The sequence below is a fragment of the Nicotiana tabacum genome, chromosome 3 (assembly GCF_000715075.1).
Source record: "Nicotiana tabacum cultivar K326 chromosome 3, ASM71507v2, whole genome shotgun sequence".
Taxonomy (NCBI): domain Eukaryota; kingdom Viridiplantae; phylum Streptophyta; class Magnoliopsida; order Solanales; family Solanaceae; genus Nicotiana; species Nicotiana tabacum.
The window spans coordinates 135,607,797-135,679,885 of record NC_134082.1 but is presented as its reverse complement, the minus strand read 5'-3'; the positions used below and the strand labels follow the sequence as shown (position 1 = coordinate 135,679,885).

At 38.0% G+C, this 72,089-nt stretch overlaps 3 protein-coding genes across 5 annotated transcripts; all 3 read right to left on the bottom strand.

Moving 5' to 3' along the window:
• Window positions 1-19,296: 19,296 nt before the first annotated feature.
• LOC107797077 (uncharacterized) lies at window positions 19,297-21,421 on the bottom strand. The gene has a single exon (XM_016619935.2). The coding sequence runs from the start codon at window positions 20,823-20,825 to the stop codon at window positions 19,545-19,547; it is 1,281 nt and encodes a 426-aa protein (XP_016475421.2). The 5' UTR covers window positions 20,826-21,421; the 3' UTR covers window positions 19,297-19,544.
• Window positions 21,422-24,057: 2,636 nt separating this feature from the next.
• On the bottom strand, window positions 24,058-33,656 carry LOC107797076 (uncharacterized). 2 transcript variants are annotated; one of them, XM_016619934.2, is made up of 9 exons: window positions 33,346-33,656; window positions 30,902-31,793; window positions 29,879-30,717; window positions 29,623-29,784; window positions 29,476-29,530; window positions 28,940-29,088; window positions 27,478-27,564; window positions 26,600-26,728; window positions 24,058-24,596 (listed from the first exon to the last, which is right to left on the bottom strand). In XM_016619934.2, the coding sequence occupies exons 1-9, from the start codon at window positions 33,424-33,426 to the stop codon at window positions 24,474-24,476; spliced, it is 2,517 nt and encodes an 838-aa protein (XP_016475420.2). In that variant the 5' UTR covers window positions 33,427-33,656; the 3' UTR covers window positions 24,058-24,473. The 2 variants fall into 2 exon arrangements, 1 of the variants encoding a protein (XP_016475420.2); XR_001650583.2 differs by having other exon boundaries at window positions 24,352-24,596; window positions 26,600-26,772; window positions 33,346-33,649.
• Window positions 33,657-36,968: 3,312 nt separating this feature from the next.
• Window positions 36,969-40,712, bottom strand: LOC107797075 (agamous-like MADS-box protein TM6). Of its 2 annotated transcripts, none has more exons than XM_075249963.1 (7): window positions 40,386-40,712; window positions 40,212-40,278; window positions 40,018-40,079; window positions 38,565-38,664; window positions 37,656-37,697; window positions 37,508-37,552; window positions 36,969-37,412 (listed from the first exon to the last, which is right to left on the bottom strand). In XM_075249963.1, the coding sequence occupies exons 1-7, from the start codon at window positions 40,571-40,573 to the stop codon at window positions 37,239-37,241; spliced, it is 678 nt and encodes a 225-aa protein (XP_075106064.1). In that variant the 5' UTR covers window positions 40,574-40,712; the 3' UTR covers window positions 36,969-37,238. The 2 variants fall into 2 exon arrangements, with proteins under 2 accessions (XP_075106064.1, XP_075106065.1); XM_075249964.1 differs by having other exon boundaries at window positions 37,314-37,434.
• Between the last annotated feature and the right edge of the window lie 31,377 nt (window positions 40,713-72,089).

Below are 72,089 nucleotides of genomic sequence, written 5' to 3'. Positions count from 1 at the left end.
CCTGATTTTTGATCTAAAATTCGAAGCACATGGCTGGGATTCGAGGGATAAGAGTTAGGGATTCAGAATGGGGAGGTCAAGGAGAATCAATGGTGTAAAAATGGGGTCGTTTGGACCACCGGAACCGCCGTGAGGCGATTTCCGGTGGGCGGAGGACGGTGGTTGAAGGCGGTGGATATGTTTGGTCTCTAAAGCTCCGAGACGAAGAGGTGAAGGGGGGTTTGGTTTAGGGGGCATGGGGGTAAGGAATCAAGGCTATATATGGGGGGGTTTAATCCTTGCCGTTGGATCAAGCACGACCAACGGCCTGGATTAATTCATTTAACAGACACGGTGTCGTTTTGGAGTAGTACTGGGGCGGGGTCGATCCGGGTAACGGGTCGGGTGACGTAGGAGTTGATCTGGACCGTTGATCAAGTGAGATCAACGACCCAAATTGAGAGTGACAAAAACGACATCGTTTGGACGGTTGTATTACCAGCCTAACTGGACCGGGTAAAAAGGGTATTCGGACTGGGCTGTAAGGGGTTATTTTGGTTTGGGCCTGGTCTATTTAATTCAAAACTGGCCCAGTCCGACTTCTCTTTATTTCTTCCTTTTCTTCTATTTTCTTTTCAATTCCTAATTACCAACTAAAAATCCTAATTATAAAATTGACAATTAGCTAAAACATTAACTCTTAATAATAGCTATCACTCGAAGTTAAACATCAAATAAAGATAAAATCACACAATTCGGACATTAAATGCAAAGTACATATTTTTTGGTGATTTTTCCATTTTTGTAAAACAAACTTGTTTAATTAAATCCTAAATTGTAAAATTAAATCCTAATTTGCAAAATTAAATCCTAAATGCACATGCAACACATATTTTTGTATTTTTCTTAATTAAAGTAGAAATAAACATGCACAGACAGAATACAAGTAAATCACAAACAACACAAAACCATTTATTTATTTTTTTGAATTTTGGGAGTAGTTCTCATAGGGCAAAAATCACGTGCTCACAGGTAACATGAGCCTTGGAGCCATTAATGATCCTGTCCAGTAGCTTGATGATGAAGGCAGGCCAATTAATTTGCCTTCCACTTTCCAGGCACTCCATAAGAACTAGGTCCATATAATTGGCAATATGCCTCCTCTCGTGTCTGGGCAGTAGGCACTTGTTGACAAATTCAAACAAGACCTTGTGATGAGGCCTCATTTCACTTTTCTGAACAGCCCTGGCTTCATTCACATCTTCAGCACCACAAAACCTCCTGGTAATTTCAAGGGCAGTAGGAAGAGAGTCCAGACAAGGCTACCTTTGCCTTGTATAGTCATCAAACTCTTCAGAAGGTATATCAAGGATCTCTCCCAGTTTTTCTGCATCAAAGGACACTTGAACTCCTTTCACCAGTCTGCTAACCTTGCCATTCTTAACCTCTGCATTTGCCATAAAATCAATTATCTCATTCCTAGCTAGCCTACCATCCATCTGAAGGACCATGTCCTTCAACCCCTGAGCAGCTAAGGCATTCACCAGTCTCATTATTCCTGGCTCCACCAGGTCTTTCAGTAGTCTACCCTTCAAAATCTTTCTTTTGCCAAGCATGGCAAGCTTGTCTTGTTCACCATCAGAATCCTCTTCTACTTCTTCTCCACTCCATTCCTCATCTTTAGAATTTTTTACTTGTTTACTTTTCACTACAGACCTTATCCTCTTGGCAATGAAGGTTTAGCAGCCTCAAACACAGAGGAAGACTTCTTGGAAGAAGTCTTGGGCTTTTTGGGCTTTGGGGTCTGAACCACTCTTTTCCCATTTCCCCTTTCTTCACCACATGCACAATCTCTCTATTTTTCTTTTTCAGAATTCTTTTTACCTCCACTCTTTCGTAACTCAGGTAATTGTATATCCTTAACAGGTCCAACCAAAACAAACCTTATTTTTAGATTTTTAGACAAAAAAGAACTTGCCTTAGAAGGGGATTCTTGATCTTTTTCAGAGTCAGAAGACCCAGGTCCTTCTCCCTCACTAGCAGATTTGTATGACTCAGAATCAGAGTTGGAGTCAGAGTCTTGGACCTGGCTTGCCTTTAATTTCTCATTTAATCTCTTTTTGAGATCCCTAGATGCTACTGTTTTCCGAGCAAGCATTTTCACCCTTCTCAGCCTGGGTTTGGGAGATGTACTGGGTGGAGGAAGGGTAGATGAATCGAAGGGAGTGGGTTGTGGAGAAGTTCCAGGATTGTCTTGTGGGTTGGTCATGATCGTTGGTTTCTTGAGAGAATTTGTGAGTTATAATTTTGGAGAAGATGGCAAGTGAAAGTGAAGAGGAATTTTTGACGATTTGCAATTATGGAGATGGCTGAAGGAATGATGTGTATTTAAAGAGAAATACACATTTAATGTGTAACGACAGCTTTAGCAGTGGTCAATTAGAGGTCTAATCAACCTAAAATTGCATGTTTGAATGATTGTTTAAGCTTCCCGAGATTTTAGGCAATTTTTGTGGTTTAGAGTTCTAGGCAGACGAAATTAATTCAAAGCTAACAGATAGAATTTTCTAAGGAATTGAACAATTGTAGGACTTCTGCTCATGATTTAAATATTTATATTTCTAATTGTGTAGAGTATAGAAAACATACCTTAGCTTTCAGATGAACCCATACTGATGAACCAAGTTCTTCATTTAGAATTCTCTTGAACATGCCTCAATTTAACATAATAGAAGAATTTTTGTAAGAGATTAGTGAGTCATATTAACACATGTCACAGGAGTATACTAATTACAGTATGAAGCTGAGTAAAAATTAATCTAGATATTTACACAAGTTCAGATTTCCTAGACAATTTTTTTTTTATTTTTTTAAATTTGTTTTCATTGTGCATTCTGAGATGGACCTATTAGGTGATCTTAATCATCCCTAATTCCAACTTGTTCCTCTCAAAGTTTTCTCTACTCAGTGTTTTAGTGAAGATGTCAGCAATTTGTTTATCAATAGCACAAAATTCTATGGAGATCAATCCTTTCTCATAGTTATCTCTTAAGGAGTAGTATCTAACATCTATGTGCTTGGTCTTCTTATGATGGACATGGTTCTTTGTCATACTTATAGCACTAGTGTTATCACAGAATATAGGAATGCAACCAACTTCAATGCCTAAATCTACCAGCTGCTGTTTGATCCATAGTAATTGAGCACAACAAGAGGCAGCATCAACATATTCAGCCTCAACAGTGGATAAGGCCACTAAATGTTGCTTTTTAGTGCCCCATGATACAAGACATGAACCAAGAAAATGAGACATACCTGAGGTGCTTTTCCTATCCATAAGGAAACCTGCATAATCAATATCAGCATACCCTACTAGATTGAAATTACTACCTTTAGGGTACCAAAGACACAAATCAGTAGTGCCTTTCAAATATCTCAATATCCTCTTAACAACAGTCAAGTGAGATTCTTTTGGATTAGCCTGAAAACGAGCACAAAGCCCTACACTGAAAATTATGTCAGGTCTGCTGGCAGTAAGATACATAAATGAACCAATCATACCATTATACAATGTCTGATCAACAGATGAACCAGGTTCATCTATGTCTTATTTAGTGGCAATTGCAATGGGGGTGTCTATTTCCTTTGATTCATCCATTTTAAACTTTTTGATCAGCTCCTTTGCATATTTCTGCTGATGGATCATGGTTCCATTTAGCTTTGCTTGATCTGTAAGCCTACGAAAAAGTTAAGCTCACCCTATAATTTACTTTGGAGCACATCAAATAATCAGGTTACGTTGATAAAATCTTGACCAATGAAAGGGATAATTTCAAAACGTCATCGCAAATTAATGAGAATGAATAAAGTATTCCCACAAAAAAGACTATAAATTAAACCACCAATTTATCCAAGAAACCCTTGGCTTTTCGTTTCCGTTCTTCCCCAACGTACGTAACCTCCGACCCATCGTGTTTGTTTTGAAGATGAGCTAGTAATTGCCATGTTAATATTCCATGATCTCTACTTGCGAAAGAATACCTTATACGTGGATAGTATGGACGACTTTAGATTTCTAGAGGCACTTAGCAAAGCGAGCGCCAATTTTTTCAGGTGAGGATACCTTGTTTCGGCCTCGCCTCGAGTTCTACTAACATAGTAAATTGGAAATTGCATACCTTCCTCCCCCCGGACTAAGACTCCACTTACTACCACCTCGAAAACTGCCAAGTGAAGGTACAGTTGCTCGTCTGCCTTCGGAGTGTGCAGCAGAGGCGGGATCGATAGGTATCGTTTGAGTTCTTCCAAAGCTTGTTGGCAATCCAGGGTCCAGGAAAATTTATTCTTCTTTTTTAACAATGAGAAGAATCGATGGCTTTTGTCTGAGGACCTCAAGATGAAACAGCCTAGCTCGGCTATTCGCCCAATCAGTCTTTGGATGACCTTTATGTTGTCCACCACGGTGATGTCCTCTATGGCCTTGATTATATCGGGGTTGATATCTATTCCTTGATTGGATACCCTGAACCCGAGAAATGTTCCTGATCTGACCCCGAATACGCACTTCTCTAGGCTCAGCTTCATAATGTATTTTTGCAATATGCCAAAGGTCTCCTGAAAATGTTTTAAATGGTCATTTGCTCGCAGGGACTTGACTAACATGTTGTCAATATAAACTTCCAATGATTTTCCTATCTGTTCTTCAAACATCCGGTTTACTAGGAGTTGATATGTGACGCTGACGTTTTTTAATCCAAATGGCATTACATTATAATAGTAGGTACTAAATTTAGTGATGAAAGAAGTCTTTTCTTGATCTTCCGGGTTCATCCGAATTTGGTTGTACCTAGAATAGGCATCGAAAAAACTGAGTATCTCATGCCGGTCATCGCGTCAATCATCCGATCGATGTTAGGCAATGAGAAATAATCTTTAGGGCATGCCTTGATTAGATCTTTGTAATATGCACACATTCTTAGCTTATTCCCTTTTTAGGCACTACTACTACGTTAGCTAACCAGTTCGAGTATTTAACCTCCCGGATGGACCCAATTTTAAGGAGTTTGGATACCTCATCCTTGACGAACGCATGCTTGACCTCAGACTGCGGCCTCCTCTTTTGCTTAACAGAATGGAACTTCGGGTCCAAACTTATGAGCAGTTACCTCCTGTGGGATCTCTGTCATGTCAAGATGGGACTAAGCGAAACAATTTGTGTAGCTTTAAGAAAATCAATGAGGTTTTTCCTGAGCTTGGGGGCTAATCCCATGCCCAGGTATACATTTCAATCCGGTAGGTATTCGGTTAGTATGACTTGCTCCAACTCCTCGACCGTTGATTTGTTGACGTCAGTATCATCAAGAGCTATGAATGATCTAGGAACTCCGTAATCATCATCCTCGTTTATTCCTCGCTCCTCCAGTTAGACCGAGACTGGCATCAATGATTGTTATTTGATCTCTTCCTTTATGGTCGTCTTCGCATTTCTTAATGCCTAAACTGCTAATACCGGGATTACCTCGTCGACTATGAACATCTCTTTACGGTCGTCTATTCTCCGTATACCATCTTGACTCCTCCCGGCGTAGAGAACTTCAATACTTGATGTAAGGTCGAGGGTACCACCCTCATGTTGTGAACCCACAGCCTTTCAAATAGGGCGTTGTACCTCATATCCCCTTCGATCACGTAGAACTTCATCTATTGGATCGTCTTGGTGGTGTTCATTAGTAGGATTATCTCCTCTTTAGTGGTTTCGCATGCCATGTTAAATCCGTTCAACACTCGGATTGCTAGCACTATTTGGTCATGTAACCCTAATTGCTCAAGGAACCTCGATCTGATGATGTTGGCGGATCTACCTGGATCAATCAACACACGTTTAGCTCGATCTTTATTGATAAGTACATATATTACTAGTGCATCATTATGAGGTTATACGATGCCCTCGTCATCCTCATCGCTGAACAAAATGGTTCCCTATAGGACATAACTTTGGGTGCATTTTCCCTTGTGATAGATGCTTTAGTGCGCTTTATAATTGGGCCTTAGGGGACATCGACCCCTCCAATAATCATGTTGATGACGTGCTGAGGCTTCTCTTATTCGGCATGTTTGTTGGCGTCCCTGTTCCTGAAGTGGTTTTTAGCCTGATCACTTAGAAATTCTCGGAGGTGCCAGTTATTGAACAATCGGGCAACTTCCTCTCTCAATTGTCGGCAATCCTCGGTCCTGTGGCCATTAATGCCATGATACTTAAACATCAAGTTAGGATCCCTTTGGGTAGGGTCGGACTACAATGTTCGAGACCACTTGGTTTTCTTGATGCGCCCGATAGCTGATACGATGCTTGCAACATCAACGTTGAAGTTATACTTTGATAATCTTGGTTCTTCCCTACCCCCGAGTGGCCTATAAAAACCATTTTTGCTCATCAGACTTTGGTTATTTGGCTCTCAATCGCTTCTCTTTTCGTTCCTTGTAGGGTGATGCTTAGACTCGTTTCCCCTTCGATCCGTGATGTATGGTTAGTACCAATCTCGGGTCGGCTTTAACTCATGATTAATGGCTCTCTTAGACCTGTCGTCAGCTCTGATGGGATAAACGTACCCAGAAGAGGCTCCGAGTTGGTCGTCCTCGACTTTGATTTTTTACCGGTACCTGTTGTGGACATTGGCCCAAGTCACCTCTGGGTACTCTACCAAATTTTGTTTTAGCTGTTGTGAAGCCAAAGAGCTTCGGGGGTTAAGTCCTTGAGTGAATGCCTAAACGGCCCAATCATCCACAACCGGAGGCAGGTCCATCCGTTCCATTTGGAACCTTGACACGAACTCCCTAAGCATCTCGTTGTCTCTTTGTTTAACCTTGAAAAGGTCCCATTTTCTGGTCTCAGCCTTGATGGCCCCGACATGGGCCTTCACAAAATCATCTACAAGTATAACAATAAGTCAATGGATTTTGGGGGTAAGTTGTGATACCATATCATTGCTCCTTTTAACAGAGTCTCCCCGAACTTCTTCAGTACCACCAACTTGATTTCATCATCTTCCAGGTCATTTCCTTTGATGGCGCATGTATAGGTGGTCACATGCTCATTCGGATCTGTGGTTCCGTTATATTTTGGAATATTGGGCATATGAAACCTCTTCGGGATTGGCTTTGGTGTCGCGCTCAGAGGAAAAGTCTTTTGGATAAATTTCTTGGAATCAGGTCCCTTCAATATCGGGGGTGCTCCCGGGATTTGATCGACCTTGGAATTGTATGTTTCCACTTTTTGTTGTTGGCCTTAATTTTATTCTCAATTGATTCCACCTGTTTCTCAATGCTTCAAGTAATTTCATTATCTCGGGATTGACCTCGGACTCAGCTTTACCCGATCTCTCGGTGGTTTGTTCGTTTCTTCGGGTGTTCTCCTAGGGTCGTTCTGGCTCGACCCTGTTAGGGGCTTGGCCTTGATTTTGTAGTTGCATTATCACTGCATGTTGAGCCTGCAAATTTTGAATATCAGCTGCAGGCTTACCGCATCACCTTCGTCTTCAGGTGTTTCTCTAACTGTTGGTCGGGATCCTCCACGAACGCTGTTTTCAGGGTCACTTAGCAGGTTGACGTCGATAGCCACCTATGAGTTGATATCGATCATATTGGCGACTGGGAATCCGTTGGGATCAACGGGGGCACCTCATTGCTAGGTACCAGTAGTTGTTTTAGCCATGATGGCCAGACTTAGCCTCAACGTTCAAGTATGCAGACTGAGAATTTGACATTTCTAAGCTGACATGAAATTATGACTTTAAGGAAAAAACGTAAAATAGAGAGTTTTATGTAGATTTTTATCAAACCATCACTATCATCTTTAGCCCCATGGTGGGCGCCAAACTATTTTGTTACAACCCATATCCACATGTGTTAGTTTATGCCATATATTAGTTAACATAAATCCAAGAAGGAATTATCTTTGAGATGATAAGAAGTCAATCTTATTGGTCTTAAGTGATACAAGAGTTTAAGGGTGATTAACAAGTATTAGAAGTTAAATGAATCAAGGATGTTGTAACTCGTATTTTCAGGTAAATCTAGCGGTGCTTAATACAATAAAAAGGTCATGTATTAAGGTATTTTAATCATATAATATACGTATCATAAGTCTTGAAGTCAAACGAGTTATAAAACAAAAGTCGACAAAAGTTGTCGCAACTTAGGTTCATAATTTTACTTAAACATTAGGTCAAATGTTTCTAATCTTTTCTCCTAATTTACAAGGAATTACGGGGTTATCTACCAACCAAATTAATGATCTATGAGTCTAGTTTCCAAATCATTAAACCGTTCATAGATACGATCTCGGAGTAGAGAGATATTCGCATTTTCGCGAGACAGCGCCAAGCACCTCACTATGGGGCCCACTAAGGCGGTTTAAGATATTTGGACCTATATAGGATGCCTTCAACCCGTTTTAAGTCATTTCTTCTCACTATTTTCAGACCTTAGAACCCTAGGAACATCCTCTCAAGGTTCTCTCAAGATTCAAGACCCAAAAAAGGGCAAACAACACAAATCAAGTGTCGGGAATTCCGTGGCGCTAGTAAATCTCTTGTTCTTCTTGTTGTTGCTCATTTTTGTGTCGTTCTAGCTCATGTGGGAGGTTTTTCTAAAGGGTTTATGTTCTGTAAATACTCCCTCATGTTCTTAATATCAATCCTAGGTGATTTCAAGCCTTCTAAAGTGATTCTAGTGCCGAAAAACACTAATTGATCGCTAGTTTCGCTTTTTTGTTGTTGTGGCAGCATTGGAGGGATATTTCATGGAAATTTAAGGTCAAATTGGAGTTGTTCTTTCTATATAAAGGTAAGTAACCTCTTACTCTATATGTATTTAATATTATCCAAGTTGCGGCTAAGCCATTGAAGCTAGAACTTGTGAAATATATATCGAAAGGCTTGGTAGTAATGTTATTGTTTTGTGGAATATTTTGAATGGTGTGAAGCCATATATATAGGGGAGGTGTTGTCCGTTTCATCGTAAAATAGGTTGTGGTCGATACATAATAGTTATGACGGTTAAATGATAACGATAGTATCGTTTCTCTTATTGTAGACTAAGGAGTTGTGACAATTGCATAGCTTGAGATTGGGATATATACAAGGTATGTGAGGCTATACCTTTCCTTCTTTTGCACGACTCCGATTGTACATAATGCAATGAACGAGCTTCCAAAGATACTCTACTCTTAGAAGCTAGCAGTACTTACATTGTTTCCCCTCTTATGGAACGATTGATGTTAATGTTGCTTCTCTTATTCTTATGTTATCAATGTTGTTGGTACTTCCTGATTCTTATAAGGTTCATAGTGAAGAGTTAGTCCTAATAATGTGTACAAAGGATACCGACTTTACGTCACTCCGAAAGGTTTAGAACGTGATTCCATGAGTCGAGCATGCATTATATATATGTATCTATTTTACTCTACCGAGTCGCACTATAGTCGGCCGGGTACGGCACCTATTGTGCAACCACTGATCAGTTGGGTTTTACCGAGCTCCACGTGGCCGGGTACGATTCTACCGAGCCTTATGATGGCTGGGTATGTTTTTTACCGAGCCTATTATGGCCGGGTACGATATGATGATGATGATGCCCACAGAGGCGAATTTTTTAAAGGTTTATGTATTTATACATATGTATCATGCATTTCATGTCAGTAGCCCTCAGAGGTACTAAGATGTTACAGGTTGTATATTCTCTATCCTTGCTTACATTACTGATCGTATTTATGGTTCTCTGCCTTACATACTCAGTACTTTATTCGTACTGACGTCCTTTTATTTGTGGACGCTGCATGTCGTGCTGCAGGTCCTGATAGACAGGCAGGTGCAACTCCCCCACCACAGTAGGCTGTCCAGTTCAGCGGTGATTGGCGAGATCCCTTCTCCGGACTTGCCTTGGTCTTGGTATGCATTTTTGTTATAGACATTATGGGTATGTCGGTGCCCTGTTCCGGCTATGTTGCAGCACTTATGTTCCTTTAGAGGCTCATACACAGGTGTCGACTCATGTATAGTTTGGTATGCCTTGTCGGCTAGTTTTTGTTGTATAGTCTTTCATGGTAGCGAGGTAGCTCATACCTTATATATAGTTTCTTAATTGTCTGGTCATCCCATATTATATATGTTCATGACATTAGTTTTTATTGTTGGTTGTCCATGATCCATGTCTACCATTTATATTGATCTCATCAGCCCTAAAAGATAATAAAGAAGGTTAGATAAAATGTACGTTGGTGCTCGGCAAGTATGGTCGGGTGCTAGTCATGGCCCTCCAGTTTGGGTCGTGACAAACTTGGTATCAGAGCAAGTCTGTCCTAGGGGTTGTCTATGAGCCGTGTCTAGTAGAGTCTTGATTATGGATGTGTAGCGCGCCACATTTATAATCAGGAGGTTACATGACATCTAGGGTTGTTACCTTCTTCCTGAATCTAGATCGTGCGTAGAGTTGAGTCGTAAGTGTTTGTCTCTAATATTCACCTTGTTTTCTTTCAGCGATGCCTTCGACTAGGAAGCAAACAATTAGTAGACGGCTTGATACAGCTGCGGGAGAGGGTACCAGTAAGGTGCCCCAAGCCAAAGCAGGCCAAAGTGAGGCTTAGAGTGAGATGCCGTCTCATACCTCATCTACCCCGTCTCCTCCAGAGGATATTAAGAGGCACCCAGCACCTCCAGTTCCTCCATCTGGAACTACAGACCAAGATATGCAGAGTGCTTTGCAGTTATTGACTAGCTTGGTAGCTGCTCAGGCTCAGAGGCAGAATACAGGTGCTGCTGAGAAACCAGTTAGTACTAGAGTTCGTGATTTTATTAATTTAGACCCTCCAGTGTTTACCGGATCAGACCCCAAGGAGGACCCGCAGACTTTTATTGACCAGGTTCATCGTACACTTCGGGTTATGCATGTTAGTGATACAGAGGCAGTAGAGTTGGCTTCTTATCGGCTACGGGATTTAGTGGTTCTCTGGTATGATAGTTGGGAGAGATCCAGGGGTACGAACACTCCTCCAGCTGTGTAGAAGGAATTTTCTGAGGCCTTTCTTTGTCACTACTTGCTAGTTGAGATACGACGAGCTAGAGCTGATAAGGTCTTGAACCTTAGACAAGGTAATATGAGTGTGCGAGAGTACAATATGCAGTTTAATTCTTTGGCAAGGTATGCTCCCCATATGGTGGCCGAGATGAGTGATAGGGTGCATATGTTCGTGAATGGGTTGGGACCACATCTGATAAATGAGTGTACGACAGCCTCCTTGGTGGAGGGCATGGATATTTCCCGTATTCAAGCTTATGCCCAGACCCTAGAGGATCGTAAGCGCCAGTAGAGGGCAGTTAGGGAGCAGGATAGGGTCCAGCATAAGAGGGCGAGATTTGCAGGGTAATCTGATGACTTCAGAGGCAGCGCCAGGCCACAATTTTCGAGGAGTTCGGCGCCACCTGTAGCTAGTGCTCCTCCACAGTTTCAGAGGCCTCGATATGATCGATCCTATTCTGGTCCAGGTCAGAGTTCGCGGGCATCTAGATCGCAACATCACAGGGATACTAGTCAGATGAGACCCCCAACACCACATTGTGATCAGTAGGGCAAGGCCCACTTTAGACTGTGCCATCGAGGTTCTGATGCGTGCTATTCGTGCGGACAACCTGGCCATATGATGCGGGATTGTCCTAATAGAAGAGGTGATGGTATGGCTCAGCCGACTGGATCTGTGTCTGGTTCTTCCTCATCAGTTCGACCTCCAGCACAGGGTTTTCAGCAGTCGACAGGTCGTGGTAGGGGTAAAGGTGTAGTGCCGAGTTCGAGTGGTGCTCAAAATCGAACCTATGCTCTAGTAGGTCGACAGGATCTCGAGTCATCTCCAGATGTTGTTACAGGTATTATATCTGTGTTTTCTTATGATGTATATGCGCTGATTGATCCGGGATCTACATTATCATATGTTACACCCTTTGTGGCTAATAAGTTTGGCATTGAACCTGAATTGATAAGTAAACCCCTTGCGGTATCTACTCCGATAGGAGATTCTGTGATTGCTAGAAGGGTATATAGAGGTTGCACTGTGATGATTTGTAGTCGTCAAACCTCGGCAAATTTATTTGAGTTAGAAATGGTTGATTTTGATGTGATAATGGGAATGGACTGGTTGGCCTCATGCTATGCAAATGTTGACTGCCGTACGAAGATGGTTAGGTTTCAATTTCCTGGTGAACCCATCATTGAATGGAAAGGGAATATTGCTACACCAAAAGGTAGGTTTATTTCCTATCTTAAGGCAAGGAAAATGATCTCAAAATGTTACATTTATCATTTCGTTCGCGTTAGGGATGCGGAGGCGAAACCGCCTACTTTACAATCAATCCCCGTGGTCAACAAATTTCTAGATGTTTTCCCAGATAAACTCCCAGGCCTTCCTCCTGAAAGGGAGATTGAGTTTAGCATTGATGTGTTGCCTGACACTCAACCGATCTCTATCCCTCCATACAGAATGGCCCCGACAGAGTTGCGAGAGTTGAAGGTGCAGTTGAAGGACTTGCTGGATAAGGGCTTCATTAGGCCTAGCACCTCACCTTGGGGTGCGGCAGTCCTATTCGTGCGGAAGAAAGACGGGTCGTTACGGATGTGTATCGACTATCGACAGTTGAATAAGTCTACTATAAAGAACAAGTATCCATTTCCAAGAATTGATGACATGTTTGACCAACTCCAGGGTGCCAAGTATTTCTCCAAGATTGATTTACGTTCAGGGTATCATCAGGTGAGGGTTAAGGAGAAGGATATTCCAAAGATGGCCTTCCGGACAAGATATGGGCACTTTGAGTTCTTGGTGATGTCGTCCAGGCTAACAAATGCCCCAGCAGCATTTATGGATCTCATGAATACTATATTCAGGCCCTATCTTGATGTGTTCATGATTGTATTCATTGATGACATTCTAGTGTATTCTCGTTCGGAGGCGGAACATGCGGGCCACTTGCGGATAGTATTACAGACGCTTCAGGATCGTAAGTTATATGCTAAGCTCTCCAAATGTGAATTCTGGCTGAACTCAGTAGCATTCCTTGTCCATGTGATATCTGATGAGGGTATTAGTGTCGACACTCAGAAGATCGATGCAGTAAAAAATTGGCCGAGACCTACAACACCATCAGAAGTCCGCAGCTTCCTAGGGCTAGCAGGATATTATAGGCGGTTTGTGGAAGGGTTTTCCTCTATATCATCACCATTGACTAAGTTAACACAGAAAGCTACCAAATTCCAGTGGTCTGACACTTGTGAGCGTAGTTTTCAGGAGCTGAAAAATCGATTGACATCCGCACCAGGGCTCACTCTTCCTGAAGGAACAGAAGGTTATGTGGTATATTGTGATGCCTCAGGTATAGGTTTGGGGTGCGTATTGATGCACCGTGGGAAGGTGATTGCTTATGCATCAAGACAATTGAAGAAGCATGAAAAGAATTATCCAACCCATGATTTGGAATTGGCTGCAGTAATATATGCTTTGAAGATATGGTGGCACTACTTATACGGCGTCCACGTTGACATCTACACAGATCACAAGAGTTTACAATACATCTTCAAGCAGAAAGAGTTGAATTTGAGGCAGCGTAGGTGGCTTGAATTACTGAAAGACTACGACGTCGAGATATTGTATCATCCCGGTAAAGCCAATATTGTGGCAGATGCTCTCAACCGTAAATCAATGGGAAGCTTAGTACATATTGAGGCAGGTAGATGGGGATTGACTAAAGAGATTCATCAGCTAGCTAATATGAGAATCAGATTGTTAGACTCTGATGACGAAGGTGTTACTGTACAGCATACATCAGAATCATCTTTGGTAGCCGAGGTAAAAACACGGCAATATGAAGATCCTATCTTAGTACGATTAAGATAAAGCATTCAACAGTGTAAAAGTACGGCTTTTGAGATCGGAAAAAATGGGGCACTGAGATACCAGGGCCGATTATGTGTGCCTAATGTGGCAGGGTTGCGAGAGAAGATTATGAATGAGATTCATCAATCCCGATATTCCATTCATCCCGGCTCGACAAAGATGTATCATGATGTCAAGGAGCAGTATTGGTGGGATAACATGAAGAAGTCTATTGCAGAATTTGTAGCCCAGTGTCCCAATTGTCAACAAGTAAAGATAGAACATCAGAAACCCGGTGGATTACTTCAGAATATAGAGATTCCGACCTGGAAATGGGAGGTGATTAATATGGACTTCATTATTGGATTACCTCGCTTTTATCATAAGTTTGACTCCATCTGGGTGATAATTGGTCGACTTACAAAATGTGCCCATTTTCTGCCAGTTAAGACAACTTACACGCCTGAAGATTATGCGAAGTTGTATATCAAGGAGATTGTTAGGCTTCATGGTGTGCCGGTATCTATTATATCAGACCGAGGAGCTCAATTTACAGCTAACTTTTGGAGGTCTTTTCAGAAGGGTTTAGGCACACAAGTGAATCTCAACACTGCATTTCATCCGCAGACTGACAGACAGGCTGAACGTACCATTCAGACACTGGAAGATATGCTACGAGCATGTGTTCTAGATTTTAAGGGGAATTGGGATGACCATCTTCCACTCATAGAATTCGTCTACAATAATAGCTACCATTCCAGTATTAAAATGCCCCATACGAGGCACTATACGGGAGGAGATGTAGATCACCAGTTGGATGGTTCGAAGTCGGTGAAACAGAATTATATGGGCCATATTTGATTCACCAAGCTATTGAGAAGGTGAAAGTTATACAGGAGCGATTGAGGACGGCATAAAGCAGGCAAAAATCTTATTCTGATGTCCGACGTCGTGATCTAGAGTTTGAGGTTGGTGGTTGGGTTTTTCTGAGGATCTCACCAATGAAGGGTATTATGCGTTTTGGGAAGAAAGGTAAGCTGAGTCCAAGGTATATCGGGCCGTATAAAATTCTTCGACGGATTGGACAGGTTGCTTATGAGTTAGAATTGCCATCTGAATTGGAATTTGTGCACCCGGTATTCCATGTATCTATGTTGAGGAAATGTATTGGAGACCCTTCTCGAGTCATCCCTATCAAAGATGTACAGGTTACAGAGGACCTATCATATGAAGAAGTGCTAGTGGCTATATTAGATCGACAAGTCCGCAAGCTGAGAACAAAAGATGTAACTTCCATCAAAGTATTGTAGAGGAACAAGAATATGGAAGAAATAACATGGGAAGCAGAAGAGGAGATGAAGTCTAAATACCCGTACCTATTCCAGAATGAAGATAACAAGGATGCTGGTGGAACACATGATACATTGGAAGGTGAAATGGCTCTATGAGGTAAGCAATAACTTGAGAATACTCTTCCTTAATACAAAATGGCGATATGCAGATAATGTACATGCCCATAATGCTTTGCATACTCTTGTAAGACCATACGTTAAGTTAACCGCTTGCAAGTTTGTCCTCTATTTATGGGAGAAACTTGACCAGAATCCACGATGATTTAAACTCCCCATAAACCCTTACATTCGAGGACGAATGTTCCTAAGGGGGGAAGGGTGTTACAACCCATATCCACATGTGTTAGTTCATGCCATATATTAGTTAACATAAATCCAAGAAGGAATTATCTTTGAGATGATAAGAAGTCAATCCTATTGGTCTTAAGTGATACAAGAGTGTATAAGGGTGATTAACAAGTATTAGAAGTTAAATGAATCAAGGATGTTGTAACTCGTATTTTCAGGTAAATCTAGCGGTGCTTAATACACTCAAGAGGTCATGTATTAAGGTATTTTAATCATATAATATACGTATCATAAGTCTTGAAGTCAAACGAGTTATGAAACAAAAGTCGACAAAAGTTGTCGCAACTTAGGTTCATAATTTTACTTAAACATTAGGTCAAATGTTTCTAATCTTTTCTCCTATTTTACAAGGAATTACGGGGTTATCTGCCAACAAAATTAAATATCTGTGAGTCTATTTTCCAACGCATTAAACCGTTCATCGATACGATCTCGGAGTAGAGAGATATTCGCATTTTCGCGAGACTGCGCCAAGCACCTCTCTATGGGGCCCACTAAGGCGGTTTAAGATATTTGGACCTATATAGGATGCCTCCAACCCGTTTTAAGTCATTTCTTCTCACTATTTTCAGACCTTAGAACCCTAGGAACATCCTCTCAAGGTTCTCTCAAGATTCAAGACCCAAAAAAAGGGCAAACAACACAAATCAAGTGTCGGGAATTCCGTGGCGCTAGTAAGTCTCTTGTTCTTCTTGTTGTTGCTCATTTTTGTGTCGTTCCAGCTCATGTGGGAGGTTGTTTTAAATGGTTTATGTTCTGTAAATACTCCCTCATGTTCTTAATATCAATTCTAGGTGATTTCAAGCCTTCTAAAGTGATTCTAGTGCCGAAAAACACTAATTGATCGCTAGTTTCGCTTTTTTGTTGTTGTGGCAGCATTGGAGGGATATTTCATGGAAATTTAAGGTCAAATTGGAGTTGTTCTTTCTGTATAAAGGTAAGGAACCTCTTACTCTATATGTATTTAAGATTATCCAAGTTGCGGCTAAGCCATTGAAGCTAGAACTTGTGAAATATATATCGAAAGGCTTGGTAGTAATGTTATTGTTTTGTGGACTGTTTTGCGTTGCTGTTGGGCTGCGTATTTTACTACTGTTTTGTGGAGTTTTAGAGGAGGAAGGGTGTGGAGAAACATCATATTTATGACGCTTAAATGATAACGATAGTATCGTTTCTCTTATTGTAGACTAAAGAGTTGTGACAATTGCATAGCTTGAGATTGGGGCAGTATATACAAGGTATGTGAGGCTATCCCTTTCCTTCTTTTGCATGACTCCGATTGTACATAATGTAATGAACGAGCTTCCAAAGATACTCTACTCTTACAAGCTAGCAGTACTTACATTGTTTTCCCTCTTATGGAACGATTAATGTTAATGTTGCTTCTCTTATTCTTATGTTATCAATGTTGTTGGTACTTCCTGATTCTTATAAGGTTCATAGTGAAGAGTTAGTCCTAATAACGTGTACAGAGGATACCGACCTTACGTCACTCCGAAAGGTTTAGAACGTGATTCCATGAGTCGAGCATGCATTATATATATGTACCTATTTTACTCTACCGAGTCGCGCTATAGTCGGCCGGGTACGACACCTATTGTGCAACCACTGATCAGTTGGGTTTTACCGAGCTCCACGTGGCCGGGTACGATTCTACCGAGCCATATGATGGCCGGGTACGTTTTTTACCGAGCCTATTATGGTCGGGTACGATATAATAATGATGATGCCCACAGAGGCGAATGTTTTAAAGGTTTATGTATTTATACATATGTATCATGCATTTCATGTCAGTAGCCCTCAGAGGTACTAAGATGTTACAGGTTGTATATTCTATATCCTTGCTTACATTACTGATCGTATTTATGGTTCTCTGCCTTACATACTCAGTACTTTATTCGTACTGACGTCCTTTTATTTGTGGACGCTGCATATCGTGCTGCAGGTCCTGATAGACAGGCAGGTGCAGCTCCCCCACCACAGTAGGCTGTCCAGTTCAGCGGTGATTGGCGAGATCCCTTCTCCGGACTTGTCTTGGTCTTGGTATGCTTTTTGTTATAGACATTATGGGTATGTCGGGGCCCTGTTCCGGCTATGTTGCAGCACTTATGTTCCTTTAGAGGCTCATAGACAGGTGTCGACTCATGTATAGTTTGGTATGCCTTGTCGGCTAGTTTTTGTTGTATAGTCTTTCATGGTAGCGTGATAGCTCATACCTTATATATAGTTTCTTGATTGTCTGGTCATCCCATATTATATATGTTCATGCCATCAGTTTTTATTGTTGGTTGTCCAAGATCCATGTCTACCATTTATATTGATTTCGTCAGCCCTAAAAGATAATAAAGAAGGTTAGATATGTAACCGACATTGGGCGAGATCTCCCTTTCTCGCGAATTACTGATATATAACCGACATTGGGCGAGATCTGCACCGTGATATCCGATTAAGTATGGATATCACGGCCATCTGCTATTCGTGCATAACCGTTTGCCATATCTCCCGAGGTCCTAGAGCTCGTTCTGGATTCAGGGAGCGAGGCTTTATCATGCCCTGCGATGAGCCCATTGTTCATCTTTCATGGGTCTTGGTACAAAAGGCTTCCAACCTCGATTTCAATCGTGTGTGTTCGTGCCCTCCTTCCGTCTTCTTCACCGAAAAATCGGGGCATGCATTGCCCTCGATTTTACCCGTATACAACTTCAATTTCTAACTCAAACACTAAACAGACGGCTAATTAACTACTAACCTAAATAGATATTGTAGAAAATTTAAGAATGCAGGCAATGGAAAGACATTTTTTGGAGAGGTCAACAGCGAAACAGGGGGTAGAGCTTCTGCTCCTTGCCGATGCAATCAGAGCATCACTTCCCTTGATTTTACTCTGCTTTTTCCTTTGAATAAAAAAAAACTACGCTGGGGGAAAGTTACAGCTAGTACAATATGATGCAACTGTAGATACGTACATTTTGCTAATTTTCAGGACAATGGAACGTCATCGTTCATGACAAACATGTGAACTGAATGTCACTTTTCGTCATCTCCAACCTTTGGACAACGAAATCTAGTCGCCGTCCTTTCTTATCCATACAACCCAAGACTACCATGCTGCACAAGTCTCACGTCTCAATAGCCGCAAGTAGAGATTCATAAACAATTTCACTATCGTCTTTAAATAGTATAAGTTCAAAAGATTCAAATAGACGCTAGAGAATTCTTTATTGTCCATCCTAGTTACCGTTCTTGTTTCAAGCTAAATATATTATGTTTCTCAAAACGAAATTGGTAGTTATGCTACATGTTATAGTGATTGCATTTATACTTCACAACCGATAACTTAAAATTCCAAAATTAATTACTTTAGACATTCTCCCATATAATGTAGCCCTCTAGCATGGGCTTCGGTCTAGTGTGATTTTGCTTTTTCAGTAATCATTGCTAAAAGTAAAAATTAATTCCACCTAATTTACATCTGAAGATCATCATACATTATGTCGGGAAAATTTTATTTTGTGTTTATGAGGTAATTTTTTTGTCTCGTAGTTTTGTGGATCCAGATTTTTGTGGACCCAAAAGTGTAAGATTGGGCTCCACAAATTTGTGAGACAAAAAAAATTCTCATACAACTAGTATATGTTGTATGAGACACAAAATAAAACTTGTCATTATGTCCCAAGTCATCTAATAAATTCTCCACAACCATTTTTTTCTAATATAAGACATCTTTATTTGTCACAAAGATAAGAACACTCTATAAGCTACAGCCCAGAGAAATACAATAGATCCATCTAGACCATACCTAAAACCCCATGTGAAGAGATAAGGGTACCGGAGAAAAAGCCAGGGAGGAAAATCCAAAAAACTATTTATACAATATACAACCCAAAAAAAAACTTAGTGTAGTACAAAAAAAATCTAAGGACCTCGAAGTAAATAGATTGTCACACTATTCAAGGAATGATGGGACCAAAAGCCTGACACTCCGATAATGATTTCTGTTCCCCACCTTCACATAAAAATAATCTCAACGGGCACCGGTACAAACAGTTGTCCCCTAATCTCACTGTTACTGAACCCGGTTTCAGCTCCAACATTGGACCCGGTATGGGTCCGAATAAGTAATTTCCTCCTAACAACAGTCTCTCAAACTGTGATACCCCTTGACCCGGCACCACCATTTTTAATGCATATTGGACGGGTATCATACCAGACAACTTGTTGTTCTCTAGCGATAATGATGATAATCTGGGCATTAAACCCAAGAACCCGGGTAATAACCCGCGGATCTCATTGTTGCTCAAGTCTACTGCAATCAACTGACTATTTTCTAAGAAGTTCCCGGGTTGTTGAACCGACCCGTATTGGTTATACGATAATGTGAGCTGTTCAAGAGAGGGGTGGGTGAAGAGACTCGCCGGAACGGACCCACTGAATTTATTGTGACTGAGGTCGAGAACTTGTAGGAAATTCAGTCCGGCGAGACTAGCCGGAATGTTACCCTCTATGCTGTTGTTTCTCGTTGCAAGCTCGACGAGAGATGCCGGGAAAGTCGCCGGAAGTTGGCCGGAGAAAGCATTGTCACTTCCATCGAGGAAAAACAAATTATTTAACTGACCCAAATCGGGAAACTCGCCAGTGAGCTTATTGGCTTGAAATTCGAGCCTTTTTAAATTTTTGAGACCGTTGAAAGTTGAGGGTATTGTTCCCTCAAGGAAATTATTATCAAGGTAAAGTTCTTCAAGGTTTGAAAGTGAGCTTAGAGAACTGGGAATTGAACCAGATAACGAGTTTCTTGACAAAGTGAGTCGTTGAACACGAGTTAGATTTGAGAATGAGTCAGGTACTGAACCAGTGAAGAAATTATTAGTAAGGTCTAAGGTTTGGAGATAAGGTAAGTTCCAAGAGACAGAGGAGAGGGAACCAGAGTAACCCCATTGGTCAAGAGCGAGTTCAGTGACTCGGCTAACTGAGGATACTACAATGTCACAACGGAGACCACAGGTGAATTTTTCACTGGAGAGATTGTCACAAGGATCTACTGAGAAATCCCAAGAGATGAGGCATGAGCCAGGTGTCACCGAATTGGGGTCGACGCTATTCTTCAGCTGTTTCAAGACTTCAATGTCTTGCCAGTGTGTTGTTGAATGTGCATGCAACAACAGAACATGGAGAACTGTAAGGAATAGGATTGTAGAAGAAGATGAGAATACAGAGAATAATGAACGATCCATTTCTGCAAACTTTCCTCTCTGTTCGTTTTTTTTCCTGTTGGGCAGTGAGAATTGAAGAAGAAGCACCTTTAAGATTGGTTTTGAAATGAGTTCACGAGCATATATTCGGGTGTGGCCAATGAAGGGAGCAAACAAAGAAAGGTGAAGAAAAGGTGAGAAAGGCCGAAGTGAACACTTGGCAAGGAGGAGTTTAAGGGGAATTTGTCTTTATTCTCTTTACTATCTCAACCTCACTAGTACGAAGAAAGAAGAAAAAATGTGAAATGTAAAAAAATAAAACAAATTAAAAAAAAAGTAAACTAAAGTAAAATTAAATAAAACTAATAAAATATATTAAGAAGTATGTCTTCAAAAATATCTATTTAATTACAAAAATAATGAAAAATGTTTTGAGAAATTATTTTAAAAAAGCAGAGAAGATTTGGAACAATTTAAATACAAAATAAGACATACAATTCGAGACAAAGGAGTACGCTAAATTTAGCACATATATCTTTTGGTGAGAGTGGCTCACGGGCAAAATATCAGTGGTGTCTACTGCTCATTTAAAATTTCATATTTTGCGTATTGAAGATCAGAAGGTAAGGGAAAATGATAGCTCTTGTGACACTGCCATTAAATGTTATATAGGCAGAGAGCGGGGACAAGGGTCCCAATTTATGGTTGTTACTCAGTCAACAACGTTCATTTCAGGCTGTGGTTTTCTTTTTTCACAACATATTTTACTAATTTCCGATGTTCTCCAGCTAATTGATGTTCTGTTCTTTCAATATTTATCTTGTAACTAACCAAATATTCTCTCATAATGACTAAACAAAATAGGCAAATAAAGGATTCATGAATAACTTAGCTCAGCAGCAATTGCGCTTGCGCTGATTGAGAGGCACCTACTTTTAATTGAGTAGCAATCACTTTGCTTCGACCAGTTAAAGAGAGCTACTTTCTGATTCTTTCGAAAAAGTTACTACGAGTAATTTGTCTTTGCGTTTCACTAAAGGTGCCACTTTAAATGGATGATGCTACTTGTTAAAGGGTACTCTTTTATATTTTCGAAAAAGAAATGAGTTATTTTAGCTCTCTATGTTTGACTTTCCTGGATATTGGACAAATTTTGCTTCGAGAAATTGTCCTGATTCAATTGTTAATTCTTCGAGAAACTTACGCTGAATGTTTGTAAAGCTTACGCCCCTGGATTTAAAAATTAGTCTGCACGAGACAAATGATAGACCTTACCTAGGAAACTATATTCCGACCAATAAAATAGTGTAATGACCCGTGACCTAACCTATATCGAATTAATTTTAGGCCAAGTAATTTTCCACGAATTATCATTACCCCATTCGTTGTTTCACGCTATTTTAACTGGTAAAACCTGACAAAACCCACCATTTGATTTCTACGAGATGTCAAACCCAGACCTGGGGCCTATCGTTTAAACTTTAAAGGTGGACAGCCTCTTGACCATGTTTCATCTTGACTAAACCAACTTTAAAAAAACAAGCTTATAACATGCATCAATGTTAATTGAGAACTTACTATGTTTTAAGAGCATATCAAGGATCGCTTACAACTGGAAATGTGTAACGAATATTTGGTTGGTCGCTGTGGAAGAATATTGATGTGCTGTGAGAATTCTTACCCCCATCCCCTGAAGCCTCATTGGTCTGGATTGGCATCTCCACGGAGACGTTAGAATCCCAAATATTTTAGTGCGTCATTAAAGAACGCATACCAAAGATGTGGAACAATAAAAAATAGGCTACTCTCTACCAAATCAGAGTAGCTGGCTCATTTCTCTACCAAATCAGAGTAGCTGGCTCATTTCTCTACCAAATTGGCAAAGATGCCTTATGATTCGCTATTTTAAGAATTACTGAATTATCTTCAAGACTATTTTTGTCAATCGTAGGAGAATTGCTCATTGTGATGTTCGCTGTTTTAATCCATTACAAGCCGCCAAGTTGGTATCTGGCCCCTCATACTGTCAAGTCGCGCGTGCTTTTATATAGTGTCCGTCTCATCATTGCTAACTTCAGAATTTCAGCAATGTGATATAACGTTGCTTAGCCAACCCACGGTTATGAAAGACTCGTTTTTGGGTGGATTCAACTCTAGAGCCCAGTTAAAACTTCAACCAGATTCTAAGTTTCCCCTAGCATATATGGGGCCTCAGGAGTCGTTTGGTACGCGAACTAAATTATCCCGAGACCAAGTTTGATGGGATAAGATGGGTTATCCAGGATTAAGTTTGGGACTAAATTTAAACTATGTTTGATTGACGGTATAAATTTAACCAAACATAGTATAACTTCAGTACCACATTTTCTCACCTTACCCCGCATACCAAACGACCCCTTAGTGTATATGCTTAAGTGCGAAGGCATCCCCAATCACCTGTGCTCTGTCTTTGACGGAGCAGTATTAGGCAATAAATAGACCTAGTAAAATGATGCATTAATTGCTAAATACTCTTATGAATGAATATCTAGTGCTTAGGTTCATTACAAGGAAACTACCTGCAAAAAACATACAATTACATGTTTTTGTCAAATCCTCAAACTTGATTGACATGACTTTATACTTTTTATATTTCTCTTACTATAGTTATATTCAATTATGTTATCCAAATAGTTGTATGGTTACATTTCCTTGCACCACATATTCGTGTAGGTTTTTCAGTTCTTTTCTTTGCTTAAGCCCACACTTTAATCACACTTTGCGCCCCAAATTATGACTTTTTTCCGCTTTTGACTACTCTGGCCTACCCCTGCTTTCCATATAGTAATCATTGAGGAAAAACTTTTCTTATCCTTAACCAGGCATAACTCTCTAGCACAAACCCACCACACTAGTTGCTGATTGAGAAACTTTAATAGTTTGAGAAGCGTAATGATGGGTTGCAAAGGTAATAATCTGCGTTCCGCATTTTGATCCCCCACAGAAAACAAGAATTCATCGACTTTCTACTAAGTTAAAAAAAGATAAGCAAAAGATTAGAGAGATTAAACCAAATAATAACGGAAAAAGCATCTTTGCGTCTCTCTACATCTTCCTTCAGAAAGGGGAAAGAAATGATTTAGGATGCGAACTTTATATATAACTTAACCTCGGCAATCCGAGATTAAAAGACTAAAAACTATTAAAATTTATATACGATAACTTTTGACATTTTTATCCAGCGAACGCTACTCTCTACATTTACATTTGAGTAGTTTACTCTGGAAAAAAAATATTTGTACATGAAATGCACATCTTCCTCTAGATAACCATGGATAAATTCTTCTGTAAAATTTTGATAATTCCATTTACACATCTAATAGTTAAAAACATCTTACTTTTACAAACACCTTGAAGAAACAGAAATGCGACTTAATCCCTCTCCTCCAGAACTGTTTACTAAAATAACTCTGGAAGAGAAAACTGAAAGTCCCAGCAAAACTACACGAATAGATATGAAAAAAAGAAACAAGGTGGTAAGGGGATCTGGGTAGGTTAGATGACCTTTAGACAGGAACATAAGGAGATATTAACACTTTACACATCCATTAGTGAACAGAAGAAACTGATCCTCGACCAAGGATATTCATTCAACGTAAGGTTAATTTACAAAATAGAACAAGGATAACAACGGTACCTTAAAGGTGTTCGTCATGGTTTCCTTTCAGGGGACCATTCAAACTTATCAAGCCTTCCTTTATTCTGGTTAATGCTATGTATGTACTGCTTGACATACTTACGGTTCATCTCAAACATAAAAGTCATTTCCCGTATCTGTAAAAGTGCAGTATGTTCCATAAATTATAAAACTGTATGACTCCAGCCAAGGAAAATATCATAATAGAGAACATAGCATGATCTTGACCATTTCCAATTATTACGCAGGGGGTAATATGAAATGAAGATACTGCAGGCCATTTTAGGTATACGCAAGTGTAGCTTAGATGGATTTTCTCTTCATTGTCATGACTAAAAAATACACTCACCAATTACCCTCTTGACCAACCCCATATCCCCCACCCTCGCCACCTGCAGAGGCGATCAGGGGAGGGGGCAACAAGTCACAGCACTTAAGAAGAAATTGAAATAAGAGGAAAAATCATGGCATGACAGGAAATATACAAAAACATATCTTTATTGGTAGATTGGGAGATGCAACATTCGAGCCAGGTTATGCCAAATAAAATTTATCCAGTGGTAGATGTAGTCTAATATCCACATCAAACCAATAGAAAGCTACCACTTCTCAAATCTATATCTCAACTGCAAAACATATAGCATTTGAACTTTAGGATTGATTTTTCACAAACTTAAAAGGGAAGCAACACCAACATAAATCTCTAGTAAAAAGGTGACAACAAAAGTAATCAATAATTTATGAAGAAAACATGACCAGGCTGTTTGATAGTTTCATATTTAGTGGTGAAGAACTTTGAGTGGACAAGGCCAAGCTTTTTGGCAATATAATGATGGTAAAAACAATCCTTCTTCTACCAATTCAGCTTTGAATTTGGTTAACAGTCTTTGTGATGGCAAAACAGAAAATCCCTAATGCATGGAGTTGTGAGGGTGGTCAAAGCTTGGAAGGAGTGGGGAGCATTTTAGTCAACTTACTTTACAAATAAACACCATCTCAGAATAAAATCAATGCAGAGAATTCATATAGCAGATGACACCTAATTTAAGATTCATGGTTGTAGGTTGATTAATTGAAACACCATCCTACTGTGGGGAGAAGGTCCAAAATATGTATTAGATTAAAAGAAAAATTTGTTTAGTTTTCTAAAGAGAAGATTCGGGAGCCCCTGGGCTCCTGTCTGGCGGTAAGAGCACAAGGCGTGATGTGTGAATCAAGCGCACTTCACAATTCAGATCTTGCCGCAAATAATATCCCGGTATTAAGGAGAAGGGTAGGGTGGCAGGCCCATTATCCAACAAGTTTGGAACCGTGTGCTGCTGGCCCTCAGGAATTTTTCAGTTTTCATATTAAAAGAAAAAGGAGAAAAGGTCTAATTAAGTCGTCATTCTTTCCTTGTCAATTTCCTTTAAATTTCCCTTATTTAAAAATCTTTTTCCATTTATGTGTTGCTTTCATCTAGCATTTTATTGATGTTATTTTGCAGTTACGCTGATAATGTACTTCAATTTTTTGTCAACGGCTAAAAATACAAATTTTAAGGTTTTGTTGAATTTTCTTGTTTAGAAAGACACTTCTATGTATTTCTGTATCATATACAGATAAATTGGACATTTGGAATATAAATTAGGGCAGTGGATAAAATATAAGCTCTGGCGAAGGTCAATTTGGAAATAACCAAATGTTGGATTCTAAAATGGTGGAAAAGATACAAGCCAGGTTGCAATCCTACTACCTAACAACCACCAGTTCAGTTCCTCAATTTATCATGTCAGATATGCCAAAGCAACTTAATTTGCCATCATTTTTTGTATTAACGTGATCAAGGATGTGTTTTACACATCAACTTCCAGCAAATGCTTTGTAATTCGTCTTTATGATACCTCAAATCATAGTTTAGAAATACCTTGGATGGTTTGAATATCCTTATTTCTTTGAAATGAAAAGCTATGTTTTATTTATCAGTGAACATGTAAGGCAATGTGTAATAATTGTTAGAGAGGATCTCCGACAATTAAATAAATACGGTGCACGAGTCATAGGACGAGAGTACTATCAACCACAAAGCTGAACTTCCAAGACAAAGATGTAGGTAATATGCAAGAAAACTTGTCCCTTAAAGGTCAGGAGAGTGACATACCTCTATCACGCTACTAGTGCTAAGAGTCAGATACTGTCCAGTATCAACTGACTTGCCATTCACTGCTATTGAGCACCTCCCTAGATTCTTCAGACAGAAGGATCCATCCGATTCCATCTTGATGCTTGCCTAAGTAAGAACACGTGGAGAAATGACCAAAAAAACGCATCCATCTAATGCAAAACAATAAGGACGGCACAACATATAACTGTATGTCCCAGGAAATTTTAATAGCTGACATAGAACTATAGAAGGCATTCTGAACTAAAGAACCTAAGTAATATTTACCTCCACCAAACTGATATAAACAAAAAAGCAATATATTGTCTAGAACTGACTGTTTCATAATATGTCTAAGAGACTATGCCCCAGAAGATTATTCATCATGATGCCTTCTAGCCTCACCACCCAAGTGCTATTACCTGGTTTTTCCTTAAAAGTAACCCACAATTGCGTTTTAGCCATCATCAACCAAACATTGTGACTTCCAGTGCTTGATAAAATTGCATAGGTAATTTCTTTATTTTTTTTTTTTTGATAAGATAAAGAGAGGTAATTTCTTTATTCATTTTTTTTGACATTGCATAGCTGATCAAGCAAGAACCTTGAACATCCTCTGTGTGTTTATAGCCACATCACTTTTTATGCTCGTATATTATTACATTAAAAGATTTAAAAAGCGCCAAAAGAATCTCCTTCACTGAAGTTTTAACATCAAAAGGCACTTAAAACAAAGTCACAAGAAACCATCATATTGTTTGACATGTCTCCTTTTCATAGAGTACATAAACACAAATTATGTCTAAAGGAGTACGCCAATATCATTCTTAACAAAGAAATAATAGATAAAATAGAAGATGCAAACCAAATAATTCTACCTGACGCCGAGATATTTTGTTAGCACGGCCTTCTTTTCGTAAATCAATGTCAACCTCCACATCTTCAGTGGATCTTCCAAGTATGACCTGCAAAGGCAAGCTCACTTGATCAATAATATGCAGGGCAAAATGGGAAAGCTTTACAATAATCAGGGTTTGATTTCCCCTATTAAAGCTGCAAAACCATATAGTGCTGAAACTCCACTAAGAAAGGGCGAAGAGGTCATTTGGAAAGGGCTTAGCCACGATACAATCAAGAGGCAGTTAGAGTAGGAAAATACTAAGATGAGATGTTGAATCAATAGCTGCAAATCCTTGTAAAAGTTTGGATAAAGAAAAATAATGAGACTAAATCCAAAACAAACATCTTATTTCTCGATACTAATCAAAGACTTAAAACATACTGCACTTGATCTTAGCCAAGAGCCAAGAAAGGTTTTACATTGTCCAAGGCAAGAATCAGGCAGTAGCTGCACAATCCATGTCAATGATATAAATGCCTGATGAAAGACGAGGCACTCTGAGGAAAGTACACGAGTGAGAAAGAAAATGACATTTTTTTCTTAAGATAGGGGACTCTTTCAAGCATTATTAATGGTTTTATAATTTTTACTCATAATGTCATAACCTGAGACTAGGCTATTCTATTTAATCTCAACGAGAATAGGGTAAAATAGCAATTTCATATTTTGTAATAATTTTTTCCAAGAAATCCAGACAGCGGTCTCCAGCCAAGTTTCCTAGTAGTCTTTGAGGTCAAGTTACACTACATTTCTTTAATGTTTAATGGTGTTACAAGTAGGAACAAGAAATTTATCCCTATAAATTATATGTACTCTTTCAGTTTTTTTTTTTTTTGGGATAAGGTATATGTATTCTTTCAGTCTAATGGTGGAAAAATATAATCATTGAATGAAAGTTATGTAGCTTCTTTGGTGCATATGTGACCTAGGGAAACTTTTTCTGCTTCGTATTAAATGGAAAAAGAGGATGCCCCAAAGGGAAGCAATTACAAGGCCACATGAAAAAAAGTCTGAAAATCAGTCTATACTACTAAAACTAAAACCTCAAAGGAACGGCCGCGTAAAAAATACAAATCATAGATGTGGAAGAGCAATGCCCCAGCAGAAACAACAACAACCCAGTATAATCCCACTAGTGGGGTCTCGGAAGGGTAGTGTGTACGCAGACCTTACCCCTACCAAGGGTAGAGAGGCTGTTTCCAAATAGACCCTCAGTATCCTTCCCTCCAAGAACTCCCCACCTTTGCTCTTGGGGTGACTCGAACTCACAACCTCGTGGTTGGAAGTGGAAGTTGCTTACCATCAGAGCAACAAATAAAGAAAGAGGGAGAGACAGAGAGAAGAAGAAAGCTGCTAGACAAAAGGAGACTGTTGATTGCTATAAATATAATCATTCAATTGAATAACAAATGATGCAGGTCACAATCTGAGATATCTACCTCGGTCTTCCGAATATAGTGCCTCAGATGACGTCCATATAGGATAGCAAAGGCCCCTCGAGGTGTCATTTCTCTTCGCGAACAAGAACGAGCACACTGTTCCAACCTGATGGTAGTCCTTTTGAAGTCTTCAGCCTGATACTTTGACTCTGAATATCACATAACCCAACAGTTTAAACTCATAATAATCTACATCATATAGCATAATAATAGGCATTTTATTTCATTATGATGTAAAAAGCAATAGCTTCACTATATAACACACCCATTAGCTGTTGGGGTAATTAGGAATTTCTTGCTACATCAATTAAAACAGTAGATAGTCACACACCTGTAAATGTATGGATGACTAAATATAGATGTTATCTTTGTATAAGACCATAAGTTTGGCACATCAATAATGAGAAGAAGAATAAACAGATGTAAAAGAGATACCACAAAGTAGGTACATTCAAGTATTAAAAGCTTGCTTCACATGATTTATCTCCAGTAAAAGCTACAAATGAACACAATCCATTCAATTTCAAATAACTCACCTTGCCTAGTTGTATATGGGTCTTGATCTTGTGGATCTAAGTCCATATCTAGTATCTGAATATTGAAATCCCAAGGTCAAAAGGTTATATCTACTTTGGTAACTCTATAGATGAGATTAGCATAAAGAAGAAAAGTTCAAGAATTACCAAAGCTTCAACATCAGAAAAATAAGGTACATCGTCATCGCTCTGAGGTTCTTCCAGTTCTGATGTTGAAGGGTTAATTGCTAGCTCTGCAGCGGCCGCTCTGACAGAGCTTGATTCGCCAAATTGTGGCATCCTGACGAAAGTAGCAGGAGGGTCCCCCACCTGCCGCCAACAAATAAGCAGCTCTATAGGTATCATTCGGAGATGCTAAGTAGTTCAAGGAAGAAAGTATAGATAATATTTCAAGTTTTGATACCCCTCTAACTCTAGCAATATCCTCCTCTCGCACATCATCTTTAGATACTTCTGCATTTGCAGGCAATGATCTGCTTTGACCTGCGACTCCAGCACCCTTCTTAGCATCACCAGGAAGTGCTGGCAAAGCAGTAGTACCAGACACCTTTACATGGGCAGTACTATTGACGGATGGCTGCACCAGGCGTGTTTCTCCAAAGATGTTTGGTGCAACCTTATTAGTCCACGCAAAAGATTTGACGGAATCTTTTCCACGAGTGAAGGAGTTAACTCTTTGTTCATTTTTATTACTAGCCGATGACAGGTCCATGGAACTTTGACCAATTGGTTGAGTTGCAGTGGAACCAAATGATGTAGAAGGGTGGATAAGCAAGAAGATATCATCATTACAAGGAATTTCTGTATCCTCAGTGTTCAGTGTACAATGCATATTCCCATCAGTAAGCTGTCTCGTATCAGGATTTAATGATGATGCGGATGACAAATTAACTTCACAATCAGATCTTACATCTTGACTAAGCAGGGAGGAAGTGTTCACTTCTGATCCTAAAGGATTGAAATCATCAGGAACTGCAACATTTGCATTCGAATCATTAACTACTTCAGATTCATGGTCGTCTGAACCACCTTCTGGAATATCGCTAGGAGAATCTGGGAGTAGCTTAAGATTAGCTTTACACAAGTTGTCCGCTGAATCCTTCCCATCCGCTTCCATCAAGAGGATGTCATCCTCATTTGAAAGGTTCAAGAGTGAATCTGGGAGATCCGTGAATTCACCATCTGAGGTAGCTGATGAATCAATAAAATCAGTGCTACCAGTCCTGACCCCCATCATTGCTCCTGCAAAGACAAAATTATACATACATGAACACTTATCATAACTACTGCCATCACTACGAAAAACCTTGTTAACAGCTTATAACATATCTCCAACGCTAATCCTGCAACATTTTCCATTGTGTTCCAAAGAGGAAGAATGACCGAACAGATGGAAATTCCAGTATATGAAATGAAGAGTTCTGACCTGATTTTGGGGAGTGGGAATGCTGTCTGCTTCCGAATCCACAAGGACCCCTACAGATATTTTGATGGTTGTCACTTCTTGAATGAAAGGTGGACAACTGTTTTCCTTCAGGACTACCAAAGATCTTTCTCTCAGGAGATAACTGCGATAGGCAGGGCCGCTTAACACCTGAGCACTTTTCAAAGTCAATGGAATTGTCTTTAAGAACACCAGGAATTTCTCTGTCTTCCATATCAGGCTGAAAAGAGTTCCTCCTCTCTTCTCTTAATGATGAAGCGGAAAACTCTTCCAAAAACCTACTTTCTCTTAGAATTCCATCTGGACTATTATTGTCTACTGAAATTGAACACCTACTGTTATAGGCTATACGGGAATTAGCAATGGCAGATGTGACAGGCATGTCTCCAAGTGCTTCTGGGAAAGCATTGCGCAAGATATCCAGATCTGATTCTTGAAGCCCAAGGTCATCTGAGATACAATTCCCAAGCATACAGTTCCCATCACGAGACTGAGCATCAATTCTAACATGCTGCCTAAAATCAGTTCCATGTCCATTGCATTCTTGTAGATTTGGTTCATCCAGAAAGCCTAGATCGGTGGAGTTGAAAAATTCACTTCGAAATTTCTTCCGCATCGTATAGTATTGTTTACGAATGCTGTCCACTTTCCTCTTTCCAACAACATCTTTGCTTCCTTTAAAATTATCAGATTTATTGAACTTTGACAATGGATTGATCCCTGAAAGTTCAAGCTCAACCATGCGAGCAGAAGCTGGAGCTGCAACATCAGAATCATACAGAAGAGAATGCCAACGGTCTTGCAGCTCTTGCAACGTGAATCTGCGGGAAAATCGTACTGCCCCTCTAGCAAGTGCTTCTAAGGATGCACCAGCCTGCCAGTATATACAAGGAAAAATGAGCAAGTTTAATTTAAAAATAAAACAACTGAGTAAGACTTGGCTATGAAGCAGCAAGTATATTTAGAGTGCTGATAAAAAATTAGATGTGGAGTATTATCCCAAGCAACAGTAGATGGTGAAAAGATAGAGACGGACAAGTACTTCAAGAGAAAATAACTGAAGCATTTCTATCCTCATCAATGTGAGCCAAGGTAAAGTAAGAAACATATTAACTTTGTAAGATGCAAACACAAATTTTTTTTTATAGGTAATAAACATTTTATAAATTCTTGCACTACGCCAGAGCATCAGGCATAATGATGCAAACACAAAAATATAGTATTAAGAAATGGACCTTGGGTCTAACTCAACCCCAAAAGCTAGATCATAAGGAAAGGATTGTCCAAGACCATATAAGGAGACTACAATCCATTTCCCTCACCAATGTGGGACACGTAACTTATAGAAAGCATATTCGGTTCAGGGAGAGAAAACCAAAGAAATTCCACAACTATAGGCCTTCAGTTCACAGGCAGTGTTGTCAAAAGCGAAAAGTTCTAAAAGTTCTAAAAAGCGCTCCAAATCGACTGGGGCTTTAAGCGCAACAAAGTGCAGGTTTTAGTAAAAAAAAGGCGCAACTGAGGAAACAAATAAAAAAACATATGCAATTCAAGAAAAAGGAGACAAATTCTCTCCTAATGTTTGCCTCAGCAACTAATACACTTATTTGCTGTAATATTTGTTGTTTAGTACCGCTCAGTTCAAGATAGAACTCATGGGCATTGAGGCGCACACTTTGCCTACACTGAAGCGCAGCTTAAGTGAGGCGAAGCGCCCTCCTTAAGTTTTTCTGAGCTTCAGGGCTTAAGCGCACCTTAAATGAGCCTTTGGCAACACTGTTCACAGGTTGAAAAAATGCCAATTCCTAGTAAAATAGTGAAGAGGGACAATGAGACTCAAAGGTCATCGTCAAATGGAACAACTGGAGTACCTAATAGCAATCACTATTTAGCTAGTAATAACAAATGACGCATTAGTGTCTTTCGGGACTTTGACTAAAAAAAGACGTACATTACCTGATGCATAAACAAATATAAAGAAGAACTAGATCATTTTTATCCTAAAAACATCTCACAGTTTCAATCTGCTCGAAGCTAAAACTTCATCACGTAATATGCAACTACCTGAGCAACAAACATGTAAAATTGGCTGAATCTCTAGCATCATTTGTTAAACTCAGTATTCTCGTATTTAACCCCAACTTAACGAAAATTTTAAGAGCGTGAAATTTTCGTGTACCTAGCATTTCCAGCAAATTAGCTACCTTAAAATCTAACTCTTCATGCCTTATCCTTTCTATATCATCACTATCAAGTCAATTTTCTAATGTTACAATTGATTGAACTGATTTAAACGCTGAAAATTACAATAGCGCATATATGCCTAATGAAAAACAATAGGTCTGAAAATACATAAAATACAAAAGCGAAAATGATCACAAATTAATGCGGAAGTAGATAGCGTCGAATCGAAGATAAAGTGTAACCTCGACGGCGTTCTTCAAGAGGAGGTCGTCTTCGGGAATCCAGGAAACGGGAACTGGAGCAGCACTTGCCATCTCCATCATGTAAACCCTAGTCCCTAAAATTCAGCTTGATTCCAGAATTAGGAGAGCTACTATTATCATTCTCAATTCTGGTTTGAGAGAGGGGAAAACTGATTTCGGAAAGTGGATTGTGGAATATTGAACTCACAGTGATGGTTCGGAATCGGAACTTTGGGTGAAAGTGAGAAACTGAGATTTTGGAAATGTTTTTATAGCTTTTTTGTTGTGAGAGCGATGTCACGACGCGGGTAACGTGCTCCACGGAATCCAGATTTTTCTTTTTTCCGTTTCCGTAATACTTTAACGTCCCTTTTTTTCTCGTTTTTCAATTTTCGAATCACTCGTACATTTTATGATTTTTAATAAGTTACTAACTACCACTTTGTATTTTGGCTGTTTACTCTGTGTTTAGTAAGCTTGCAAGTTGATTTGAGCATGTTTGGGCTTATTTATGTTTCGAAAAGTGTAAGTTAATAATTATCATTTACCACTTTTAAGTTGACTAAATATTTTAGAGTATCATTTTTTTTCCTAATATTTTCTATAACAGTAAATATGCAATCCAAATAAAATCTCTAACTCTCTCTCCATTCTATTTCTTCATTATTCTTAGGTAAAACGTATATTTGCCAATGTACTATTCGAAATTGTTCAATTTTACTTATTACGATCTATTAATACAATTGATGTTAACATATTTTATTTTGTCATTAACGACGCCTTAACATGAAATGGGTGGGTTCACATATCCAAGTTCTTCGTGAAGAAATTTTCAAATTTATCTTTCAACTTTTGAATATAATTTCAAATTATCCTCTATGTTGGAGCTCCATTATGGAGTCTAAGAGTAAAAATAAGATAGTTGACGAGCGCAAAATACAATATGAAATTGATGCTCGCTAATCAAAGATAGTATAGCAAAATATTGTCTCCACATGGATTGGATTTAAATAATATTCGAGTAATTTATGGTTTGATTGATATTCAGGAGAATCAACACTTGAGCTAAATGATTATAAACTACGTTTAAAATAAAGCAATTGACAATTGACTGCAAAGAGTTAGAGATTCGTAGAATTGGTATCTTATTAATGTGAGGAATAAGATAGGATAGGTACAAGATAGTCATTTGGGATTTAACTCTAGTTTAATTCATTTTAATGTTCTAATAATTCTCACGAATTCACTCGATGATTAGTTCAAACGTGTAGTCAAGACTCCTATCTCGATTAAATCTTAACTCTACGAGGTAAACTAATATAAGCCCTATGAAAGTATACAAGCATGCGTTAATGGATTAGTCTACAAGAAAACGTATCTCGAATATTCTCCTAACTTGATTTAATCAACAATTCAACAAACTATTTCGATTATTTAGGAGAATCGCCGAATTAAACCAAACAAAATAATGCAAAGATAATCCCCAAAATATTTCTCTTTCGATTAAATAAACCAGTGAATAAAGTTGCAATAATTCAAAACGCCATAACGAATTCAAGCAAGAACTAGAGTTAAAGTCTACAAATATTTATCAAAACACCATATCCGTCAAACCTTAATATAAACTACTCTATAATCATGGAGGAAGTCATCACAAATATAATTAATGAATAAGGAAGCAGCAATCTAACATTACAATCCAAACTTCGTATTGAATTGATGTAAAGATGATGAAATCCTAAGTCTTGTAGTCTCCAATGCTCTTCCAAAGCTTCCAAGGTCAAAAGTCCCTTCAAAAATATTTTTCTAGTATATTATCAAGTAGAAACGAACACGGACGAAACTACACTCTTTGAGCCGAAGTAGGAAAACCTACAAACTTTTTACACTTCATGCGTCGCAGGGTGCGTCGCGTTAGTGCATTTTGCTCGGTTGTAAACTCTCTGAACTTAGCTTGTCTGATAAATTTTTGTATTGATGCCACGCACTATGCATAACATTAGTGCATTTTTCTGTCAGACCCAAAAACTACAAGTCTCTGAACTTCTCACACTTCTGACGCACATTTGCACTAATGCGTTGCATTGTGCTTATGCATGGTACGAAACATTAGTACAAATGTCATAACCCTTGTGCTTTCTTCCAACTTTCGTATGCAACGCTAGTCCACGAGCCCTAGATGCGATCCCGATTTGATTCCTTGGTTTTTACTCAAACTTCAAATCTCCAATTATTCGATTTAGCTCTAGAACATCTTCTTAACTCGAAATCATCTCCTACAAAGTATAAAGCACGTAATAAGTGTGAATCACTATTATTTAAGCTTAATCACGCTCACAGTGCAGTAATTGAAGTGCAGACTATAACTAAAACATGGGATTCTAGCCTACCATCAATAGTAAACCAAAATTTAATTGATTGTGCAATTTCGAATGATAAAATGAACAAATTTCTTCCTAATATAGCATTTTATTCAAACCTTATGACAAATGATACTTTCTTTCTCTCTTTTTACTGTTCGATTTCATACTTTTTTTCAGCTGAATGAAAATAATTTAGTATGTAGTAGTTAATAAAGATGTCCAATCAATCTTTTAATAATTTTGTAATGTGATGAAAGCATCTATAACATTTTAAAACTCCGGTTATATTTTCGATCTTTTGAATGGAAATTACAACTCATACTTTCAAACACAATTGTGTTATAAAACTAATTGGAAAATCAGAAGGACAATTTAATGACGATTTGTCGTCTTCCTTAATAGCATCCAAGTATCCAACAGATTTAAGCAAAAGAATATTCGGGAATTTTTTCACCATGCCAGTTCAAACGAAAGCTGGCTTGTGATACCTTTAGGCTTTATCACTGCAAAATCCCAATTCAGATTTTCCCCTTCAAGTAAAATGTGGATTACACTCAATCAAGGTTCAGCCATAACCCAAAGAGAAAATTTACAAGTCACAAGCAAGCTACATGTTTGGATATTAGGTTTGGGTAGTGGATCGCCTTGTGGACCGATCTGACCCGTTTAAAAGAAATAAATCTAAAGAGGTTACCTAGAAAAGTTAAAACTACCGCTCTCTTTAAGTGGGAGACATGCGATCCATTTTTGTGAATGGTTTCTTTTCTTTCTCTTGAAACTTCCGACCTTTATAATTCTCTTCGAACAAAGAATAAAAATGTGCAATTCTCCCAAAGAGAAACACATAGCAAGAACACGAGGCATCTAGTCTGTGAGTTAGAACTTTGGTACCAAGGGAGGCAAAGTAGACTTGGAAAAATTAACTTGGTAGCAATTACGATTTTCATTGCGCATAACAATGTATACAATTCGTTGTTTTTGCTCCGTAATTTATTTCTTTCACTACAGAAAGACTGCCGCCATTTCTATCAGCACAAAGCTTACTCCCGGCAGTAAATTGAAATAACAAGTAAAATTTGACGATTCCTATAATTCAGAATAATGCTGATACAGATCTTAAATTAAGTTTTACAGCTCCTAACCAGTATGCATCAACAAAATATTAAGAATTAGATTTACTAATGAGATGTGTTGCATAACATTCTAAAAAGAACAAACTATATGTGTAGATTTTCTAACAATAAAGTAAAAAAATCAACATCGCAGAATTGAACATTCATTCAAGATATCATAATTCATCTTCTTAATTTGGGTCGAAACTCCTAGCTAGAATAATAAAGTGCTTTAGACAATTAGGAGAGCAATCAAATCCAGACTCAGCGCAAAACCTAATTAACTAGATAAAGTAGTCTTTGCATCTTGCAATAGTTAACTTTTTTGAGTAATAACATATAACTTGGGAAGTTGGTTCGAATAAGTAAGTCAACATTTAAGGGTTTAACCCCATTACCAAATTGCTGTTTTCACTTTTCAAGCAAGGCGTAGATTACGAGAACCAAATTCTCCTCCATTTTGAAGATTGGGGTGCAACGATTGTAGGCGAAAAGCATAGAGGTTGTGTACTCCATTGGCAAACGCCATAGCAGAGTTGTACTGTCCCTCATTTTCCACTACACCATACTTTGGATCTTCAGATTTTGCTTCCTTAATTTGATGAACCAATTAACTTTTTTTGTGTTAATTAACAATCTCGTAAATCAATAACAAAAAATCAACATATCTTTTTAAAAGATACTTACCAAATCAAGCACGAGATTTCCATGTCGCTTTTCTAAGTTCTTCACCTATTTTAGTCGCATCAAAAATCCGTTGCACTTTGTAATATATCCCCAAGCGAAATGAAAGGAAATAAATTCATATCAAAGATAACTAAAAAGGAAGACTAACCTTCTTCCTGCAGGTATCTGTTTGAGTCTTGATCACGTGGTACTGTATATAATTATTCATAGAGCCACTTATAGTTAAGTATGTATATAATACACGTGGAAAAAGAATGTCAATTTGGTTCGCTGACAATGTAAAAGAAATTACACTTGATGTAATATGAGTGACTAATAAGTTATATATTCACCATCTTTTTGGATTGCCAACCCATAAACGTAATGTATTCTTGAGTGGTTATTTTTTGGTAAAAACTTAAACTTAGGAAACATAAAAGAATATCGTGGCCGAGACAAAAGGAGCATCTTGTTTTTTACAAGCACTAAAATACTTTTTTTTGGTTCCCATCCGGTGTCCGGTACCCGTATTTGAGCTCGATTATATCCGGATTCGCGCCGCATAAGACCTCATTCAGGGGAAAGCGCTTCCTACCACGGTTTTTTCCATACCTAGGGCTCACAAGCACTAAAATACTTTACCTGATTTATACATGTAATTTTAAATTTTTAAATTCCCTGGAAATTGACTGAATTTGCATTTTGCAGAAGCAGCAGAACTTTATCACAGGGGGCACGTTTATAAGGTTACTTCTTAGGTAGTGAGGAGTATTCCTTTTTTACTCAAAATGAATTCGACAATAATTTTTTTAAACATATTCATTCAACTTTGCATTCAACAATATTGGACTTTAATTTTTGCCTAGCAGAGCATGTCTGTGGGTAGCTAGCAGCTACAACGGTTCAACTGAAAATTAAGGTTAGGCAAACATATCCTTAGCTACAGGTGAGTTAAGCTTCAGAAATGGATCGAATTTAATCTAGTAGCAGTTAAACAAAAGACACACATGGCAGATAATAATGCCCCCCCACCCCCAAAAAAAAAAAAAAATGCAAGAGTAAAGGTAAAAGTCATAACCTTTCTTTCACGTATCTCATCTAGAGATTCAGAGATGTTCTCCTGCAAGTGGCACAACTCCTGCAAACTGAGGCCGCTCATGTCTTCCCCTGTTCTCTGCCTATGGACAGACGCCACCATCAGCCATTTCACTACAATTGCTTATAAATGAGCCAATTACTCAAATAGTCACTCAACTATCTCAAATTATCTCTTAAAGACACTTTTCTTTCGTTTATAACAACAAAGTCACTGAACTATACCTCTTGCACTCAGAAGGTCACTCAACTAGATTTTTCAAATTTTAGATTGCCAAATACCTATTTTACCCTCTAAATTATAAATATTTATATTCTTTTATTTTTTTTAAAACTTTTTAATATTATAATTTTCCCTAATATAAACTTACCTATAGAATAAATAAATATTATTTATAAATTAAAAAAATAAAAAGTATTTAAGCATTTATAATGCTGGAATAACAAAATAATGAACATAGTAATTAAAGTATTAATTAGAATAATTTGTTTGTAATAATAATTTTAGTATTAACAATATAAATTCCAAAATTTATTTACACAATTCAGAATGAAAGAAAATAAAGGTTGTAAAATATACATTCCATGCACGTAATATAAAACTAAATATTTAGATAAAAATATTTTTATAATATATATTATATATTCTTAAAAATTATGCTTAATTATTTATATATATTCTATGCACGACTTAACACAACATATTTTACCCTACACAGATAGTCCCCCTACTTTTCGGTGACATAATTTGTGTCGTCGGAAAATTGGTAGAAACATAATAATATAATTGAGCATAATTTTGAAGAACATATAATATATTATAAAAATACTTTTATTTAAATAATTATTTTTATATTACGTGCATGGAATATATTTTACAACCTTTATTTTCTTTCATTCTGAATTGTGTAAATAAATTTTTGAATTTTATTGTTAATACTAAAATTATTTTTACTAACAAATTATTCTCATTAATTGTTTTTACTATGCTCATTATTTTGTTATTCCAGCATAATATATGCTTAAATATTTTTTTAATTTATAAATAATATTTATTTATTCTATAAATAAGTCCATAATATAAATTAAAAAGGAAAAATTATAATATTAAAAAGTTTTAAAAAAATAAAAGAAGATAAATATTTATAATGTAGAGGATAAAATAGGTATTTGGCAATCCAAAATTTGGAAAATATAGTTGAATGACTTCTGAGCGCAATAGACATAGTTTAGTGACTTTGTTGTTACAAATGAAAGTAAAGTAACTTTAGGGGATAATTTGGGATAGATGAGGGACCATTTGAGCAATGTACTCCTTATAAATTACTACACGAAAAAAGAAACATCTGAACATGATAAAACTCATTAACCATCCTTAAATTGCTCAAATTAAAATATAAAAAATAAAAAAACGGTGTTAATGATCCTACTATTACCTTATCTCTCTTCTTAGCTTGTTATTGATCTCTTTCAATCTCTTCAAATTTTCTTGCATTCTCTGTACACATTGAACGAACAAAGGGATTTTGCAGGTATAATTACATGGTAAATCATTCCTCATATAGTAAATACTAGTAAGTCATTACGTTAAACCACATAATGGAAAAACTAGAGTTTAGGAAATTATTACCTCGTAGTGAGTGCTCCAAATATCAACCCCAAGTGTCCTCTGATATTGATCAATCATCTTTTTTTGCCTGATTAACACACAGAACAAGTTGGAAAGAAAGAAAGAAACAAAATATACTACGATTTTTTTTTAATTTAAAAATCTAACTTTTTTTTTTGTGTGTAAAAGACATACGTAGTGTTGGGGCTGGTGTATTCATGAAATTTCCTGGTGCTAGAGAGCATGAGGAGTGAGATCTTAGCATCACAAAGAACAGTAAGCTCTTTAGCTTTCTTGATAATACCATTTCTTCTCTTGGAGTAAGTGACTTGCCTGTTTGTTGAGTTCTCTATCTTCTTTATCTCAATCTTTCCACGACCCATGATCTCTTCTTCTCTTCTGTAATGAAAGAAACACAGAAAGTAGCTAGCCTCATGATCTGTCTGTCCTGTGATGAAGTTAAAGAAAAACAGAAAGAGAGAGTTAGTAGCGAAACTATATCGGGAAAAAGAAAGTTAAAGTGTAGTAGGTGCACTAGTAGGAGCTTTTGCCAATTTTGTGAAAGTCTTTTGTGGCTCTCATGCTACTGTTTAACGTGTGATGTCCGGTTTTTTGACCGTGACAAGTCCTTGTTCAGCTTTATGGCGTTTGTTTGGAGTTAGTAAATTTTAAATTTCTTTATTTAAATAATGTTTAGTGATTTTGTTATATTGAGATCAAGGAGGACTACTTGCTCATTAACCCCCCTAACATAAAGTTGTGATGGCTTTAGAAGTGCTAGAGAAACACAAGAACAAGAGATTATAATATGCTATTATTTAGGTTCAGTAATTAGGTGGCGGAATATATACGAAGACACCTAAAGTTGACACCATTTTTTACTTAGACACTTAAATTAGGCCTCTTTCCATTTGAACTCATTTCTTAGGCATTTATTATACCAGTTAGACACGTTTTGTACAGGCTTATTAGTTCACCAAGTGCGTGTTCTGCAATCTCCATCTACGTGGAACAAATAATCATTATAAATCGCACCACATCATTTAATAGTCCACCTCACCATCCACCTCATATTTCCACTAAAATACACAAATAAACAGCCCTACACAAACGATCTAAACAAATGAACCCTGTTTCTTTTACCATCGATAAAAACAAAGAAAGAAACCACCATTACTAAGCTTTTTCTTCTTTCCGTCAATGGTGTTGGAATCTAGTATTTCTACTAATTTCTCACGGTATTTCTACTGATTTCTCATGACAAAGTCCGATCTCTCCTTATTTTCTATTGCTACAGTTAGGGCTTTTTTCTTTTAAGTTATTGATAAAGCTAGGGTTTTTTGGGGTTTTCCTTTGTGCTGGTCCCTTGTCGTCTTATGTAAAGAATATTATGGATGACTATATTTTAACTTGTTTTTACCACGGGGTACATTTATCGAACAACCTGCCCCAATATACAAAGGGAAATTAGATGCCTTTGTTGTTGCTATCGATAAAGACCATTTTAGTGTTGTCGAGTTGTCTTCTTATGCTAAAGATCTTGGGTATGCAGCTGTCGAAGGGTTTTATTGTCAAAAGAAAAAAAATGGTGAATTTATCAAAGTCGTATCTGATTTTCAATTATATGAATTTGTGAAAGATTTAAAACATGGTGATATTTTGGATGTTCTTTTATTTGTGCTTTAATGAATTGAAGAAAGGTTGGTTAGAAAGATGTAGGAGAATCATAGGTTTTGATGGTTGTTTCTTAAAGGGTGCTTGTAAAGGTGAGCTTCTAGTTGTTATTGGCAAGAATGGAAATCAACAAATGTTTCCCATAGCATGGGCAGTTGTGGACCAGGAGACAAAGCATAGCTGGAGTTTTTTCATTAACTACTTGAAAGATGATTTGCACTTAGGAACTAGAGAAGGATTGACTGTGATGGCAGATATGCAAAAGGTAATCGCCTCACCTCCTTGTTAAGCAATCTGTTAAGTAACCCTCCTCACCTCACTGTTAATTAATCCCCCTCACTTCACTATTAAGTTATCTCTTAAGTAGTTTGTTAAGTGATATGTTAAGTACTTTGTTAAGTGGTCTGCTAAGTAGTCAGCTTTTAGTAATGTACTGCTATAATTTGATCTGCTGTTATGCTATTGTAATGCGAATTCATTATTGTGTAGGTATTTGCTGCAACTTTGAATGAAATTTTATCCAATGCTAAATTTAGAATGTGTGCCAGGCACATCTGGTTTAATTGGCATAAAAAATGGAAAGGAGAGGAAAAGAGAAAACAGTTTTGGAGGTGCTCTAAAGCTAGTTATGAAGTTAAGTTTAAGGAGGAGCTTCAGAAAATGGACAAACTTGGTAAGGATGTTTGTAGGAATTTGTTATATTGTGATGTGTTCCAAGGCATTAAAAGCCTCCTTTTATCTCACCCCGATTTGCGTGCACGGTCTGGACATATATCCGGAACACTTTTATGTGAAAATTTGATAAAAATACTAATTTGGCTTTTAAAATTAAATTTAAGTTGACTTCGGTCAATATTTTGGATAAATGGACCCGGACCCATGATTTGACGGTCCCGAAAGGTACGTATGGTGTCACACCTCCTTTTTCCGCCCCCCGCGAGGGGCGTAGGAGTTTTTTCCAATTAAAGGACAATCGAAATAGGATTTATTTATTTATTTCAGAGTCGCCACTTGGGAGATTTAGGGTGTCCCAAGTCACCAATTTTAATTCCAAATCGAGGGAAAGAATGACTCCATATTACAGTCTGCGTACCAGAAATCCGGATAAGGAATTCTATTAACCCGGGAGAAGGTGTTAGGCATTCCCGAGTTTCGTGGTTCTAGCACGGTCGCTCAACTGTCATATTCGGCTTATTTATCTGATTTTAATACAATTATGAACCGATGTGCCAATTTTAACTTTTTACCACTTTATTATTATTATTTTTAAAAGAATGTGAACATCGCTTAAAACACGTCTTTGGACTGCGTCACATGAAATGCACCCACAATCCGGAACACATTTTATTTGATGTTTTGGGATTTGGATTTGGGTCGCATGAAATGCACACCTAAGCTTAAGAAAGTAAACTATTAAACACGCGCCTAAAGAGACTATCGCGTTATTATTTTGGGAAGGCCATGAAATTCGCTAAACGGCCCTCCCGAATTCTAAGTAATTAACACATATATTTTTGTGAGGGCCTCACAATCTGTGTGTTTTATTTGGCGAGGCTCGTCTCGTTTTATTTAAAAGGATAAACCTATAGTGACTACATTTCTTCTATTAAGTTCGTCTCTAAAAATAAAAGGAAATCCCTCAATTAATTACATACTGAAAAAGTCGAACTTATTAGTTATTAGTTTACGACTAATGCAAATGAAAAATTGCAATCGAGTTTGTACAAAGAGAGATTGCTTCCGTTCTATATTCTATTATTTAATAACACTAGAACATGAGATTTACGCACAATAATATCAAAACAGATTACTTGTTCTTTAATTAATTTAAACTAACATTATTAGATGAAGAAGTTATGCAACCTCGTTACTCATTAATCAGTCAACTATATTTTTATACAAAGAAAGGAAAATTATATTCAAACACAAATCTAAACAGGAGGAATTCAACAGGAACAAAGCCTGATTAATATTTCATTTCGCTTCAAGCCGAGAGTGTACAACTGTGTACCTGGAAATGGCAGTACAAGAACAAAAGAAGGAGGAGTCAGCAGCAGCAATAACACAGCAACAGAATCCCACAGCAAATAACAGCAACAAAACCAACAATAACCAGTGTAACAATGGTCAGAACCAAACTGGAAAAAAAACCCCGGAAAGCCTAACTGAAAATCAGTAACACTAAACGCAAACCACAGAGGCAGTAACAAAGTTCTGATTTCAGTAGTAAAGAAAAGGACCTCACTTTCAGTTTTTAGCTCTCAAAGACTAATTTTTAGTTCTGAAAAATTAGCCTATTTCTCCCTTTTAAGTTCTGAAAATTTTTCCTCTCTTAATTTTTTTTCCAGTCCCCTTCTCTATATCAACTCCCCTTATTTATAGGCTAGAACTAAACATTATTTATTCAAAGCTCTTCACTTTCAGCCTGTATATTCCCTCTCATGTGCATCTATACACTTTTATCATTAATCTCATGCTTATTTTCTGATTTTCTACCCTTAAAGATACCAGACAGGGTGTATTCTGCACTACTAATTCCCTTTTTATTAAATAATTCATTAATTATACACTGAATATTAACTGGCAGACTACTAACACTAATCATTTTAAATCTTTTAACACCCAAAAATACCTCTGAAAATCCCCTATTATTATTGTCTTGCCCTCACTCTTAGCAATATGTATTTAAACCTCTCTGATTTACAACTACACCAAATCACTACACATCTACAACCAATCCTTAAGTCAAATTCACACAAAAGATTCAAGCATCAAAACAGACCTAAGAAGTGATTCATGTTATATTCGTCAAAGCAATCATAAACTAACTATTCAACGAAGTTGTTCAAATCGAAGGTAGCTTATAGCGCACACTCAAACAAACAGAAGAAAAACCTTGACCAAATAAAAGGTCTTGAAGAAGAAGGAGAACTAACGAACAAGACAAGATTTACAAAAATAAACACTTTAAACAAAGATTCAATAATCCGAAAAAATAGAACGAACAAAACAAGATTACGAACAACACTTAAAACCAAAAACCCTAACGGAAAATAAATCAAAGGAACTAAATATCTTGAAAGAAAAATCTAAAACTTGAACGAACCCAAGTCGAACTCGGAGTTGAACTATCGGAGGTCGAACGGACTGTTTTGTGGACGTTGAAAAAGGATGAAGCAGAAGCTGGACATTTGGACTGTGGCGGATTAGCATGGAGGGGCAAGGGTGTCGTGAGGAGTAGCAGGGGTGACCGGCAGCAGCATCTGGAGAAAGCTGAGGTACGGGGGGGGGTCATTTGGACGTGATGATGGCGAACGACGCAGTAACAGTTGCTGCTGCTCGACGGGGGTGAGCCTGGACCTGGCGACGCAGCGAGGTGGTTGACGGGACAGTGGGGTTTGGTGGTGAGGAGTAGCAGCAGCTGCTGCTTGATAGCAGCTGAGGCGTGGGGGTCGTTTGCGGGTTCAGCTAGTGAGGAAGACGATGGTTATGGTGTGAAGTAGCTGCAGCAACTGCTGCTCGACGGGGTGGTCGACGCGACAAAAAACTGGTATCGTTTGGACGTGAAAGAAGAAGAAGCAATGGCCAACGTTTTTCTTTTCCGTTTTCTTCAGTTTTTTTCAAAAAAAATCAAGAAGAAGGGTGAACAGTCCCCTCTTCAGTTTTATTTTGTTCTCCCTTTTCACGTGCTTCCCTCCCCTTTCAAAATCTTTTTGCTTTTAAAATTTCAATCCCCTTCACGTGTTGTCCCCCTTTCTCCTTTAAACAATTTTCAGCCTTTTCCAATTTTCAATCCCCTCCCCTATGCCATGCTTTGTCCGTGTATCAAAGGACATGGACCCCACGTGTGTAGGGGTCCAAGACATGTGTCCCCCATGCGCGGTGGGGTTCGGATTATTATGGGTCAGGTCCGAAAATTAGGCCCAAAAACGGTTAGTTTAAACCCAAATATTATTCTTTGCACGGACCCGAGAATAAAAATACGATGTTATTCATTTAGTCCTATGTAAGCAAAATACTACCAAATAAGACTATTTAAAACAAAACTATTTCTTTCTTCTTCTTTTTTTAGTATTTTCAAGATTAAAATAGCTACAAAGCATAAATAAAACTATTTTGTCATTTTCGTTTTTATATAAAGATAAAATATAAAGTACTATTTTTTTTATTATTTTGTATTTTTCAAAATTAAAAGGGCTACAAAAACGTTAATAACTCTTTTTTTATATAATTTTCGAAATTATACAACGATAAAAATATAAAGTACTTTCTATATTTTTAAGTTTAAAATGACTGCAAAACATTAATAAAACTACATTTTTTTATAATTTTCGAAATTATATAAAGTATAAAAAATAAGGTACTATTTTTGTATTTTTTCAAGTTTATGAGAAATACATAAGCTAAAATTTACATATATATATTTTTTGTAATTTATCTTTTGCGACGAAATAAGGTAAAATAGTCAAAATAGCTGTATTAGACTCAATTCAAATATTAACGTTTTATATTAGACTCAATTCAAATATTAACGTTTTGTAGCCCTTTTTTTTTTTGATAAAACTAAAATTCTAAATTGAGCTACAAACTAAATTAACTCCAAAAATACTAATTAAACTCCTAACAAAAATTATCATACACAATTAAACACCAATTAAAACAAAATTGCATAATTTGACATTAAATGCTAACAATGCAAAATATTCCTATTTTTGTGACTTTCATTTTTTTGTAAAACAAACTTAATTAAATACTAAATGAAAATGTGATATATTTTATATTTTTATTAATTAAAAGAAATAAACATGCACTCATAAAAATACAAATAATTATACAAAAATACCACAAAATAACAAAAATTGCACCCAAAGGAAAATTATTTTATTTTGAATTTTTGGGAGTAATTCTTTCATAGGGCAAAAATCACATGCTTACAGCTGCCCCTCTTTGCCCGAAAACACGAAGGATTTTCGTGCAAAGATAAAGTGAGCGATTTTTGCCCATCCGAGTACTCCACGTGAAGCATTTTTGAAAGATTTGACCGAACCTTTGCTTCAGAGGTTTCCTACATATCCTGGGCTAAACAGAAATCAGGTCAATGTAGTTCGGGAAGTCTTGGTAGCTGGGACTACCGGGGAACTGTGGTTCTGCTGTTACTGCTGTTGTATACTGTTACCACTGCCTTACTGATCTCCTTATTACACCGTATCCAAAAAGAAAACAAGAAAATCAGAAGCTAGGCTAGCCTATGGATCACAAGATCTTATCTATTTTCAACTTGTCTTTGCTGCCTTGCTTTCTTGTCGGATTGTGTTTCTTCCGGTGCCTTTCTTCCGAAAACCTGGGGATGGCACTGACCTTTTGCTTTTCTGAATCCCAGTCCTCACTATCTTGTTCGGTCTGCTGGGATATGGCTCCCTCCACTAAACTTTCAGAGGTTTCTCTGGGGATACGGTTTTTCTTCATCAGATTTGTTATGCTGGGCATAATTTAATGTTCACAGGCCGCTTCTTTCAAGACACGTCTTTTCTTTCTTTTGACTCATGCGCTTGAACTTGTGTTGGTACCTCTTGTTGCAACCTTCTGCTTTCCGGTGCTGGGGATTTTTATTGTTTCCTGCTAGGGATTCCTGTTGTAACCTTCTACCTTCCGGTGGGTTACTGATTTCAAGATCTGCAGTATAAGACTCAAAAGTATTCTCTCGTTATACAGGTGGGTGCCTGAATGCAAAAATATGAAATGTATGCCCGCATTATACTGGTGGGCGACCTAGAACAGAAATGAAAAGACAGAAATGTATTCCCTCATTATACTGGTGGGCGACCTAGAACAGAAATGAAAAGACAGAAATGTATTCCCGCATTATACTGGTGGGCAACCTAGAACAAAAATGAAAAGACATAAATGTATTCCCGCATTATACTGGTGGGCGACCTAGAACATGAAATGAAAAGATAGAAATGTATTCCCGCATTATACTAGTGGGCGACCTAGAACAAAAATGAAAAGACAGAAATGTATTCCCGCATTATACTGGTGGGCGACCTAGAACATGAATGTATTCCCGCATTATACTGGTGGGCGACCTAGAATAGAAATGAAAAGACAAAAATGTATTCCCGCATTATACTGGTGGACATTTCCCGCATTATACTGGTGGACGACCTAGAACAGAAATGTATTCCCGCATTATACTGGTGGGTGACCTAGAACAGAAATGTATTCCCGCATTATACTGGTGGGCGACCTAGAATAGAAATGAAAAGATAGAAATGTATTCCCGCATTATACTGGTGGGCGACCTAGAATAGAAATAAAAGGACAGAAATGTATATGAATTTGTTTCCTCGTTCCTCCGAGAAATTTTTTAACAACGACAGAAAATTTTCTGCCCCGGTTTTGGTGACCTTCTTTGTGGCGTGTTTTTTCTGCCATCATCAACCTTTGTTTTCCTGTAAAAATCAAAGAAAACTTTGTTAGTTTTAACATGGTGAGTGATGATATCACTCCTGCCGGGGGATGGTTTTTCTTTTCCCTTTCCCTTGCTCTGTGCTCCCAAAACTGGTTGGGGATAAAGTTGCTTGCTGGGGATGATATTCCTGCTGGGGATGGTATTTCACTTATCTCTTCCCTGCTTTTGTTTCAAAACATGCTGGGGGAGTTCTCTTCAACTCCAAAACTACTCCCTTAAAAGTTTATTTTCTCCCAGCACTGCAAGGCATAAAATGTTATCATCTGAGGATAACGTTATTGAGGATAAGACTGTTAGAGTTATCTTGTTGCGGATTAATTCTCTCTCCCTCTTTCTCCCTTTCTGTTTTGTCTGACCCCCTTGGACCTTGGTCAGTGATCTATCGAAGTTTTGCCGGGGATCTTTTTGGAACTTGGTTTATAAGTCTTTAAACCTCTGATTCCCGCTTTTCTTCATGTTCCCCTTAACTTTCCAGGACAGTTTGTCATTTAGTTTTGCAACAAACGCCTTTTGTCTTATTGTCTTGACTTTGGCCTGTCCCCTTCGTATTTTGCTTTGTACCCTTTCGGCCCCTGGTAGTAAACTCTGAAAAATCCTTTTCGAAACAAATTTCTGGAAAAAATCTTCTTAGACAAAGAAAATGAAAAGATAGAAAAAAGAGAAAAAATCTTCCTGAGAAAACGCTGGGGGAGAAGAAAAGGAAAGAACTTATCTGGACGGTATGACTGGTCTCAACGATCATGTCATGCATTATGGATTAATCAACCTAGTCTATTTGTATCAATCAATCTTCCTGATGGTCTCACTTGCTGGGGATAAATAGGGGCTCATCTCTTCGCAAATCCAGACCCTTTTTGCCAATCTATCTTGTTGCCTTATATTGCCCTTCGAGGGGTTTTCACTAATAAGACTCTCTCCTTTCCCTCAGCTCTCATCGCCTTATGGTGCCTGTGAAGGTTTTCACCGATAAGACTCTCTCGTTTCATTTCTCTCATCCTTTCGTCGCCTTATGGTGTCTGTGAATGTTTTCACCGATAAGACTCTCTCATTTTATTTTTTTTCAGCGGGGAATTGGAGTGTTGCCGATATGACTCTTTCTTCTGGAGATTCTTTTCGGCTATCAATTCCTTTCCAGTTTATGATCCTCTTCTTGCTGGGGATCAGTGCATTATTCTCGGCTTTCATTTGCCTGACTTGCCACCTCTCGGATATTGATCGGGAGGTCTTTTTGGACAACGATGTTGGTTTCGGTGTGGGGCTAAAAGAAAGGCTATCAAAATTCAACATAACTTTGATGGGCGAACTACTACAACTCTTGGAATCAAAACCCTTTTTGAAACTTTAAAACCTAACTTCTGCCCCAGTTTTTTTTTTGCTTGGGGGATTTTATTTTTTGTTACATTATGTTGAACTATGCATACTATGACCGAGCCGTGAGGCGCCTACGTATCCTCTTTAAGGAATCAGGTCAAACGTAGTTCCCAACGCTTTTGTTCTTCTTGTGATCTTTATCTTTCTCTTTTTCATTTTTCTTGTAATTTTTTTTCTTATTCTTTTTCATATCTTTTCCATTAGTGATTCCAAAAGAGGGGTATGAAAGAATAACTTAAGGTTCAAAAGGGGGAAGCAAGGGTTAAAAGTGTTTGGATAGAAGAAAGAATTGCCTCCGTCATTTCATTATCCAATAAGTACCAAATACAAACAAATGAACCAATAACTACCATAATCAAAGAAATTATGCATAATATCTTTTGACTGCATCAGAATTGATAGCCATGTCGACACATCTTCCCTCGATATCTGTTAGACACAAAGCACCGTTGGACAACACTCTGGTCACGATATAAGGCCCTTGCCAATTTGGGGCGAACTTGCCTTTTGCTTCGACCTGATGCGGGAGGATCCGTTTCAATACCTGCTGCCCTACTTCAAATTTTCTGGGATGCACCTTCTTATTGTATGCCTTTGCCATTCTCTTCTGATACAACTGACCATGACACACTGCTGCCAATCGTTTTTCGTCTATCAAGCTCAACTGCTCTAGTCGAGCTTTGACCCATTCGTCATCATCAATCTCGGCTTCAGCGACAATCCGGAGGGACGAAATTTCGACCTCCGCTGGTATTACTGCCTCAGTCCCGTATACCAACAAATAAGGAGTTGCACCTATTGAAGTACGAACAGTAGTGCGGTATCCCAACTATGCAAACGATAGCTTTTCATGCCATTGTTTGGATCCTTCAACCATTTTCCTCAATATCTTCTTTATGTTTTTGTTGGCTGCCTCAACAGCTCCATTCGCCTTGGGCCGATACGGGGTGGAATTACGGTGTGTAATCTTAAACTGTTCACATACTTCTCTCATCAAGTTGCTGTTAAGATTAGCACTGTCCGTGATTATTACTTTCGGGATCCCAAATCTACAGATGATATGAGAATGGACAAAATCCACCATTGCCTTCTTGGTTACTGACTTGAAAGTTTTGGCTTCAACCCACTTAGTGAAATAATCGATGGTTACCAGAATAAATCTGTGACCGTTCGAAGCTGCCGGCTCAATAGGCCCAATGACATCCATGCCCCATGCCACAAATGGCCATGGAGCTGACATTGTGTGTAATTCCGTTGGTGGATAATGAATCAGATCTCCGTGTATCTGACACTGATGGCATTTTCGTACAAAACTGATACAATCATGCTCCATAGTGAGCCAATAATATCCCGCTCGCAGAATCTTCTTTGTCAATACATATCCACTAATATGGGGCCCACAGACTCCAACATGTACCTCTGTCATCACTATCGTGGCTTGACCCGCATCAATACATCTCAGCAATCCCAGATCTGGGGTTCTTTTGTACAATATTCCTCCACTGAGGAAAAATCCATTTGCCAGTCGTCGAATGGCTCTCTTTTGATCTCCGATTACCTGCTTCGGATATATCCCCATCCTAAGGTATTCCTTGACATCATAAAACCATGGCTTGCCATCCACTTCTTCCTCTATCATGTTGCAATAAGCATGTTGATCACGAATCTGAATATGCAACGGGTCAACATGGATCTTGTCTGGATGGTGCAACATCGATGCTAAAGTGGCCAAGGCATCGACAACCTCATTGTGAACTCTCGGGATGTGTCTGAACTCCACTGATCGAAATCGCTTGCTCAGATCGTGCAAACATTGTCGATATGGTATAAGTTTTAAATCCCGTGTTTCCCATTCACCCTGGATCTAATGTACTAGGAGGTCCGAGTCTCCCAAGACCAAGACGTCTTGAACATCCATGTCTGCAGCCAATCGTAGTCCCAAAATGCATGCCTCATATTCAGCCATGTTGTTGGTACAATAGAAACGTAGCTGAGCTGTAACAGGATAGTGATGTCCTGTTTCCGAAATAAGTACTGCTCCTATTCCAACTCCTTTTGCATTTGCAGCCCCATCGAAGAAAAGCATCCACCCTGGTTCCTCTTTCAGTTCTAACTATTCTATATGCATCACTTCTTCATCTGGAAAATACGTCCTCAAAGGCTCGTATTCTTCATCAATAGGATTCTCAGCCAAGTGATCGGCCAATGCTGGGGTCTGGGTTGGTTGTAGTATGGTTTGCCGGACCTGGACCAACTGCTTGCCTCAATCGTGGCAATTTCTTCTTTCTTCCTCCTTCCCAGCGCACCTCCCGTGCCGCTCTGAATAGCCTGGGTCGTTGCCTTGAGCGCCGAGTAATTCAGGATTTTGTCAGACCTCAGACCCTCCTCTATCATGACCCCTATCTTTACTACTTCATTGAAGGATTTTCCAACCGTCGTCACCAAGTGACCAAAGTAAGTTGGATCCAGTGTTTGCAAGAAGTAGTCCACCATTTCTCCCTCTCTCATGGGAGGATCAACGCTGGCTGCTTGTTCTCTCCAGCGGAAACCAAACTTACGAAAGCTTTCCCCAAGCTTCTTTCCGGTCCTCAGTAATGTGAGACGGTCAGGGACTATCTCGAGATTGTATTGAAAGTGACCCGCGAAAGCCTGCGCCAGATCATCCCAAATGTACCATCTGCTAGAATCCTGCCTGGTATACCATTCCAGTGCCGATCCACTCAAGCTTTGACCGAAATAAGCTATCAGTAGCTCGTGTTTGCCGCCTTCCCCTCTCATCTTGCTACAAAAGCCCCGTAGATGTGCCATAGGATCGCCATGTCCTTCGTACAAATCGAACTTGGGCATTTTGAACCCTGCTGGTAATTGAACGTCAGGGAAAGGGAATAGATCCTTGTAGGCCACGCTGACCTGGTTGCCTAACCCGTGTATGTTCCTGAAGGACTGCTCCAGGCTTTTAAATTTCCGCATCACTTCGTCCTGCTCTGGTCTCTTAGCCGGCTTTTCAATCTCTGCCGGGACTTCAAAGTGGGGATTATAGGTATGCAGCTCGGGGTGCTTTGAATGTGAGTTCAGGGGGGTAATATTGTGTGTTGTGAGCCTGAAACAGTGGCTCGCTGAATGATCTGTGCAATGGGGCTGGGGGAGGTGCCACAAAGACGGGAACATTTGGTGGAGGAGGGTTTTGACTGGGTGGTGGAGCTTGGGGATCATAGGCCTCTCTTCCCTGATAGTAGTGATGGCTTGGGAAATTCGTTGAAGGGCTGGTGGAGGGGTATTCCGGCGTGCGTACTGGTTGGAGGGTAGGAGTAACGGGTAGTTCCTGCCCCTTCTGGGCTCTAGCTAAGACTATCTGCATCTCATTCATTTCCAGCCTCATTTTTTCCATTTTCTCCAGGGCTTCCTTCAGCATCTGATTGGCTGTCTTTTCTGACTCAACGCTGTTATCTGACCCAGTCATGCTTTCTGGTAGAGGACCTTTCGATTTTGTTTGATAATGGTACGGTGCCAGTATGCTCTAACAAACTAACTGTCTGGATATTTGTGGAAAACAACAAACTTGTTAGCGTTAGAGTTTAACATGTTTGATGATAGCACATTGGGGATGCAATGCTCCTAGGCAGTTAACCATTTCTAACATGCTTTGCTTCAAATACATGAAGTCATCCCGGCTCGCTTATTTGCCCCTTTAAAGTACTTTGGGAACCCCTGTATTTTATTTTTATATTTTTTTTTGGAATTATCAATTTTCATAATAAAATAAACTGAGTTTCAAAGGTTTAAAGACGACCTACAAACTTGAAAATCAAACGACCCACATATTCTAATCAAAAGTTTTACAAACTCAAAAACAAACGGCCAGCTCCCTTTCTCTGTTCGACAAATGCAACCAAACGGTTATTTTATTTTTTTGCAAATGTGGCCCCTTCCAAATTTCACATGAATTTTGAGGCCGGGGAGGATTATTTTATGACACTTTACAAACTTGTCCGTTCTTTTACGAAAATAGCCTTTCGACAACTGAAAGATACTCTAAGGTTATTTCGGCAAGAACGGTTTAAGACACTGCCGAAGCTGGCTCGGCTTATTTTGACTAAAAATCCAAACGGTATTCACCTGACCGCTGACTCTTTATTTTTTTTTGTTTTTTTTGTTTTTTTTTTAAAAAAAATTAATAAAAGACCTGCTGTTGCAAACACAGCCTTTCAGTGTCTCGGGGACAAAGATTTTAAGGCTGTGTGGGTCAACTGGACAAAAATCCTAAAAAATGACCCAAGGTGGCTGTTTATACAAAGTCAGCTTTTCGGCGTCCCTTTAGGGAACATTTGGCTATTTTTGACAAAACAACATCACCCGACTTATTTATGACAGAATTAAAATTTTGACATGTTTTTATTTATTTATTTGTTTTTGGCTATTTTAGCAAAGGTGGGGTTGGACCCGATGAAGGTTGCCTACGTATCTCACATCCGGTGAGAATCAAACCCGCGTAGTTCGGGAAATCATGAATAAAGTAAATAAACTAACCCTTTTTTATTATTATTTTTATTTATTTTTGAAAGAAAGACTTATAAAGAAGTTTTTTTTTCTTTTTTTTTCTATTTGAATTTTGAAAGAGAAAATTCTAAAGAAGAAAGAAAATATTTTTTGGAATTTTATTTTCAATGAAAGAAATGCTTCTAAATTTTGTTTTTGAATTTTGACTTTTTTTTTTCAATTTTGAAAGAAGAATGAAAATATTTTCGGTTTTTCTGGAATTTTTTTTATTTAATTTTTTTTTAAAAAAACAATTAAAAAGACTTTCTAAAGACATCAATAAAGGAAAATATTTTTTGGATTTTTCTCAAAAATTGGGGGTCTAAAAAAACTTTTCTAGAAAGGAAATAAAGAAAAATACTTTTTGGATTTATATATATATATATATATATATATATATATATATATATATATATTGCAAAAAAATAATAAAACCACGTTCACGTAAGACTCTTTTTATTTTCATTTTTGGCATTTTCATAAACAAATAATAAAAAAACATTTTAAAAACAAGACTTTTTTTTTCATTTTCATTTTTCATGGCGAGACAAACTATTTTTTTTTTATTTTTTTTCTTGAAAAACAAGAGAGAACAACGACTTTTTTTTTCTATTTTTCCTTTGCTTTTAATAAAACTAACTAATAAGACATTTTTTTTCATTTTCTCAAAATTTCGGCAGAGTTTTGACAGTATTTGGGCAATGGATTTTTTCAAAAATAAACAATCAATTCCCTAACCGCTATTTCTTTTTTTTTCTCTTTTTTTTCAATTTCACAATATTCCTGATATTCAAAAATCGGTCAACACACAAGTCCGAATCAAATAAGATGCATCAGGATGGTCATTTTCATTTTTGGTGCACCTGTCCTAGACAGACCCAACCCCTGTGTTGAGCCTCCAAAGTCAAATCCACGTGATGCAAACAAACGTTCCTACTAGGGATCCGGCATGAAGCTGAGTTATTCTAAGTTCATAACCTGGGTATTTGTTCTAGACTGTGTACCCGAGCGGACAACTCGAGTCGAGGAGGGGGCTACGTACCGGGGACCCGCGGGGTCGTCCGGCTTTGTAACTTATCCGGCCTCTTTCTTATTTCAGGTATTGACACTAACAGAATAGGGAGTCTCGACCAGCGAGCTTCTCCCCGGAGGTAAGAAGAGAAGGGTTTCGGCACAGTTTATATACAGTTCACATAATATCAAAGCGGTAAAAGCATCATTTAGCACATTAGGCATGTATCATGTAACAAAATCAGATAAAACCAAATATAACAATTCATCTAAGCTCGAATTTCTAACCCTGAACCAGTGGTTCTGGGTCTTCTCCCCAGCAGAGTCGCCAGAGCTGTCACACCTCCTTTTTTCGCCCCCCGCGAGGGGCGTAGAAGTTTTTTCCAATTAAAGGACAATCGAAACAGGATTTATTTATTTATTTCAGAGTCGTCACTTGGGATATTTAGGGTGTCCCAAGTCACTAATTTTAATCCCGAATCGAGGGAAAGAATGACTCCATATTACAGTATGCGTACCAGAAATCCGGATAAGGAATTCTGTTAACCCGGGAGAAGGTGTTAGGCATTCCCGAGTTCCGTGGTTCTAGCACGGTCGCTCAACTGTCATATTCGGCTTATTTATCTGATTTTAATACAATTATGAACCGATGTGCCAATTTTAACTTTTTACCACTTTATTATTATTATTTTTAAAAGAATGTGAACATCGCTTAAAACACGTCTTTGGACTACGTCACATGAAATGCACCCACAATCCAGAACACATTTTATTTGATGTTTTGGGATTTGGATTTGGGTCGCATGAAATGCACACCCAAGCTTAAGAAAGTAAACTATTAAACACACGCCTAAAGAGACTATCGCGTTATTATTTTGGGAAGGCCATGAAATTCGCTAAACGGCCCTCCCGAATTCTAAGTAACTAACACATATATTTTTGTGAGGGCCTCGCAATCTGTGTATTTTATTTGGCGAGGCTCGTCTCGTTTTATTTAAAAGGATAAACCTATAGTGACTACATTTCTTCTATTAAGTTCGTCTCTAAAAATAAAAGGAAATCCCTCAATTAATTACATACTGAAAAAGTCGAACTTATTAGTTATTAGTTTACGGCTAATGCAAATGGAAAATTGCAATCGAGTTTGTACAAAGAGAGATTGCTTCCGTTCTATACTCTATTATTTAATAACACTAGAACATGAGATTTACACACAATAATATCAAAACAGATTACTTGTTCTTTGATTAATTTAAACTAACATTATTAGATGAAGAAGTTATGCAACCTCGTTACTCATTAATCAGTCAACTACATTTTTATACAAAGAAAGGAAAATTATATTCAAACACAAATCTAAACAGGAGGAATTCAACAGGAACAAAGCCTGATTAATATTTCATTTCGCTTCAAGCCGAGAGTATACAACTATGTACCTGGAAATGGCAGTACAATAACAAAAGAAGGAGGAGTCAGCAGCAACAATAACACAGCAACAGAATCCCACAGCAAATAACAACAACAAAACCAGCAATAACCAGTGTAACAATGGTCAGAACCAAACTGAAAAAAAACCTCGGAAAGCCTAACTGAAAATCAGTAACACTAAACGCAAACCACAGAGGCAGTAACAAAGTTCTGATTTCAGTAGTAAAGAAAAGGACCTCACTTTCAGTTTTTAGCTCTCAAAGACTGATTTTTAGTTCTGAAAAATGAGCCTATTTCTCCCTTTTAAGTTCTGAAAATTTTTCCTCTCTTAATATTTTTTCCAGTCCCTTTCTCTATATCAACTCCCCTTATTTATAGGCTAGAACTAAACATTATTTATTCAAAGCTCTTCACTTTCAGCCTGTATATCCCCTCCCATGTGCATCTATACACTTTTATCATTAATCTCATGCTTATTTTCTGATTTTCCACCCTTAAAGATACCAGACAGGGTGTATTCTGCACTACTAATTCTCTTTTCATTAAATAATTCATTAATTATACACTGAATATTAACTGGCAGGCTACTAACACTAATCATTTTAAATCTTTTAACACCCAAAAATACCCCTGAAAATCCCCTATTATTATTGCCTTGCCCTCACTCTTAGCAATATGTATTTAAACCTCTCCGATTTACAACTACACCAAATCTCTACACAGCTACAACCAATCCTTAAGTCAAATTCACACAAAAGATTCAAGCATCAAAACAGACCTAAGAAGTGATTCATGTTGTATTCGTCAAAGCAATCATAAACTAACTATTCAACGAAGTTGTTCAAATCGAAGGTAGCTTATAACGCACACTCAAACAAACAGAAGAAAAACCTTGACCAAATAAAAGGACTTGAAGAAGAAGGAGAACTAACGAACAAAACAAGATTTACAAAAATAAACACTTTAAACAAAGATTCAATAATCCGGAAAAATAGAACGAACAAAACAAGATTACGAACAACACTTAAAACCAAAAACCCTAACGAAAAATAAATCAAAGGAACTAAATAATCTTGAAAGAAAAATCTAAAACTTGAACGAACCCAAGTCGAACTCAGAGTTGAACTATCGGAGGTCGAACGGACAGTTTTGTGGACGTTGAAAAAGGACGAAGCAGAAGCTGGACATTTGGACTGTGGCGGATTAGCATGGAGGGGCGAGGGTGTCGTGAGGAGTAGCAGTGGCAACAGCTTGATAGCAGCTGAGGCGTGGGGGTCGTTTGCGGGTTCAGTTGGACGTGATGATGGCGAACGACGCAGCAGCAGTTGCTGCTGCTCGACGGGGGTGAGCCTGGACCTGGCGACGCAGCGAGGTGGTCGACGGGACAGTGGGGTTTGGTGGCGAGGAGTAGCAGCAGCTGCTGCTTGATAGCAGCTAAGGCGTGGGGGTCGTTTGCGGGTTCAGCTAGTGAGGAAGACGTTGGTTATGACGTGAAGCAGCTGCAGCAACTACTTCTCGACGGGGTGGTCGACGCGACGAAAACTGGTATCGTTTGGACGTAAAAGAAGAAGAAGCAATGGCCAACGTTTTTCTTTTCAGTTTTCTTCAGTTTTTTTTCAAAAAAAAATCAAGAAGAAGGGTGAACAGTCCCCTCTTCAGTTTTATTTTGTTCTCCCTTTTCACGTGCTTCCCCCCTTTTCAAAATCTTTTTGCTTTAAAATTTCAATCCCCTTCACGTGTTGTCCCCCTTTCTCCTTTAAACAATTTTCAGCCTTTTCCAATTTTCAATCCCCTCCCCCATGCCATGCTTTGTCCGTGTATCAAAGGACATGGACCCCACGTGTGTAGGGGTCCAAGACATGTGTCCCCCATGCACGGTGGGGTTCGGATTATTATGGGCCAGGTCCGAAAATTAGGCCCAAAAACGGGTAGTTTAAACCCAAATATTATTCTTTGCACGGACCCGAGAATAAAAATACGATGTTATTCATTTAGTCCTATGTAAGCAAAATACTACCAAATAAGACTATTTAAAACAAAACTATTTCTTTCTTTCTTTTTTTTTTTAGTATTTTTCAAGATTAAAATAGCTACAAAGCATAAATAAAACTATTTTTGTCATTTTCATTTTTATATAAAGATAAAATATAAAGTACTATTTTTTTTATTTTTCAAGATTAAAATGGCTACAAAACGTTAATAACTTTTTTTTTAATTTTTGAAATTATACAACGATAAAAATATAAAGTACTATTTCTATATTTTTAAGTTTAAAATGACTACAAAACATTAATAAAACTACATTTTTTATAATTTTCGAAATTATATAAAGTATAAAAAATAAGGTACTATTTTTGTATTTTTTCAAGTTTATGAGAAATACATAAGCTAAAATTTACATATATATATTTTTTGTAATTTATCTTTTGCGACGAAATAAGGTAAAATAGTCAAAATAGCTGTATTAGACTCAATTCAAATATTAACGTTTTGTAGCCCTCTTTTTTTTTTCTTTTTTTCTTTTTATTTTTTTATTTTTTTGATAAAACTAAAATTCTAAATTGAGCTACAAACTAAATTAACTCCAAAAATACTAATTAAACTCCTAACAAAAATTATCATACACAATTAAACACCAATTAAAACAAAATTGCATAATTTGACATTAAATGCTAACAATGCAAAATATTCCTATTTTTGTGACTTTCATTTTTTTGTAAAACAAACTTAATTAAATACTAAATGAAAATGTGATATATTTTATATTTTTATTAATTAAAACAAATAAACATGCATTCATAAAAATACAAATAATTATACAAAAATACCACAAAAATAACAAAAATTGCACCCAAAGGAAAATTATTTTATTTTGAATTTTTGGGAGTAATTCTTTCATAGGGAAAAAGTCACGTGCTTACATATGGGACTTGGGTACATGCCCAAAATTGAATTCCGAGGTCCCAAGCTCGAGAAATGAACTTTTGAAGAAAATTATTTAATTGAAATGGTTAGAGTTTTTGGAAAATTAAATGTGTTTGAATTTGATGGTATCGGGCCCGTATCTTGGTTCTGGAGCCCGGTACAGGTCTTATATAGTATTTAAGTCGAGCCTATAAAATTTGATAAGAAACGGACTTGATATGATGTGAATCGGACCCTCGATTGTTAAAATTTGAACTTAAGAGTTCTTGAGATTATTCTTTGATTTTGATGCTAAATTCGTTGTTAAAATTTAAATGTGTTGTTAAATGTGTTAATTTGGCAATTTGATCGCACGAATAAGTCCATATGATATTTTTTGAGTTAGTATGCATGTTTGGTTTGAAGCCCCGAGGGCTCGGGTGAGTTTCAGATAGGTTTCGGAAGGTTATTACACTTGAAAAGTTGCAGGTTTTACTGCTTCAGGTGCACAAACATTTTGTGCATCGCGATCGCGTAGTAACTCTCGCAATCGCAAAAGGGAAATTAGGACTGGGGTGGATTTGTTCTTCGCGAACGTGAAGCCACAGTCGCGAACGCGGAGCACTGGGGGGTTGCTCATCGCGAACGCGACTGGTGTCATGCGAACGCTGTGAGCACGTGATTTTTGCCTTACGAAAACTACTCCAAAATAAATCAAAAAATAAAATAAATTTCTTTTACTGTGTAATTCTTGAATTTGCGTGGTGTTAAATATTTGTGTTATGTCCGTAAATGTTTACTTTGTCATAATAAAATAAAAATTAAAATAAAATACATGTTGCATGCATATAGGATTTAATTATGTATTTGAAAGATAATTTAAATAAAATCACCAAAATATGCATTTCGTTCTATTTTTTATATTCCACTGTGTGATTAATGTTTTATCTACGCGTTAATGGTTATTAAAAGATAATTAATATTATTGTAATGATAATTTTGTTTTTATAATTTTTGATTAGGATTTTATTAATTAATAATAAAATTAGAAAATAAAAAAATATACAAGTTGTAAATTACCCCCCCACAGCCCAATCCAAACAGCCTGTCCGGTCCAATTCAAAGCCAAGACCAAACGACGACGTTTGGTCACACTTTATCAAGACCGTTAGATCAAAGTCAACCAACGGCTGAGATCCCACGAACCGTAACCCATAGCCCGTACCCGATCCGATACCCGGTTCAACCCGTCCCCCCCAGCTTAAACCAAACGACATCGTTTGGTTAAGTGAATAAATCCTGACCTCTCATCCTACTAGATCTAACAGTCAGCATCAACCCACCCCGTCCCTATATAAGCCCACAATCCTTACCCCGCCCCCCCTAACTAAACCCCCCTCTCCACTGTTCATCATCATCTTCCTCAGACCCACCCCTAACCCTAGCCGCCCTAGAATCCCACCGCCTGAAACCCGGTGGCATCAACACCGCCGGTCACCAAAATAACACCCTAGAACCCCCTGAACATCCTCTACACAAATCTGACCTTAGTTTCCTTCGAATCAGACCCCAACTCTTCGAATACTAAATCGAAGGTGGGTCTGAAAACTCAAAACTTTCCAATGGCTTCCAAAATAACACCGTAGTACCCCCTAGCATGCCTCGTTATGGATCTGAAGTTTGTTTGGCTCGAATCAGTTCCGAGCTTCTCGAATCTTCTTTTGAAGATTCGGACCAAACAAGAACAAACTCAGATCCGTTCTAAACTGACACCAAATGACCCCTAGGCTACCCTCACCCTTGTGTCGTATTTGGTCCCCCTCGAATCTGACCAGAAATGGTTAAGTCCCAAATCGAACCTTCAAGAACCCTAGAAATACCAGACTTTTGGATTCTGTTCACTTCAGACGAAAGATTGAGGTTTAATCGACCTTAGTCGAAGTATTTTCAGTGGAAAATACTTCGACTAAGGTCTGTTTGATTTCAAACAAAATCCGAAGCCAAGTTGAATTCGAGTTTGATTAAAATTCAGAGGTACTGTTCTATTTCTGTTTGTGTATTCTATATGTATTTTCATTTGTTTTAATAACTTGTTAATTTTTCACATTTTTGTTTTGATTAATTCTGTCATTTTTTGTCTCATACCCGTCTATATGCTCAAAATATGAAATTGTTTATGTTGTTCATGATTATTTACAATGTGAGTAATCGACTCGATTAAGTTCGTCGATTAGTTATATTGTGAATTCTCATTTATGATGATGCTAATGGAAACAGTCTGCTTCTATTGTTTTAGACTGATTATGGACAAATGTTGTAAATAGTCTACTGATTAATACTTGTCAATTAAATCATGTTTGTTTGCAAATCAGTAAATTCAAATGTACGATGTGTATATATTGTTTTCTGAACAGGGCATTGTCAGTATATTGACAATGCTCCTGTGTATGTTTGATCTTGATTCAATGTTTAAGTCCAGTCTGAATTGTTATAATGATTTCATTGATATGTTGTTATGATGTTAGTTCTGAATTCAGTGTGATTTTTACAAATGTTTATTAGATGTAATTGTGTTAGAAGGTTACATTCTTAGTTAGGATTCAGTCCAAAACTTTAGGATTGGTTATAGCTGCTTAAACAGATTTTAAAATCTGTATTGTTAGATTCTGAATTTAAGGCAGTAATAACAGTAGGAAATCTGGGACATTTTCTGGGATAAAACAGTAAGGGTAATGTGACATAATAGTGGGCTGAAAGTGGTTTGTTAATGGTTTTTAATTTAATAGGATAGTGGGAAACAAAGGGTAATGGGCTGCTGAAAAACAGGATAATAGCACTCAATAGGATTTAAAGTATTCAAAAGTAGTTTTAATGGAAACTTTTTGATTTTAAAAGGAGAAAAGGGTCCAAGAAGAACTAAAAGAGTATAGGACCAGCCCTGTATAAATACAGGGAGCTGGACTGATTTAGGGGCAGACTTTAGGAGATTGAAGAAAGAAAAAAGATTAGAGAAAAAGAAAGAAAAGAGAGGAAAGAAAAAGAAAGAAAAGAGAGGCTGATTTCTAAAGCATAGAAAATACACACAGAAATACATATACATTTGAGAGAAACAGAAATCCGAGAAGGGAAAAATCAGATTGGAAGAAATCAGAAACAGAAAAATCAGAAACAGAAAAAAAAAGAAATCAAAAACAGGAATTTGAAACAGAAAAGAAACTGAAATCTGAAATATTATCCCTTTGTTGAATCTGTTCGGATTTATTTGAATCCATAGTTCAGTTAAAATCTGAAGTTTTCTTTAAAATACTATTACTGTGCATCTGGGTTTCTCGGGTCTCATTATTGTTCAAGTCTGTGGAAAGACTGCTATTCTGCTGATTTTGTTACTGCTGCAACTGCTGAAAACTTACTTCTTCTACCTTCATTTCCAGGTACTTATCTCTTAAATTCTATGTTGGAAAAAAGATTCAGCATGACAAATCAATGAAGCTTGAATTGCAAAATTCTATTTTTCATTTGTCCAAGTTCATTAGTTTAAATTTCATTTTTTGTTTCATGTTAGTTAACTAGTAGTGAATTCAATTTGATAGTTATGAGTTAACTGTCTTTATTTGAAATTCATATAAAACTTTGTAATAATGTTTTCCATTCTAAATTTTCATTAAAGTATAATTATGATTGAATTGTTAATATAGGGAACATGGCATGAAGTTGGCTATTAGTTAAGTCCTATGACATTGTTAGTCAGGTATAGAGTACTCTGAAATGTCAAGAAAATGCATGGTTAGTGTATTTCGATTGTTTGGTTGTGGATTAAGGTTAGATGTTGTCAGTTGAATAAAGAGTAGTATAAAAATGTCAAAAAACCATATTGCTAGTTTTACCTGATTTAGTTATGGATTAAATGATGTGAGTTATACGTTCATATATGGCGTGATAATAGGTATATATATAACCATTAAGGGATGATGAGTTGATGTATCTCATTATGATGCTAAAATGCTATGAATGTTTTAGACATACAACTATGTTGCATGTAAGACAATATTATTAATCGATTTATAATTCCCTTTCTTATCGATTCGATGCCTATTTACCATCTTAAATAAATAATTAGGCCTATTAGCTTAAAAGCAAGTATATGAGAATAAGATGAGATATACAAATTGCAACACTTTATATCAATGACAATTAGAAATAGGATTTGCACTAATTAAATAATGAAAAATTGTTCAAAAATACTTCTTCCCTTCATAAATCACGTTTGTTAGTTTCATATACAATTCATCCTTTGGCATATATATGTTGTATTTGCTTGAATCATATTTTTATTCTTTTCTTTGAACTTGAATAGTTGGGCTGAATATAATTTATACGCGGGAATTATAATCGACGGGCAACATTTAATAAATTGTGAATTCTTTTCAAGAGTTCAAGGGTATCTTAAATGGATATTTCTCATGATATAATAAACAATTTGGGGAAAGTCCATAATATTACTAACAAAGATTTTGCACAATCAAGGATGCATTCGCGCACCCTGATTATATATATATATTTTTTTTAAAAAAGCAAAAATTCGGTTTATGCGTACGCGCAATTTCGAGTGAATATTTAATAAAAAATGAATTTCTTTGGAAAACATTAAATTTATTTCATAAAACCCGAGATGTGCAGTTCATTATTTAAATAGAAAGGGTGATGATGTTCCTGATTTTATTTTAAATTTCGAACATATATTTTTTATAAAAACTATAACATGGACAATTTTATTGTGTACACGTACGCGTGGCATGATCCCCGGTAATTATAAAAAGTATATAATACGAATATACGTACGCGTAATTCGTCCATATAATTGTAAACAATAAGTAAAAAGCGGTAGTAAAATCATGCAATAAAAACGTATTTAGTAAAATCAAGATAATTAAGCCAATAATAAAAACAGATAAGCGACCGTGCTGGAACCACGGAATTCGAAAATGCGTAACACCTTCTTCCGGATTAACAGAATTCCTTACTCAGGATTTCTGGTTCGCAGAATAATAAATAGAGTCATATTCTCCTCGATTCAGGGATTAAAATTGGTGACTTGGGATACCTTAAAATTCCCAGGTGGCGACTCTGAAATAATTAAATAAATCTCGTTTCGACTGTCCTTCAATTGGAGAAAACTCCCCACGCGCCCCGCGGGCGCGGTAAAATGGAGGTGCGACAGCTCTGGCGACTCTGCTGGGGATAAAAGTGTAAACTGTAACCCAGAACCATTGGTTCAGGGTTTAAAGAATTCAAGCTTAAAATATCTGTGTTAATTGACTTTATTTACTATATGATTTTCAACTGTTTATATGATTAACATGCTAAATGTTTTTTTTACCGCTTTAATATTATTTGAATTGTGAATATATACAACTGCTATGAAACCCCCTCTTTCTGAGTCTTCTAAATTTATGGTGCACACGTGCGCGTGACCCACCTTTATGTTAAAGTCATACCAAATAAGACGAAGTTGGGACAAGTAACTAGGCCGGGTAGACTTTCGTGCTCCCGGTACGTTGCCCCCGCTTCGACTCAAACTGTCCGTTTGGGTAAGCCAGGTTTAGAACAATCAACCTCAGGTTTTTCACTTAGAATAACTCAGCCATGTACCGGATCCCTAGTAGGAACGTATATTTGCATCATGTACATTTGGCCTTGGAGACTCAACACAGGGGTTGGGTCTGTCTAGGATAGGTGAACCCGAAATAAAAAGACCATCATGATGCATCCAACTTGCTACTTGTGCATTCATTTGCCTCGAACATGCTTGTTGACCAGCTTAAATGAAATCATGGTGAGAAGAGAGGAATAAAATGGGTTGTTTTAAAAATTTCAAAAAAAGAAAAATAGTTTTAAATCTTGAAATAAAGGTATTTAATAAATAAAAAATTTTTGAAAATGATTTTGTTTTAGTATAAATTTCAAAATGAATTTTGACTTTATTAAAATTAAATTTCAGATACAAAATGAGCACCACACAAAGCCCCTCATCCACGAGTACAGAAGAATTTCTATTTCAGCTTCAAATGTGGTGGTATGATTTAGGCGAAGATGGTCAAAAATGGGTCGTCAAGCATTTGGGAAATCTCACGGACATTATGAAAGTTAAACCCCGTGATGATCTGATTGCGGCGTTAGTAACTTTTTGGGACCCTGTTCACAATGTCTTTCGTTTCTCTGACTTCGAGCTTACTCCTACATTAGAGGAGATAGCTGGATATGCTGGTTTTGACGGAAGTCTAAGAAATCAAAGCTTGATATTCACAAAGGCTCCTTCGGTACATCGATTCTTCGGTCTTCTGAACATCAGCAGTCAAATCAGGAAAAACAATGTCATCAATAGATGTTGTTCCTTCAACTTTTTGTATTCAAGGTTCGGAAAGTCAGATGGGTTCGAAATTCATGAGAAAGGCCTTACTAACAAGCAAAACAAAGACACTTGGCAGATTCACCGTCGCTTTGCCTTCATGGTGGCTTTTCTAGGAATCATGGTCTTCCCAAACAAAGAGCGATCAATTGATATTCGCACCGCGAAAGTTGTGCAAATCCTCACCACCAAAGAAAATCACACCCTTGTCCCCATCATTCTCTCAGACATTTATCGGGCTTTGACTTTATGCAAATCAGGAGCAAAAGTCTTCGAAGGATGCAAAATTTTGTTGCAAATGTGGGTGATTGAACATCTCCAACAATAGCCCAAGATTATACAGTATGGGTCAAACAATGATAATTGCATCGAGAGTTATGAGGAAAGAATAAAAAATTATCAGGCTCCAGAAGGGATAGAAGCATGGGTATCTCATCTAAAAGCTTTAATGGCAAATCAAATTGAATGGACTTTGGGATGGCTCCCGATGAGGGAAGTAATACACATGTCAACCTCAAATAGTTATCTGCTACTATTGGGATTGAGAAGCATCCAGCCGTATGCGCCACTAAGAGTCCTAAGACAACTAGGGAGATATCAAATAGTTCCTGATGATGAAGATTTGAGTATGCAAGTAATCGAATTACACCCAGAAGCCGCTATTCCCGAGGCTCTACTTCAGCAGATGTGGAATGGATGTCGATACTTGAAAAGTGATACTCAAGTCCCAGACACTACAAAGGGTGAGATAAATCCTGGATATGCAAGGTGGTTTGAAAAACGGTCTCGCGTGGATGATGTACCAGAGCCTGAGCTAAGAAGGCCAACAAAAAGACCCCATGTTCAAGACTTCAATGATAAAATCCAAGAGCGGTTGATCTGGGGAGAAAAGGAAAAAGGGTACAAAGCAACTATCCATGCCCTAAAAGAAAATCTGAGAAGCCTCAGTTTGGAGAAAGATTTGCAAGCACAAGAAGCCGAAGGCGAGAAGAAGAGTCTAGCTTGTGAGAATGAAAATCTTCATGCTCGATTCCAAAGAATGAAAAGAGTTTCTGAGACACCAAAGAGGAGCTGGAAGGATCAAAAAACCATCGCCAATCTTTTTGAAAGAATGCAAGATTATGATTCTATTCTTGCAGAAAACGAAAGGGCATTGAGCAAAGCAAAAGAAAGGATCCAGCAATTAAACGAAGAAGCCAGATCTAATAAGGAACGCCAAGATAGGCAATCCGAAAAAGACAGGGCACAATTCAAGAAGGAAAAAGACCATTGGATGCGATCAGAAGACCAGCTTCGTGCGCAACTAGAAGAGGCAAGAAGATGCAATAGAGAACATCAACAAGAAGACCTCGACAGGGAAAAAGCGCAAGCAAGATTAGAGCAGGCCAGACTCCGAGCTCTATTAGAATCAGCTCTAGATCGTGAAAACCGTGTCAGAGATATAGCCACCACTCGTTAGCAGCAATTGCAGAACCAAGACCAACGTCTCCAAGATTTCAGGGCACAAATCCACGACCTGGCAGTCTACACTTCTCAAAGTTACGTAAACTGCCAAGGAATGGATTATGAAAGGTTTACAGAGCATGCACCCACTTTTGCTCGTCATCTAGCAATGGAGTTGCAAAGGATGTATCGTACTCTGGGAGGCCATCCAGGTCACGCCCCACATTGAGCAGATAATCCAATAATTGACGACAAAAGTGGAAAGTGGGGAATGTTGTGAGATGTTAAGAGTTGTATCTTGTATTTTTATTTAAGTATGTGTGTTTCAAATCATTTTCTTAAAGTTTTCAAATGTAATTCCATCTTTGTATAATGAATAAAAGTGATTGCCTTTAGTCCGAACTACGCAAGGTCTGATTCATGCGGGGGCATGATACGTAGGCAATCTCTATAGGATTCGACCACCACGATAAAAGACATATATAATAAATAAAAGTGAATAATAATAAAAATTTCAAGAAAGCTAGGACGACACATGCAGCCGAGCAAATGCATAATAGAAAGGGATTATTTGTCTAGGAGCATTGCATCTCAACGTGTGATTATATATGTGTTAAACTCTCAAAACTAACAAGTTTGTTCATTTCCAGAATTCAAGCAGTTAGTTTCTCTAAAGAGTATACTGGCATATTATCACTATCACACAAGATCAAAAGGACCAATACCCAAAAGTATGTCTATCCCAGATGTTGACACATGTATGGAGCTAGAGGAGATGGATGTCGGGAAAATGAAAGAAGAGATGTTTAAACTCAAGCAGCAAATGGCTGAGATGTACCAAGCCTGGTCTACAGGACAGTTACCCCCATCTTACCCAAATAACCCTGCTCCATCAATGACCCAAACTCAGGATAATATTACCACTGAATTATCCCCAAACTTCCCCATTTACCAGCATTACCGAGGCACCACCTCTCAGACACCACAGTCTCCACCTCCGAAACCAGTTCCATACTTTCCTCCACCTATGACTCCTGTTTTCGTAGCACCTCCCCCTGCTACATTTCACAAATCTCCTAGTGAGCCTACATTCCAGGCCCAGGACAACCAATATTACCCTCCGGAGCCTACCCTCAAAGCCTCCGAAATTAATTCAACTGCTCCTCGTTTTGATCTCCCAACCGAAATTGACAAGCCAGCCAAAAATGCTGAGCAAGAAGAGATGTTCAGGAAGTTCAAGAGTTTAGAACAATCGTTCAGAGACATGTGAGGATTAGGTGGGCAAGTCAGTGTGACATACAAAGATTTGTGCTTATTCCCCAATGTACAATTACCAGTTGGCTTCAAGATGCCCAAATTTGACCTATACAATGGGCACGGCAACCCAGTAGCCCACTTAAGGGGTTTCTGTAGCAAGATGCGAGGAGCTGGGGGAAAGGATGAATTATTGATGGCTTACTTCAGTCAAAGTTTAAGCGGATCAGCTTTGGAGTGGTATACACGCCAGGACCATGGGAGATGGTACACCTGGGATGACCTGGCACAGGCATTCGCATACCATTTCCAATACAATCTGGAAATCATCCCAGATCGATTATCTTTGACAAAATTTGAGAAGAAACACAATGAAAGTTTCAGAGAGTATGGTTTTCGGTGGAGAGAACAGGCAGCAAGAGTGGATTCTCCTATGAAGGAGAGCGAAATGGTAGACTACTTCCTCCAAGCCTTAGAGCCAACTTACTATGCCCATCTAGTTTCAGCGGTTGGAAAATCATTCAACGAAGTGGTGAAGATGGGAGGTATGGTAGAAGAAGGTCTCAAAACAAATAAAATTATGAGCTATTCAGCAATTAAGGCAACTACTCAAGCTATTCAAGGCGGGGTAGGAGGAATCGAAAGAAAGAAGAGGGAGGAAGCAGCGGTAGTTGATTCAGGAATTTGGTCGGGACCTAGAGGTTCACCGCTTTACTATAATCAACAACGACCTCGCCAATCAGCTTACCACCATGATTCATCCCAACACTACTATCACCCTTCGGAGCCTCATTTCTCCATTAACCATGCTCAAGCATACAATCAGCCACCTGTTCACACCAATTGGCGTGCTCCTGCCACACCAAGTACTTACCCACGAGCCTATCCCGGACCAGGTTTCAGGCCGAGGCCAGCGTTCAGGGGGAAAGAGAACAGAAAAAGAAAACTTACACTCCATTGGGAGAGTCTTACACTAGTCTGTTCCACAGGCTGAGACAGCTAGACATGCTGAGACCAATACAATCCAAGCTACCCAATCCTCCTCCAAAGAATCTGGATTACACCATTAGCTGTGAATATTGCTCCGGTGCACCAGGCCATGATACGGAGAAATGCTGGCATTTAAAAAATGCAATACAAGAGCTGATTGATACTAATAAAATCGAGGTTCAAACCCCCGAAGCCCCAAATATCAATAGAAATCCAATGCCAGCCCATCAAGAGGCTAATATGATAGAAATCATACAAGCTGATGGGGAGACAAAGAAGCCGTCACAAACTGTCATGATGATCAAGTCTCATGAAGCCAAATCAGATAAGCAGTTAACAGAGGAGAAGCCGGTACCTAAGCAGAACAGAAATGGTGATGGACCATCTATGATAATCGAGGAGGGATCATCGAGCAAAGTTGCCGCAAAACAAGAAAGGCCGAAAGTGATAGTACCAGGGGTTGCTAACAAACCCATTGTATTCGTGGAAGGAGCCCGTACAGATCGGGTTATTATCGCACCTGTAATCCAGCTGCCGGTAATCAACAACAAAGCCATCCCATGGAACTACGAACGGGTAACTGTAATGTACAAAGGAAAAGAAGTCAAGGAAGAAGTGTGTGAGGTGCAAGGCTTGACTCGTTCGGGAAGATGTTTTACGCCCGAAGAGTAAAGAAAAACTAAAAACAATCCAACACCAATAAAGAGAGCTGTGACGGAAGAAGAGGCGGAAGAGTTTTTAAGAAAAATGAAACTCCATGATTATTCTGCTGTGGATCAATTAAAGAAGACGCCCGCTCAAATTTCATTGTTGTCATTACTGATTCATTCAGAGGAGCACCGTCTGGCTTTGATGAAAATCCTGAATGAGGCTCATGTTCCTGAAAAGATCTCCGTAAATCATTTAGGAAGAATAGCCAACAGAATCTTTGAGACAAACAGAATTACATTTGCTGATGATGAATTACCTGTGGAAGGTACTGAGCACAACAGAGCTCTTTACCTCACCGTGAAATGTGAAAACTCCGTAGTAACCCGGGTATTGGTTGACAATGGGTCAAGTGCAAACATCTGCCCTCTCTCCACTTTAAGCAAATTAAAAATTAAAGAGGAGAGGATCCAGAAAAATAGTATCTGCGTACGGGGGTTTGACGGTGGAAGCAGAGATTCATTTGGCGACATAGTGTTGGAACTAACAATAGGGCCGGTTGAATTCACAATGGAATTTCAAGTGTTGGACATAACTGTTTCTTACAACTTGTTGTTGGGTCGACCATGGATCCATGCTGCTAAAGCAGTCCCGTCAACACTACATCAGGCTGTCAAGTTTGAATGGGATCATCAAGAAATAGTTGTGCATGGGGAAGAAAGTTTAAATGCTCGCAGCAGTACCATTGTACCGGTCGAGGGAACAGAAAATGACCAGGGACCATGGGTATACCAAGTATCCGACACAGTGTCGGTAGAGAAAATTCCAGAGGGGAAATACCTTCCGAATCCAAAGATATCCTCTGCATCAGTCATGATAGCTTATGAAATGTTAAAGAATGGTTTTATACCCGGCAAAGGCCTGGGCTTATCTTTGCAAGGAATTATACAACCAGTATCTCTCCCCGAGAACTGGGGAACATTCGGTTTGGGGTTCATACCCACCGTAAATGACGTGATAAAGGCCAGAAAGTTGAAACATAAGGCATGGGATCTTCCAAAACCAGTCCCACCTCTATCAAAGTCTTTTGTCAAGACCGGTGCTAAAAATCGCCTGATAACAACAATTCCTAAATCCCGGGTCAATCCTGAGGAGGAATTAATTGAAAGATTCGAGAAATTGTTTGATGATGTGAATATGTTGGAAAGCGGAGAAGGGTGTAGCAACGCAGAAGTTCAATTAGTTGGGCCAGAAACAAAGCTTAATAATTGGAAAGCCACTCCTCTCCCCATTCGAAAGGAGTCTTGGTAGTTTATTTTGATTTTCTTTCAGTTTGTTTGGGTTACTTCAGGGTTGTAATCCCAAAGCTTATCTTACAGTTTGTTTGAAGTGTGCAAAACCTTGTTATCTTTCATCATCCAATAAAAAGCAGTTTCTTTTTTATTATCATTCCTGATAGTTTTCTTTTCTTTTTCCTGTACAGTTCTTTTTACGCTGGCTCTAGTGATATGGCATGCATGAGGAATCCTCAGCCCAGTCTTAAAAATCAATCTGGTTCCGAAATATTAATTCAAGAAATATATTGTGATTATGAATCAGAATATGATGAAGATGAGGTTTTTGAAGAGATTAGTAAAGAGTTAATTCACTTTGAGGAAAAAATCAAACCTAACTTGAGTGATACCGAGGACATCAATATAGGGGACACGAGTAATATCCGAGAAACTAAAATAAGTGTCCATCTGGAACCAAAGATCCGAGA

Excerpts from the sequence above, each read along its gene's own strand:
- LOC107797077 (XM_016619935.2), bottom strand. The coding sequence starts at position 20,825 with ATGGATCGTTCATTATTCTCTGTATTCTCATCTTCTTCTACAATCCTA.
- LOC107797076 (XM_016619934.2), bottom strand. The coding sequence starts at position 33,426 with ATGATGGAGATGGCAAGTGCTGCTCCAGTTCCCGTTTCCTGGATTCCC. Across the intron at positions 29,089-29,475 it reads CCCATATACAACTAGGCAAG|AGTCAAAGTATCAGGCTGAA; the intron begins GTGAGTTATTTG and ends TGTGATATTCAG. Across the intron at positions 26,729-27,477 it reads ACAAAATATCTCGGCGTCAG|GCAAGCATCAAGATGGAATC; the intron begins GTAGAATTATTT and ends GTTCTTACTTAG.
- LOC107797075 (XM_075249963.1), bottom strand. The coding sequence starts at position 40,573 with ATGGGTCGTGGAAAGATTGAGATAAAGAAGATAGAGAACTCAACAAAC. Across the intron at positions 38,665-40,017 it reads AAGCTAAGAAGAGAGATAAG|GCAGAGAACAGGGGAAGACA; the intron begins GTAATAGTAGGA and ends GTCTGTCCATAG. Across the intron at positions 37,553-37,655 it reads CAGATACCTGCAGGAAGAAG|GTGAAGAACTTAGAAAAGCG; the intron begins GTTAGTCTTCCT and ends CGACTAAAATAG.